The sequence below is a fragment of the Salvia splendens genome, chromosome 22, assembly GCF_004379255.2.
Source record: "Salvia splendens isolate huo1 chromosome 22, SspV2, whole genome shotgun sequence".
NCBI classification, from domain to species: Eukaryota; Viridiplantae; Streptophyta; class Magnoliopsida; order Lamiales; family Lamiaceae; genus Salvia; species Salvia splendens.
Genome location: NC_056053.1, coordinates 23,001,567 through 23,056,137, shown reverse-complemented (window position 1 = coordinate 23,056,137; position 54,571 = coordinate 23,001,567). Strand labels below are relative to the sequence as shown.

At 35.8% G+C, this 54,571-nt stretch overlaps 5 protein-coding genes, 1 long non-coding RNA gene and 1 pseudogene across 16 annotated transcripts; 5 read left to right on the top strand and 2 right to left on the bottom strand.

Moving 5' to 3' along the window:
* Positions 1-3,485: 3,485 nt before the first annotated feature.
* LOC121786571 (ubiquitin-conjugating enzyme E2 variant 1D-like) lies at positions 3,486-6,318 on the bottom strand. The gene is made up of 4 exons (XM_042185213.1): positions 6,140-6,318; positions 5,288-5,427; positions 4,542-4,667; positions 3,486-3,869 (listed from the first exon to the last, which is right to left on the bottom strand). Exons 1-4 carry the CDS (start codon positions 6,171-6,173, stop codon positions 3,729-3,731), a joined length of 441 nt encoding a protein of 146 aa, XP_042041147.1. The 5' UTR covers positions 6,174-6,318; the 3' UTR covers positions 3,486-3,728.
* Positions 6,319-6,657: 339 nt separating this feature from the next.
* LOC121787144 (serine/arginine-rich splicing factor 4-like) lies at positions 6,658-12,885 on the top strand. Of its 6 annotated transcripts, XM_042185796.1 has the most exons (6): positions 6,823-6,858; positions 7,018-7,129; positions 7,725-9,581; positions 9,672-11,109; positions 11,183-11,369; positions 12,429-12,885. In XM_042185796.1, the coding sequence occupies exon 3, from the start codon at positions 7,725-7,727 to the stop codon at positions 9,564-9,566; it is 1,842 nt and encodes a 613-aa protein (XP_042041730.1). In that variant the 5' UTR covers positions 6,823-6,858; positions 7,018-7,129; the 3' UTR covers positions 9,567-9,581; positions 9,672-11,109; positions 11,183-11,369; positions 12,429-12,885. The 6 variants fall into 6 exon arrangements, with proteins under 6 accessions (XP_042041733.1, XP_042041732.1, XP_042041731.1 ...); XM_042185799.1 differs by lacking the exon at positions 7,018-7,129 and having other exon boundaries at positions 6,658-6,858; positions 9,691-11,109; XM_042185798.1 differs by lacking the exon at positions 7,018-7,129 and having other exon boundaries at positions 6,658-6,858; positions 9,681-11,109.
* Positions 12,886-13,558: 673 nt separating this feature from the next.
* On the top strand, positions 13,559-14,841 carry LOC121787146. Its single transcript, XR_006047280.1, has 2 exons — positions 13,559-13,692; positions 14,431-14,841. It is a non-coding gene; the product is annotated as an uncharacterized LOC121787146 (long non-coding RNA).
* Positions 14,842-31,115: 16,274 nt separating this feature from the next.
* LOC121786572 (zinc finger MYM-type protein 1-like) lies at positions 31,116-32,351 on the top strand. 2 transcript variants are annotated; one of them, XR_006047218.1, is made up of 3 exons: positions 31,116-31,260; positions 31,362-31,441; positions 31,725-32,351. XR_006047218.1 is itself a non-coding variant. In XM_042185214.1 (2 exons), exon 2 carries the CDS (start codon positions 31,727-31,729, stop codon positions 32,309-32,311), a length of 585 nt encoding a protein of 194 aa, XP_042041148.1. In that variant the 5' UTR covers positions 31,116-31,441; positions 31,725-31,726; the 3' UTR covers positions 32,312-32,351. The 2 variants fall into 2 exon arrangements, 1 of the variants encoding a protein (XP_042041148.1); XM_042185214.1 differs by having other exon boundaries at positions 31,116-31,441.
* Positions 32,352-35,234: 2,883 nt separating this feature from the next.
* On the top strand, positions 35,235-38,346 carry LOC121786547 (magnesium transporter MRS2-3-like). The gene is made up of 6 exons (XM_042185188.1): positions 35,235-35,756; positions 36,615-36,851; positions 36,950-37,078; positions 37,410-37,558; positions 37,621-37,849; positions 37,934-38,346. The coding sequence occupies exons 1-6, from the start codon at positions 35,325-35,327 to the stop codon at positions 38,219-38,221; spliced, it is 1,464 nt and encodes a 487-aa protein (XP_042041122.1). The 5' UTR covers positions 35,235-35,324; the 3' UTR covers positions 38,222-38,346.
* A 2,149-nt stretch (positions 38,347-40,495) lies between these two features.
* LOC121786548 lies at positions 40,496-43,909 on the bottom strand (annotated as a pseudogene).
* Positions 43,910-44,962: 1,053 nt separating this feature from the next.
* On the top strand, positions 44,963-48,070 carry LOC121785902 (UPF0496 protein At3g19330-like). 5 transcript variants are annotated; one of them, XM_042184377.1, is made up of 3 exons: positions 44,963-45,100; positions 46,083-46,254; positions 46,367-48,070. In XM_042184377.1, exons 2-3 carry the CDS (start codon positions 46,185-46,187, stop codon positions 47,419-47,421), a joined length of 1,125 nt encoding a protein of 374 aa, XP_042040311.1. In that variant the 5' UTR covers positions 44,963-45,100; positions 46,083-46,184; the 3' UTR covers positions 47,422-48,070. The 5 variants fall into 5 exon arrangements, with proteins under 5 accessions (XP_042040311.1, XP_042040313.1, XP_042040312.1 ...); XM_042184379.1 differs by having other exon boundaries at positions 44,964-45,100; positions 46,179-46,254; XM_042184378.1 differs by having other exon boundaries at positions 44,974-45,100; positions 46,068-46,254.
* Positions 48,071-54,571: the final 6,501 nt, after the last annotated feature.

Here is a 54,571-nt window from a genome sequence, read left to right as displayed (position 1 = left end):
ATGCTCTTATAGGAGTTTTCTAGTGGGGTCTACTAATTCAAATTTCGATTATTTTATTGTTTCTAAGCATAAACAAAGGTTAATAGACTTTAAAATTATTTACTTCAATAAAAATTTGGTATTTTTAACAAAATTAAAATGTGGTAGTTGATATTATTATATTAAAATTAAAAATTAAAATTTAAATTAAAATGTTGTACAGTTGATATTATTAAATTACTATATGTCTTTGTAGCGAATTTCAACCAAGTTTAGTTTTTTAGTTGAATTTGATGTGTCACATCGAATAATGCGGGTGAACAATCAGTTAGTGTAATTAATGACTTCTCTTTAACAGAGGTAAATGACTACTTTCGTGCATTAGGGCATCAGTAACCCCGTCCCCATTTCCGGCCCCAAGTCCCCTCCACGTCATCCTTCCTCTACAGTTGCGGCCCAGGCTCCAACTGCTGTAACCCTGCAGGCCGCAACTCGGGCCGCAACTAATAAATGACACTATTCACAACTCCAACCTATTTAACTCGAAAACGCAATTCGTTGAACAATTGAAACCGGGAAAATGCATTGTTCATTCGAAATTAACATTACATTACTAGACGAAGCAAATTTAAAATACAAGAAACCCGGGCCACGACTACTACTTCTTCATTTGGGCGCGAAGGTAGGCGATCATCTCACGGTGCAACTCGAGCTTCTCGTCCGACATCTTCGATGTATCCCTCGCTGTCAACTCCGTCAGCTGGCTCATCCGCCATGTAATATTCATCTCCGACAAAGTGTCGGACATCTTATCCAGAGACGGATTGGTCGGCGGTGGCACCATAGCGGAGTTGCTCGCAGCTGCCTTCCCCTTTGCTTTCCTCTTGGCCGCCTTTGTTCCTGTCGGGCGGCTCTGAATGCTAGGAGAGGAGTAGAAGACATCGTCGTCCGTCACGTTGAGGTCGTCGCTCGAAGAGTAGTTTCCGGAGGCGGAAACTTTGGTTCTCTTCGCCGCCCCAGTTGCCGCTGGCTCAGCACCGCTGGTGTACTTCGGGCTCTTCTCGACGAGCTTCCAAACTTCGAAGTACTTGAAGGTCTTCTTCCCGTCAGTGAAGAACGCTTCCTTTGCCTTCTCGACGAGGTCCGCCTCGCTGTGCCCGCTCGGCCACATACGGACTACGTTGGCCCACTTTCCGTTCCACTTGCTCATATCCGCCTGGACCCGGCCCCAATGCTTGCGCAGCTTCACGTAGCTACGCTCGCTCGACCCTTCCGGACGGCCAGCGTTATATTTCTGCGCAATCCGCTCCCAAAAAGCCTTGCCGGTCTGCTGGTTGCCGATGATAGGATCCTCGGAGACGTCGATGTAGTTCCTCGCAAGCCACATTGTCTCGGGCGGAGTGTACTTCTTCGGCCCATCCTCCTCCCCGACCTTCTCCTTTCCCCGCTCTTGAGCGGGCTCCATCTCACTGACCTCGAACTCGTCGGTGTTGACCGGCGATGTAATGTCGCCGTTGCTACCGACTCCCGGACTAGGCTGTGTCTGCGATGGTTGCGATGACGGTATGTACCAATTGTTCGAGTTAACGAACTCCTCCATCTCACGTTGATCGCTGTTGAACCAATCCATTGACGCCGAAAATACAAAGGGTATAATAGAGTATTGAAATGGAACGCGGGATTGAAATGGATGGAACGCAAGCTCGTATTTATAGACATCGAATTTAAAAAAAAAACAAAATTGGATTTGCGTCCCGGCCCGAAGACCGTGTAACGCTGGGCCGGGACGCGGGACTTGCGGCCCGTCACCGTGCAACCCCGTCCCGGGCCGGGACGCGGGACGCTCCCCAGGCCGGTCACGCGTCACCGGGACGGTCCTGAGCCGTGCCGCACTTCCGTGTAATGCATGGGACGGGCCGGGACTCGCAATTTGCGGCCCGGCCCCAAGCGTTACGCATGCTCTTACTTGATTTTGAAATTTCCCCCCAAATTTGTCTAAGATTCCAAATCATGAAAATTCACAACAATGCGAATTCATAATTTTTACGATCAGATTTCAAGTTCGTGTGAAATACCAATTTTCGGCCAAATTTTTGATAAAGTAGTTATACTCCCTCAGCGCTATAATAGTATGACTTTTGGTTCGACACGAATTTTAATGCACAATTGTCAATTGGTAAAGTAAGAGAAAGATAGCACGAAATTAAAGTAAGATAAAGATAAAACGAAATTAAAATGTGGTAGTTGATATTATTAAATTAGATGTCCCGTAGCGAATTTCAACCAAGTTTAGTTTTCTAGTTGAATTTGACGTGTCACATCGAATAATACATGATACAGGTGACACAGTCGATTAGTGTAATAAATGACTTCTCTTTAACAAATGTAAATGACGACTTTTCGCGTGTTATATGATTTTGAAATTTTTTCCCAAATTTGTCCGAGATTCCAAATCGTGAAAATTCACAACAATTCGAGTTCATAACTCTAACGCTCAGATTTCAAGTTCGTGTGAAATACCAATTTTCGGCCAAATTTTGTACTTTTAAGGACCAAGCAGTTATACTCCCTCCATGCTATAGGAATAGGAGTATGTACTTTTGGTTCGACACGAGTTCTATTGCACGATTGGTTAAGTAAGAGAAAGATAGAATGAAAAGTAATGGAAATATTGTTAGTGAAGAATATGTCACACCTCATTAGAGATAAAAGAGTTTTCAAAATTAGAAAGTACATGCATACTCTTTCTTGTTGACCAGACTAAAAAGAAAATAGTGCATACTCTTATGGTAAGGAAAGAGTAAGTTTTTTCAGGTTATAATTTGATAATTAAGAATACACACCTCTCGCGGGCTTCATTTTTACGTCTAAAAATTACTCTATTCATCTCGGCTAAAATGATTCATTTCTTACTTGACACAAGATTTTAGGAATATTGATTAATGAGCCAATTTCTTAATCGGCACAAGATTTTAAGAGTTATTGATTAGCTATACTTAATTAGAAAGAGAAATGTGGATGTAAATATTAAATAGAGAGAAAAAAGACGAATATTTTAGTTTGAGAGAGAAAAAGTTTTTGTGTGTATTAGTTGGAGAGAGCAAATCATTTTATAATTTTTATTTTCATTTTATAATTTTTAAAATAAAAACGTGTCATCTTATTTATAATAGACTAAAATGAAAATGTTTCATCTAAAATAAGATTAAAATGAAAACGTATCATTTTTGACAAAACCGAGAGAATAATTAGTATACGTGTTGGTGCAATTTGAGTAAACTTTAGTAGAATATTATGCTAATAAATCACAAAAAATGCAAAAAATAATAGTGGAATCAAATAAAATAATACAACAATTAATATGAAACAAAATAAAAACAGTACAATTTGCTGTTGTATTGAAGTAAATTTAAAAATTATACATCAATTTAATTATAAATCACTAACAGATATTTTATAAGTAAGAACAAATGATGTTTTTCCAAAATTTTCACGTGGAGGATAGATAGCATTCAAGAACACAAGAATTATGATATTAACAAGATGTTCGTTGATTTTCACACAGAAGAAATCCCATTACTGATATGACATAGTTCGCAAAGAAAATAAAGCAGGATAAAAGATACGAGAAATCCAGGAGAGTCGATATGAGATGGCTTTTTTAGGCATTCACCCATTCAACTTCCGTCTTAAGACGATGGGATAACTATCAATCAGAAAATGGTCAATTAAGACCTTCATATCTTACACTAGAAATAGGTTCCTTCAGGTGGCTGGACGAGCTTGCGGTTGTGTGGAGCAGCCATCTCCTTCTTCAGCTGTGTCAGTATGTCCTCCATTGTGTACTCCCTCTGCCAATTCGCTAGAGGCCTAAACTTTTTTGGTTCGACCTGGAACAAAAATGTCGTATATCATAAGCACATGTTTTTCCGGGTTAAAAGTATTCAACACATCACATTTGCTCCAGAGATGAAGTAAAAACAACAAATACACTAGTCCTTATCAAATGATATAAGTAGGATTTACTATGCACCTTCAGAAACTGTAGGCAAATGTTATAGAGAATTGGTCCAGATATCAATTTTACTTTTATCATTCATTCAATAACTAAGTTACGCCTTAAGAAAAACAACAGTGTTGAGAAGACGAAGTGAATCTTAGTAGGTAACACGCTTCCGTCCAACCAATAGGTTGGGGGTTCTGAGTCACCATGGCCACAAAGTAAATGTGAAACCATTATTGATCATCTTTACTGAAAACAAATTCTCCCTCCGTCCACCAATAAATTTCCCAATTTTGACCGGTGTGGGTTTTAAGAAATTTTTTGACGTTATGAAAGAGAGTGGGGAAAAAGTTAGTGGAAGGTGGGTTATACTTTTATATATTGGTGTTATAATAAAATATGAGTGGAATGTGGGTCCACTCACCAAAAAGAGTAAAAGTTAAATGAGTCATTTATTGGCGGACGGACGAAAAAGGAAAAAATGGGTCATTTAATGGCGTCCGAGGGAGTATAGATTAGATAAAATAAAAACTTAGCCTTGAGTTGATTGTATCTGTACCACTCCAGTTTCATGGTTTACACTAGTCATGTTAATCCGGGAATGGAAACGAACACTGGGAGGCTTCTCCGGATAATCTTTGTCACAAAATAGCTTCAACTGATATATGCGTCCCTCATGCACAGACTGACAGCAAAAGAAAATGCGAAATTAGTCTTTAGCATTGCAATCACAAACAGCTTCAGAAAATAAATAAATAAATAAATAAATAAATGAAACAAATTAGCACCATTCAACGATAATTTTAATCAAATTTTACAAACTTAACCCACACAAACCAGCAACATAGGAACCAACTTTAAAAATTAAAAGGGCAGAAGATACGATAAGAGATTGGTGAGGAAATTATCAGGAATGTACATAGCTTGTACTCAAAATCTTGACCTGATCTGCTGCAGAAGTAATGGTCACAATAGTTCTAATATATTCAGTGTAGAACTACGGTGGTGACTACCAAATTAAGCAACTCTGAGGTAGAAACAAAAAATAGATTTAAAAGAAAGAGCAATCTCAAGGAAACAATTTCCTTATGTAGATAAAGAAAAAGAAAAATCAATAATGCATATTGATACTGTCACGCTACTTATCAAATAAACTAGCAAAAGAGTTTGAAATTAAGTGAGGCATGTGGGAATTTCAAACTACTATCTTTTTACCAAATCACATTTAAGAAGCAATATACAATGCAAAAAAAATTTATGCTTAAACCTATTTTACCATCATGTATAAGCAAAGGAGATACTCACATTGTGAGGACCTATAATGGTGCCAGTCCACGAGCGCATATAGATATCATCCCCGTCATCCATTCCATAGCTTACAGTACCATCACCAATTCCCTTTTCACCACGCTCAAGTTCCTCCAACAACCTGAAATTTCGAGGAACTACAAAAATGTGGAATAATTAGAATGGCAGTTTCCTTTTTCTAACCCTGCAATCGATCACCTAAACAGCTACAACAGGCGTAAATTACAAGAGAGTGATAAGGAGAGATCGATTATTCAGCTATTCACACATGACCTGTAATCTCTGTAACAAATCCTTTGAACATATAATCGGACAAATCACTTCGAAAACAGAAGCTAGATGGACAATAAAAGCAGCTAGCGGAAACACTTTGAACATATAATTAGACTCATTTCGTGTCTTCAATCCATTAATAACTCTCACTTAGTCGAATAAAAGAGCAATGAGAACTATGATCATATCAAATGCAAAGGAACCCCATAAAAACATTCATATGCACTTCACATTCAACTCGATTGCGCGACCACAGCCTTACGAAATCATTCAATGTCTTTACACCTTAAGTAGGAAAATTCAAGTCGATAAACAAATCCACATAATATCAATGGATTGAAGTTCATAATCTACAGAAACACAACTAGGTGAGATCAAAATTCAAAACCCCCGCAATATGTGTACGGACAATCAAAGTTAAGAGCAATTTAAAATTAAGATCCGCAGCTAAAACCTCAGGGAATCAGAAGATTGAAAGGCTTAAACCCATGAAATACGAATTGACGGCGAAGAACATGAAAAATACGAAATTCAGAGCATGTAAGGAATATCATCGTAAGAGGAGGAAGTCTTTACCCACGACGCTGGATCCTCCTGAGCCAAGAGTCATGGTGTGGGATTGGGAGCTGGGTTTCTGCGTAGAGATGAATTGGTCGTTTAGAGAGAGAGAAAGATCACTGAGATGAGAGAGAGAATCTGAGGAAGAGGTGATGAGGTTAAAAAGGTTGAGAGAGAAAGGGAAAATAAAAGTAAGTGCAAAAGGCCATACTCCGAAATTCATTATTAGCCAAAAAGTCAAATATGAGTAATTATAGGGTTTTAAAAGAAGAATAAAAGTTACTACAAGTAATGAAACTAAAATTGGATTCAAATAGTTGAAACTGGATTAATACATGAAAATGGACTTAGACATTCCTATTTTTCGAGAAAGGGCACTCATATTTATATATACAATCGGAATTAGATAAAATGGAAATAAAATTTGAAATCTATAGTACTACTCCACATCATTTGTTGTGAATATAATAAGTAAATTCATTATTTTCCCTAATAGATTCGTAATTAATGATTCCATCTCATAAAAATCAACCATTTTCTAAGAATTCATCATTATGTAGCAATTAGCATTAAACATAAAGGGGTTGGAGCCGAATTACGGAAAACGTAAAGGACTTGTAAATAATTATTAGAAAGGAAGTAGGGGTATAAAATCTGTGCTGTGCAATCTCTAAATTAATTCTTCACACACTGCAGAGACAGCGAAAGGGAGAGTTACGCACCGTCACAATCTTCAGGTGATTTACATTTACTCCATTTTGCTTATGTAAATTTTCAAAAGTGAGTTTGTTGAATGTTTATGAGTTTGTTGTTTTTGCGCTATTGGATTATTGCCTTTATTCATTAATGGATTCGTATATTTAGTAAAATTTTCGTTGTTCTTTTATTTGGATTAGTGCTGTTTAGTCGCACAAATTAGTGGTGGAAGCTTCAAATGTATGGTCAAATGCATATGAGTGCCGTGAGAAAGTTTTCAAGAGCTCTTGTGTGCCGTGGGAAGCTTCAAATGTATGGTCAAATGCATAGGGGTGGAATTTTGTGTTGATGTTTTATGTATCCGTTTTGAATTTATACATGCAACCATGTTAGAATTGGCTTTAGTGATGCTTTTTTTCAATTTTGAATGGTTCTGGTTTTGTTGATAGATGTTGCAGTTTTGAATCAGCAAAGAAGAAATAAATTAAGAAAGAAACAGAGGATTATATTCTAACATGCTTCTTCTTTTACCATCCAAACGCACACGATTCTCTGATACGGGGTACTACTCTCCAGGGTCTTGAGATCGGAGAGCAGTGGCTGAGAGTTGTAGTAGTGTGCAATGTGTGCGTGAGTTGAGCTAAGAGAGAAGATAGATTAAATAGCGAATCAGTTTATTATTTATTGCTTCAGAAACGTAATGGTTTGGTTTCCTGTGTTATACAACTTATCAACTAACCCTTTTCACACCACTTAACAATCTAAAGACCCCACTCTCTTGCCCAATTACTTATGTATTTTGTTGCATCTTGCATGCTGCTTGCAGACCTATGTGTGTAATTATACATGTGATACAGGTTCGTAGGTATTTTATTAGTTTGGTAATTATTCTTGTTGTATCTTCCAGATGTCTTTGCATATTGGAAACCTATCAGCTGGCACTCGTATAGATGACCTTCAACGTGTTTTCCGGAAGTTTGGTAGGTGTACTGTAAGGGTGAAGGACAAGTATGGGTTTGTAGTTTATGATTATCCCGCCGGTGCTGAAAAAGCTCTTAAAACACTTCGTGGGACAAGGATTTGTGGTCAGGCCATAACAATATCATGGTCTAAACGGCAGCCTCAGAAATCGCAAAGGCCCCCGACTGGGGAGAAGTTGAATGAGGAACCACATAGAAGGTATTCAATGAAAGAATACGCTCATCGAAGGTCGAGTTCATATGGTCGACGAGAGAATGAGTTGAACTCTCACAAAGCAGATGGCAAACTTAGAACTGATTCTTCCAACTTAATCCATGAATCAACTAGGTACCGTCCAGATGAGTCAAAGCCTTATGTGAGAGAAAGCAATCAAACTTCTCCGACTGATCATCATGGGATAGGAGATGGTAGAAAGAACCATGTGAATGTTAGTAGGTGGGACGAGCCGGCTATAGACCCCTTAAGTGAAATTTATTTGGAAAATAACTTGGACTTTGACCGTTATGAGCCTCATGACAGTGATGGTAAAAAGGAATTGGATGAACGATCTGACATATCTCATTTGGTAGGTTCATCTTCTGTCAAGAAGGTCCAAGATAGAAGAGGGCTTTCCTACAATGAAAAATCTCAAAAGAGTTGCTACATTTGTGGGGAGTTGGGCCACAAAAGGAGCAACTGTCCACTACAGCCAAAGAGGCATGTCTCTGATTGTCGGCCAAGCCCACATCCGAGTGGTGACACTTTTCTCCTCAGTAGTCAGGAAAGTGATAGGAAGCCAACAACTTCAAAAACCAATCTGAAATTGCTGAGGCTTGGAGATTCTTCCACTCAGGAGATTTCTCCTAGAGGTAGGGGGAATGAGTTAAAAGATAAAAAAAGAAATTGGAGGGACTACGAAAGTCAAGATAAAAGTCGTTTTCAGAGAGCAATAGGTCCATCTTCATCTTCAATCCACTCTAATTATACTTCATCCAGATCACAGTCGCCTTCTAGACCATATCAACCCTCATCACGGTTCAAGTTGAAGTCAATACATTCAGAGAAAATTTCCTTACCTTCTTCTTATGGATCTTCACCTTCACGCCATTCTGGATATAAAACCTTAAAGTCACCACGGTCTAAAGCTGGGTCAATGTCGCCTTCTTCTTCATTATTACCTAAAGAAGTCAATCATAATGTATCTCCCTCTCCAAATAAAGCTCAGGGAAATTCCAAGGGCTCTTTGGCAAATGTTGTTGCCTTTCAGCAATGTGCGGATTTATTCGAAGAGGAAACACAGTTGGTGATGCCAAAGGATTCATCTGGAAAGGATAATAATCTTTGGCATTCTTCTTCCAAGGGCTCACATGAGTCATGTGTACCACTTTTAGATGGTGATGGGCATATTGTTGATAATCTATCTCTGCACTCGATGAAAGGGATAAGAGAGTCACAACGTGAGCGACATGTTTCTGCAACAGAATGTAACAGTCAATCAATTTTGAATGCTTCCAGAGAAGCAAGAATGTCGTTAGAGGAAGTACATATGGTTATGAAACATTATGGCTTGCAACTGCCAGAGGAAAATGAAAAGGACTTACCTGTTGAAGTTTATTTTGGTTCCGCCCGCTTTTGGCCATGGGAGATGATTTACTATAGGAGATTAAAGAAGGGTCCTATATCAGCTGAGAACTATTCAAGGAGAAGTGCTCAGAATGCAGAATATGGAATTGTTGACAGACATGTTAGAGGCAGCAGTGGATGGGGAGAACTTCATGAAAATTCTTGAGCACCTTTTTCTGCGGTTAGTGTTTCCATTGCTCTTCAACAATATAAGTGCATTGTTTTTATCATTCAGCTGTATACTAAATTATTCTGAAATATCCTACTGAAGTTTTGATAGGCACTGGCAGTTATATCTCTCCTTGCCATGTTCTTAAGCCTGTTGCTGAAATTCATTTAGAACCCTGGCGTCATCTTTCATCATGCTGTCATGGGATATGACATGACACACAGGACTTGTAGATTCCTCCTGGTTATAATTGCTATCAAGTAAGGGTTTTTCTCTACATCGGCTGTAAAACTTCTAGTCATGGTTATAATACACATATGTACTGCAGTACAATGAATCTTGTTTTTTGAGTCTTGACAACCAAAATTAGTCGTCTGTCTTTTGTTGGGAGCTCTTTCACTTTGTTATGCAATAACTTTTTCTGCTAAGCTTGTTTTGTCCAGGAGGTGAGGGAGTTTCCATAGATACGACTGTAGCTCAATTCCAATATCGCACGTTGACCTCAATATCATCAATTTTGGTGGGATATTAAGCTTACTATTCATAATATATTTTAATATATAACTCAGGAAGACCACAGATAATTGCCATCATTTTTAAAGCTCTCTCTTTGGAGAATCTATTAATAGTACCAGAGTTGAACTTGACTAAAGAAACTTTATGGTTCTCTGAATCATAAAACACGGTTTTTGAGTTTCCTTGGTTTGCTTGGAACCATTGATGATAATGCCGTAGCATTTTGACATTCAGAAGATGTAGGTGCAGTCATTAGCTACTTTTTTTCTGTGCAAAAATGTTCTCTATTTCATTTCATGGTTTAGCTCAAAATATATGTAGTATCCTGTGGGGACTTACACTTGTACTGTCCTTATGTTAAATCTTTCCCATGTATTAAGTCTGTTTACTTGTACGTGAAAAACTGTGTAAGATGATAAGATCAAAGATGTGTCTGGCGTGGGTGTGTTTGTGATTTTGGTGAAGATTGCACAGATTCTTACGCAAGCATTACATAGTGCTTCCCGCTTTCTTATTAGTTTCCCTTGAATGGGATCTGATTTCTTCTAAGAATATGTAACAGATTCTTTTATTTGGCTTCGCTTTTACCTGGATCTGTCATTTTGGAGTAAAACTGGCTTGACTGTTTCTCTATCTATCACGCCTTCAAAATCTGTTAGAATTTTTTGTACATACTTTTACAGCTTTTTTCTAGAAAGCTCAATATCCTCCAGGAGTCAAGAATTTCTATATTCTTGTTCTGATACAGGACACTGTCTTTGTAATTCCAATATTCTTTACTCTTAATTCAATTTAGCTTTATAATTTCTGATAAAAACACTTATCCGGAAAAGAAAGCCCCTGGAATATTTTGAAAAAAGAGGCAAATATTTGCAACAACCCTGTCACCACAATGAATCATCAAGAAGACGCTCATCAATATATAGCATATATAGCGTATTAGCATTTGGAGCACTGACCAGAGAGTGAGGCTGCTGTTGGCACATCAAATGGCTGCCAGATCAGATGTCTTGAGGGCATGAAGGTGAAAACTGAACTTACATTTGAGCAAAAATTGAAATCGGTGTATTCTAATGCAATGGGTTTAGTTGGTGCAGGTCTATCAAAGACATTTCTTATCACCCAACCCATATTCTATGTACCAAAAGTCTCTCCCCTGCAGTCAGGCATGGCTATTGGGATGCAAACCATTGCCATCCTTGGTGTAAGGCAATGAAAGGAAATTTCGTTGGTTGAAGCAGAAGAACATCTGAACATGTATTTGTGGTGCAGTCATAACAGTAGGTAACTTACAAACTTGAAAATTGTTTTTCTCGTCTTTGATGTGTCGGCCTTTGATTTATTATTTCTGGTTTCAAGTGCATGTAACTTACAAAATCCTCTTACAACATAATTTTTCTATAGAATTTCGTGATTTCTCATGTAGTATGAATTAGATTTTGGTTTTTAGTCTTTTGACCTAACTTACTATAACTCGCAGACTTAAAAATCAAGTAAGGGCAGTATGGCCCCTAATCATTTTCTTAAGACATATTAGTCTAAGAGCAGAATAATTGGTTGATAGGACAAAGTATGCGGGAATGTCAGATAGACGGCTAATTCACAGATGAGAGGCATAGGGCGTGAAGAGAGTATCAATTTTTGACCGTCTGTAGTTTAGATTGCATTTAGATTGTTTAAGTCAGCTTTGAGTCCATTCTATTACTAATCTTTACAGTTTATTTGGTGTAAATTAATTATAGGTCAGTAAATTGAAAATGTAAACAAAATCATATGAAGAATCAAAATTATGATTATCTTAGTTTATGATAGTCCTTTTGCTGTGTCTGGATTAAGAACTTGAGGATGGATTTAAAATCTATACCGGGAGTTCCATTGGTGATTCTTTGAACTGATATGGATTTGAATCCATCACCCAGATTTTGAACTATTTTTCACAGTGATATGATTGACTTTTAGCCATTAGTTCTATCCATTTAAAGTCTTTGCATTTCTATCTCAATCTATCCATCTCACAAATCTTCTTCTATGAGGTGACATTGCATTAGATAGCTTCTTTAGCTATGCATCGATTTCTTTTTATGAACCATCCTCAGTTTTGAATGCTAAAGAAGCTCAATTAGTTCCATATGGTTTTCCCAAATACTATATTTTACTTTGATAGCAAGCAGGCCACTAATTTAAATTAATCATTAACCTTCTTAAGGTAATAGCATGGAGCCTAAGCCATTGGTGAACATTAACATAGTGTGTAATGCCTTTATTCAATCTTGCTACATATTTAAATTTAGTAGTCAGTTTGCGGGATCACTTGGACTTTGACCGTTATGAGCCTCATGACAGTGATGGTAAAAAGGAATTGGATGAACGATCTGACATATCTCATTTGGTGGGTTCATCTTCTGTCAAGAAGGTCCAAGATAGAAGAGGGCTTTCCTACAATGAAAAATCTCAAAAGAGTTGCTACAATTGTGGGGAGTTGGGCCACAAAAGGAGCAACTGTCCACTACAGCCAAAGAGGCATGTCTCTGATTGTCGGCCAAGCCCACATCCGAGTGGTGACACTTTAATGTGCCTCCTTTATTGCAAAGTTACTGTCGTTTATGAACACATTGTAGTAAAAATTGCATTAGCACGATCCTTTCTTCTGTTCATATGATATTTTTATTAGGATGCAATTAGTTGCAGCTAATGAATAAGTCAATATTGCCAATGATGGTGTAGTTAAAACATTTTCATTTTAGGTATTTTATGAGAACAATGTTACATCAATGCAAAACATAACTTTCACATTTTTAAATGTGGTAATGTGGCATCATTTTCACTAATCAATAGGCTGAGTCTGCTCTTTTTTGTGGGTTCAAGAAATCAAAACTTAATTCTCTTACAATTATTATTACCACTTGTAAGCTTTAGCCTCCCAATAACAAGTAATGCTGAATTGTCTTGCTGTGGTTGGAAGAATTCACACAGAGAGAGAGAGAGAGTAAATAAAACTTTGTTATGCATAGCCATGGCAATCTGCTTCCTATGCTTGATAGAAATGGACCAAAACTAATTTAAAAAGGGAGAAATAAAAGTAGCACTATTAAGGCTCCACTCCTCCTTTACATGCCGTTGGAGAAGCGGAGCAACAATAGTGCTACTAGCTAACTACCTCTGGAAATAACTGCATTCTGATTTGATTCTTTTTCTTTTTTTTGAAAAGTAACTGAACTAAAGCAGAATATTTAAAATTTCCTTATTCCTGTTTTGGAGCCACTGGTTTCTAATTCTTGTTGTTTTTGGTGGTGGAGGTGGCGGTGTCATGGAGGAAATCGAGCAGCACTGTGCTCTTGCACTTGGGGCACCTCGGATCCTCCTCCGACAGCATCACATACATGAGGCAACGGGGGCATCCCACCAGCATCATCGAGTTCTCCTCATGCCCCTCCAGGTAGCGGAACTGATCCTCCTGGTGATTCGCCTCCGACGAGACGCATGAGCTCGTTGGCGAAACAGACGGTGAGCGCCTCCTCCTCGGGGACTCGCGGCGCCCAGCCCTCGGCGGGGACAAGTTCAACTTGAGATCAAGCTTCGCTCCGTTCCTTCGGCTCATCGTTTCAAGGTTCGTCCGTTCGCTTTTCCTTTGGATCAAATAGACGAAAATATATTAGCGATATGAGCACGAATCGATTGAGTTGCTATATACACGTTCGGAGAATTAGATATACCTGAAGGTGTCGAAACTCGCGCAGCTTCTATACGGTGGTTGTGGCCAGTAGAGTCAGCAACTGCCACAACATGAAGTGGCTGAGGTTAGGAAGTCTAGGACCATGGTACATATATATAGGAGAAAATATAATGGGATTGATTTAATGCTGAATTAAATTAAGAGAGAGAGTAAATGAGTAAATTGTATTAATTGTTGGAAAAAATCCCAAGATGGTAGAGAGCAGGAATGGAAATTTGCAGTAAATATTGCAATTAAGCAAAACTGCAGGGAAGGCCGTCATTCATTGCCTGGGGAGTCGGGGTGTGTGTTTAGTGTGTGTAGAGATGTATAGATACAGATACATACAAAGTAACAGGGAAAGCTCAGCAACAGCCATTAAAGCATCACTTAATTTCTAACAAATCCAACCACACCATTATTAATTTTTGCAAGAGATATAGTATTTAAGTTCTTGCATGTGTTGGACGGCCCTTATTTCTCAAATATTAATGTTACCTCTTGCTACTATATTTTCTAGGGGTTGAGATTTTGTTTTTTTATTTCCATTAAAACTTCTTCAATTTTCCATATTACTAATCTCATTAATGGACCATCATTTCTAATGCTGGATTATTTATGATTTTGGAATAGGGAAAATGCATGTACTGTGGTAGCTGGATATACTTTTCCTACGTGTTATTTCCGGGCTATTATCTACGTGGCGATGGACGTTTGAGGTGTAATTTAAACCTGATAAAAAAATGCTTACTTGGCAAACCTAATTGGCCAACATAGAAATACCAGTATAACAGACTTATTGTACGTACTAAAAAAATACTGAAATATCAAAATTTTAGTATACCATGTTTTTGTTATGGTATGAAATATTATTGAAAGATAAGGTGTGTTTTTGTGTTGGTTGATTAGTTTGTCAAGTAAGCTTTTTTTTTGGTTCAATTACACCGCTAGCATCCATTGCCACGTGGATAATTAATACTCCGTATTCAATTTCAATTGTCAGAAAATATTTGATTAGTTATTTAAGTTGTATATTTTCTCTTACTCTCTAATCTCCTTAATTATTTGATAAAACTTTCATAAATCTCGTATGGATGGATAGAAAATTTTTAAGCCTAAAACAATATATTATTGTTATGATAATGCTAATAATATTTGGCTCACAATTTCGACAATCATGAACCAATAACAGTACATTGACTTGACTTTTAGAAATGAAACCGATAGCCAATATGGACCGATTTAAATAATTATGGAAGTAATGAAACATATTGGGGACCGATTTAAATAATACTTATTGGAAAAATGAAACAAATAGGGGACCAATTTAGAAACAAAAACCTAATTTTAACCAAGTTACAAATGGAAAAAATAGTACTCGAGTCGAATTCAAAGAATCTCAAAATATCGAAACAAAATATTTATAGTTCTTTAATATGACCACATTATATTATACTAGTGGATTATATTTTAATGCATGATATTTATTCTCATTTATTTCATGTTTAGTATTTTTGTTTTGTTTTATAAATTTAGTTTGTTTCTAATTCCATAAAAATTGTTATTGGTGTATTGAGAAAATAAATAAATTTTACTTTGGTTTATATTTCATTTATTAAATTGATAAAATCAATAATATTTTTTTTGAAGTATTAGAATGAAAATTAATATATAAAATAAATAATACGAACGCGCACTAAAAGAGAGTTCGTTCACAAGTTATGACCATATAAAGTTTTTAATTTTATAGTCAACTTTTAGCTTTTTTCAATTTTTAGCGTTAAATTCTACTCCATTTAATTAAAAAGATTCAATGCCAGTTAAATTATAAATGAAACAGAAAATGGCGTTACACTTTTGCCAGCTCATTTCCATTTAATACATTTGTTTAAAATCCACGTCATTGTTTGATGACCCACGTAATATTTCCATTGCCAGAAATGATTATGGGGACATTTTTTCTTAAATAATTTAGATATTTAATTACTACTTACAGATAGGTAAAAAAATGTTAAAATATCAATAATTAGCTTATAAATAATTCCATAAACTTGACCAACACACCATACACAAATACACAATTTTATTTCTTTTTTATACGGTACAAATTGCTCAACCCATAAAATGACTAGCTATAAATACATACAGTAAATAGTTTAAAATATAGACAACAGTACAAATTAATCTAAAATAACGAGTTATATATAATATAAATAGTTTAAAGTACAGACAGCAGTTACAATTAATCCAAAACACACCAAACCCAATTTTTAATTCTCTTTTTTTTTATCTTTATATTATTGTGATTTTTTTTTGTCATGAATTGAATTGCAATTATACAGTTATTCACTAGAGTTTTCTTAATGAGCAATTATGAGGTAATTTATGACAGGTAGGTTTGACTTTATTTTTTAACTTTATATGTTAATAAATCAAACCTACACCCTTCAAAAATAAAAAAAGTCAAATCTATTAACTTACTTGTCATAAATTACCTCATAATTACTCATAAGAAAAAAAGCTCATAATTAATTATATATTCGCAATTCAAAATCTTGGTGCGTCATATTCATATCCCTTTGGTTTAAAAGAAGTGTAATTTTCCAATATTAATTATTGATGGTTGCTACCGTTGTATGTGGTGGATTATTATTGCATGGCTAAACATTAATGAAATAATAATGTCATTTTACTTTTCTTGCATCAATACTATTTAATTTTATTTTCTCTAATTATATAACTAGACAAAAATTGACCAGTGTAATGATGGACCCAATTAATTTTTCGCATGTTTTTTACGATATACTAACAAAATGCAAGAGTCAAAAGAGTAATATACAAGCGGAAAAATTCAACGCGTACAAACAATCATAATAAAAAGCAAACCACGAAACAATACCAAAATTGGCAAACAAAATTAAATATTACTATACATTTTATACATAATAAATAATAATACTACGTTATAAAGAATACCTGACAAAAGAGTATGGCAAGCGAAAAATTCAACGCATACAAACAACCCGAATAAAAAATAATCCAAGAAAAAACACCAAACCACCTTAAAAGGTTATTATAAATATTTTATATGATAAATAATATTAATATACTCCCTCCGTCCCTCTGTAGTATAAGCGTTTCATTTTGAACACTCGTTTTAAAAAATGATAATAAATAATTAAAATAGAAAAAATGTAAAATAAGAGAAAAATAATATAGAGAAGACTCTTAATTATATTTTTTTTACTTTATTTTTTTACACTTTAGCTATTTATTATAATTTTTTTAAAACGGGTGCTCAAAATGAAACGCCTCTACTATAGAGGGACGAAGGGAGTACTGTTTCATTAAGTTATGGGTTATGCATGTGAACGGATGAAAAATTAATTATTTTAATTAAAAAGTACATTTAGTTGGATAACGATTAGTTTTGGATATAAATTTATTCAAGCAAATATATATCTACTATTTTACATGACTTTGTCAGGAATTAATTATATTTCTGGCAGCAGCTTTTTGTGTTTTCCAATTTTTTCCCCCTCAAATTGATATAAATATTTTGTTCTATAAAGATCATAAAACACTATAATATGAATAGCACAGTACTGCAGATATTAGACATTATTAATTGTTTGACCAATTTATTTCATTGATTTATTGTTCTCTTCTCTATTTTTATGTCCCTTTTCTCATTGTTTCCTTTAACTTCAAACGAAAAAAAAAACGCATCAATTACGATGGGTCGAAAAGATTATTAAATAAAAAAGTTAAATACTAATAAAACCATTAAAATTTACCATATTTTGTTTATTTTCTAGATAATTATTTTATGGAACACAAATAACATATACTTTTATTTTGTTTTGATTTTTCTAGGGAAGTGTATTTTTATTAGATCTCCGCATGAAGAATGTATATTATTAGCTATATTGGTGCCTTTTGAATTTATTATGTGCTGCAAAATCGAATCCTTGGCATGGTTGACCTTGCTAGTATTTATTTTCTCCGTTGTTCTTTTTATCGTATATTAGTTATTGGGTTAATTACTATAGATATTATTATCTTTCTTGATAGATTCTGCACGTCAACCGCTGACTTTAAGCATTTTTTTCAATTAAAAAATTTCATTATTTAATCAAATATACTCCATCTATTTGGGTTCGGCACGAATTTTAATGTAAAATTGATAAAGTAAGAGAAATGTAGAAAGAAAAAGTAATTAAAGAATTGTTAGTGAAAAATGGATCTCACCTTATTAGAGAGAAAAAACTTTTCAAAATTAGAAAATGTATATTCTTGTGGGACGGACTAAAAATAATAGAGTGCATATTCATGTGGGACAGAGGGAGTAATTGACAAACGAACCCTTAATTAGGAGGAGTTTAAACTTTATATCATAGCAATCACATTTATCATACATAAATTTATATAACATTGCTATGCTATATTAAATTTTAAATTTAGACAGAGTTTTGTTTTAGGCAACAATTGCAATAAATCATACTCCCTCCGTCCCCTAATAGGAGTCGCTCTTTGACCGGGCACGAGTTTTAAGAAATGTAGAGAAAAGTTGGTTGAAAAAGTTAGTGGAATGTAGGACCCACATTTTTATATTGGTTTTATAATAAAATGTGAGTGGAGTGAGTTAGTGGAATGTGGGGCATACTACCATTTGAGGTAGAAATGAAGAGTGACTCTTAATGGGGGACGACCCAAAATGGAAATTAGCGACTCTTATTCGGGGACGGAGGGAGTAAATCAATACATAATTAAAGTTTCAATTTAAATTAATTACAAAAAAAATATAAGAGAAGTTCATCATTTTAGAAGTAATTAGCCCTTACAAACAAAATTTAACTTACCCCAATTGATAATCCGTTAATTACCTATGTTGAATTTATTTCATTTTTCTGGCTCCGAAATTGCATCGCATACATAAAGCATGCCAAAAACTATCAAGTTGCGTTATTTAATTAGTAGTTACTCCTAATAGGCAAGGAAATAACAACTTATTTAAATTATGAAATACTAGATGCGAAGCATAACAATATACTCTATTGGTCAATTTATTGATTATGAATCATGCAAGAATTTCTGTGCAAAAAATAGTGTCAGAACATAATCGTATGACATTATAACGATGACTGCTCTGGCTAATGTACTTATGTAGACTGGTCATACAAATAGTTTATTCATCTTCTTGTTCTTCTTCAATCTTTTCTAATAATCTAATTATAAAATTGCTATTTTTTAGGCCAAAAAGCTATCAATTCCAAGTCCATCAAGACATAAACTAGGCATGGACCTAGTATTTAAGAATGAAAGTACGAGATTATAACCAATTTTTGTTAAAATACAAATTTGTATAGATAGCAAAATCAATTTTTTAAAGGTGTCATATGGATATTTTGCTTCTTTTGCTATTTGGATTGGGTCTGTGCACCTTTTGTTGTTCTGGATTTCCCAATGTTTTTTAGGATTTAATTTGATATTTTGTTTTATTTGTTAGGTTAGATGTTATTTTCGACTTTGTCTTGAATAATAATATGTCTTGTTTTAGTTGTGTATGTTTGCGCTTGTAGTTGTAGCATACTCTGGCTCACTCTCTGTAGGCTTGATGTGACCTAGGCTCAGTGTGGCTCAATCAATTTATGTTCGGCTCAGCCCAAATCCACAACTAAAGTAGTCTAAGACTATGTTTATGAATGACCTGGTTGGGTGCCATGTCATCATTTTTCATTTAAAAATAAATAAAAATTAGAATGACCTCAGTCGGCCAGTTGATGAAATGAGACTATGGGTCTCCTTCCTCATTTATTATTTCAACCAATGAATTTGTGTCAAATGGTGCAATCTCATTGGTTAATAAATATTTAAATTTATAAATTTTCAGTCTTTATAAATAGAGATCACATTTGCTATATTTCTACACACAAAACTCTCATTTTTTCTCCATATATAATTCTTCTTTAATATAATTTCTTACTCCATTTTCTTTAGTATCCTTTATTTTTCACCATTTGTTTTTATCACTAATTACGTATCTTCAATCTCGTATTTCAACTATAATAATATAAGTTTTTTATTTGTTTTTTATAATAACTTTTAGTTTGTCATTTATTGTATTTTTTACAATTTTGTAATAATAAAATATTGCAAGTAATATAATTATCATAAATATATATATCTATATAGCTATATAAATAAATGGTGTGGTTGGGTGGTCATTGATAAACCATAAAAAAATGAATTGTTGGATTGCATGAATATTGATGATGTGGAAGAGATAGAAATTAATAAAATATTTAAAAAGTAATTGGTTGGATTAAGTTGAATGGTTGCTGATAAACATGTCTTTTATTATATTTGACCAAGTCCATACATAGAGTCACCCACAATATTTTTAATTACTCATGTATTTTTTTTATATTTTTATTAGATATTATGAACCGAAAATAGTGATTATTAGATGGTTAAGAGTTATGTATGGAATCTATTATCAATAAGTATAATATATAATTATTATATAATTATACTATTAATAAAATAAATACGTATGTTCAAATTTATTTTATTGTAATTATTTTTGAGAAAATTGAATTGGAATAAGGTGGAATTTGAAAATATTAATCGGTGGAAATCGCTAGGGTAAACATAATTAAAATTAATCTTAAATTAGTGTAGAAATAATTAAAAAGTTAATAGTAGTGGATCTTATCTGTGCTTTCCTATGTCTTTCTAGACTGGGTTTCTGATGAGACTGACCTTGGATTGAATCTTGATTTAAAAAATGTTTAAATTGAAACTTACTTGAATTAATGAACCTAGTGTAAGCCCGTTTTGTTATACCACTGAATTTAATTTGGATTCCGTTGTGTTGACCCACTTAACCATCATATATAAGAGTATGTGTGACATCACTCTTTATCCTATTTATATCCAATGCTATATATATATATATGTGCAAATATTACTCGATATGCACCTCCACGTCATACATTTGATCACAATATAATTCGTCATAACTCGTTGTTTTTTTCTAGGGTTAGGGTTACAAAAGACCGGTCCGATAGTAGGGGTGTGCATTCGGGTTTCGGTTCGGTTTTTTGCCAAAATCGAACCAAAACCGAAAAACCGAATTTAGTTCAAAATCCAAACCGAACCGAACCTGAAAAACCAAAAAACCGAAACCGAAAAACCGAAAACCGAAAACCGAACTTAAAAAACTGAAAAACCCGAACATAACCGGAAAAACCCGAAAAAACCGAAAAATCTAAAAAAAATAAATATAATATAAATATATATTTATATATGTGTATTTTATTTTATTTTATATATACTAATAGAATATTTATATAATATAAAATTAATAATACATATAATATATATTATATAGTAGAATATATTAAAAGAATATATATATTATATATAATATAATATATTAAATTAATAGAATATATATATAATTCGGTTTTTTGGTTTTTCGGTTTTTTTCTTCGCTCAAACCGAACCGAACCGAAAAACCGAAATTTTTTTATTTTTAAAACCGAACCGAACCGAAAAACCGAAAAAATCGAACCGAATTTCAAAATTTCGGTTTGGTTCGGTTCGGATATTCGGTTTCCGGTTTTTTTGCTCACCCCTACCCGATAGTGTGAAAACCAATTTATCACTTTATATTATCTGGAGAGTCCCATTCTACATGTCAATACCGGCAACAATGAAATTTATAGTAAGAGGAAAATCCGTCGACTTTAAAAATCGTGAGGATACATGCAGTTGAAATTTAAATAATAATATTGTAAAACTCTTCATATCATAAGCATGCACTTTTTCTTCAACTAGAAGCATATCACTTACAATTCAAGATAACTCGAACATCCGATTTACTGATTGAACATAACTAATGTCCGTAAATACTTTTCCTTCATTTAGAAGAATACCACTCTCTGATGTCAGAAAACTCGAAACTCCGACTTACTGATCGAACAAAACTAATGTCTCTGTATTTGTATAAACGTATATACCAACAACATAAACATGCACTTAGTATGTAAATCTAGGGGTAGGCGTATTTCAACACCCAAGCACTTATATTGGTTATACTACAGTAGTATATAGGAGTGAAATTAATGTGTAACGTTATGATTCAATATTAATGGTGGCAGATCATTCATCTAAGAATTTTATGGCCAATAAATAGTAGTACGTCTGATCCAACCATAGTAATTGTGGCAAGTGAATGCTAGGACCAAATCACATCACATCACATCCTAGTTTAGATTTATGTTGCTGATTTAATATCATATACTTAAATATATACTGTATAATATAATATCTCATCACGCGAGGAATAGTATTATTTATTACTCCTAGGTACCAGTAGATTGTATTTGACTACGTGGTAATAACATTGCTAACTTGACATGCATCAAAAAAATTTTATGCAAAAGTAATTTCGAAAAGAGAATAAATAGGAAAGAGAACCAAAATAAAAAGTACCCCTCCGTCTTATAATAGTATTAATAAGAGTCATATATGGTGTGGGCACGGGTATCAAGAGATGTAAATAAACGTAGTTGGAAAAGTTAGTGAAATATGAGGTCCACTTTTTTATACTTCCTCCGTCCGTCATTAGGAGTCTCATTTCTTAGTGGCACAAATTTCAAAAAATATTAAGAAAATGGGTGAAAAAAGTTAGTAGAATGCGAGTCCCGCTTATATATATAATAGTTTTAAATGAGATGTGAGTGGAATGAGTTAGTGGAATGTGGTCTATTACCATTTATAGTAAAAATTAACCGGGACTTCTATTCACGGACATTTGAAGTACTAGTTTTATAATAGAATGTGAGTGAGGTAAGTTAGTGGAATGTGGAACCTACTTACCATTTATGGTAAAAGTGAAATGTGACTCTCTTTGTGGGACGAACTGAAATGACAAGAAATGCCACATATTATGGGACGGACGAAGTATTATTGATTGTGGACGGATAGATAGAGTATAACCATATTAGATAAGATCTAACATAAAGTGATTGAAAAAGTGAAGTGAAAAATATCATTTTAAACACTCAAATTCTAAAAAAATATCATACTTATTTTATACTAGAGAGAGATAGAAAAATATCATACTCAATACCTAGATATGAAAGTCCAAAAATGTCCTCCATGCTTTGGGCATTAGTGGTGCAAAATTATGATGAACAGTGAAAAAGTACCATGAATATAATCACACCTTAGTCCAGGCACTACCCATAATATTTATAAAGTTTAGGAATCGTTTGAGTGCGAAATGTATAGTTTAGAGACCATTTGCGTGGTTGAGTATAAACATATAGAGCAATCAATTTACTATTATGTCATTTCATGGTCGATATGAGACCTTCGAAACAAGGTGACTTTCTAGAAACTCAACCCCAATTGGAATGTGAAAAGAAACGTCTATTTTGGCGGCTTGGTATCTGAATTAGAGGTTGGTGTCCTGCCTTTCCATTTTCACCTAATCAAGTTTTAGACGATGTGAGCAACATTAGAAGGTGGAAAGAACTAAAGAATCGAAGAAATTACGAAACCCAGTGACGTTTTAAAGGTGGCTTTGGTATGTCTTCGCTCTCTCCCTCATTTTTTATGGCAGGGAAGCAACTTTTGCCTTTATCATAGTGGTTTTGTGAGTGGTGTTGTTTTGTGTTACTTGTGTTTTGGAGGCTTTTGTTTTGGTGTCTTTCTTGATGTTTGAATGTCTTTTTGCAGCACGTGATGTTTATCTGCTGCTCGCCTTGCTTTTTTTATTTTGGTTTGTGCTTGTTTTTATGAGGATCGAGGGGTGTTTGTGGCGTCCAAGACCTTTGCTTTTCTTTGTTTTTATGTTTTTGCAGTGACTGTGATTCCAGTGGCGGACGTAGGAATTTTTTGTAGTAGGGGCTTCACTATATAATACTTTTTCCATCCCTAAAAATGGAACTCTTTTCTTTTTTATCTGTCACCTAAAATTAAAAAAAAATCTCTCTAATAAGGTGAGACCCATTTTATACTAAAATACTTTTTCCGTCCCTAAAAATGGAACTCTTTTCTTTTTTATCTGTCACCTAAAATTAAAAAAAAATCTCTCTAATAAGGTGAGACCCATTTTATACTAAAACACTTTTTCTTTCTATATATCTTTTACTTTACTAATTTTACATTAAAACTCGTATCATTTCAAAAGTTTTTATTTTTAAGTCGACGGAGTGAGTACATAGAAAAAAAAATACTACTCTCCACAGTGACTTGTTTTCCTTTTTGGATGCCCCATTTAAATTGACATGTTTTTTTTTAAATATAAACATTATCATCTTTAATTTTTTCTAATTTATTGAACTCTCACACTGCTAAAATCTCACGTCTAAAACAAAACTTCACTTTAACAGGACGAAGGACGACGACTATAAAAATGCCTAAAACTAATCCAACGCTTTACCAAGCCAAACCATTAAAGCAATTCATGTTATATTTATATTTGCGTTGCTAAAGCGACGAATATTGAATTCTATATGTTTTAGTGGAATGATTTACATATTTTCCAAAAAATGTAAACTTCCAAATAATTAACTTGAACAACTTAAACTCTAACCTAGCATAAAATTTTTAACTCTAACATTTTAAAATCGAGTAAATTAATCATTTTGTCAATATATCACAAAACTTTATATGGATTACAAAAAAGGAAAATTTAGAAGAATTGAACTTACTCCATAATAAATTTTCATGGATTATATATGTTGGAGTAAGTTGGAAGCTACTAAAATATCCTACGAGTAACTTTATTGTCGACCTCAATTAATATGATTTACTATAATTTTAAAGGACTTCCAATTTACTGTTTTAGTGAATAGAAACCGGGTATTTTACTTAGAAACCGGGTAATGTTAATTGGCGCAGTAATCACAAGTTTCAAAAAAGCAATTATACATCACTTTTTAAAACAATATTTTATAATATTATAATTGTCATCTTCTTCCTCCAGACGAAGCGGCCATTTTTTCTTCTGTAAACTTTGATTTCTAGATCAAGTTCAGCCCTTTTTACCATCATTTTTTTGTTGATTTAGTCTTCAATAGTACTATTTTGGTGAGGGCTGAAGCTTATTTTTAACAGTTTCAAAAAAAAATTGGAATGGAAACCTAGATAAAAAAATTTTTTGGGGGAAGGGCTTAAGCCCTCCCCTCCCTCTTACTGTGTCCGCCACTGTGTGATTCGATTGTATCTTTGAGATCTTAGCTCGCCATCGAGCCATGGCTTGAGCACACTCCATGTTTACAAAAAAAATATGAAATCATCAAATTGGAATTTGCGTTAGTAAATTGGAATTACATAGAATTGAATTTGAAGTTATAATATATAATTTTTTTTGTTTGACGACAGATATACCGAATCCACCAATGGTGGAATTCGATTAATTCTATTCGATCGGGTTCACGGATGAAGGTTGAAAGTCTTCCAGCGGGTGCAGGATTTGAACCCGTGACCTCAAGGTCACCACAACTCCGCGTTGTCAACTGTGCTTGACCCGTAGGTGAAGTTATAATATTTTAATTCAATTTCTAATCAATTATTTAATAGATATAAAATTATATATCGATTCTAAATTCTTTGTTTGGTATGACAAAAAATTAACCAAAATTTGATATTAACTTTTAACTTAATACTACCTCCGTCCCCAAAAATTTGTCCCACTTTGACCCGACACGGGTTTTAAGAAATGTAATGGAAAGTGAGTTGAAATAGTTAGTGGATTGTGAGTCCTACTTTTATATATTAGTTTTATAATAAAATGTGAGTAGAAATGAGTTAGTGGAATATGAGGTCCACTACCAAAAATGGTAAAAAGTGAAATGAGACAAATTTTGGGGGACGGACGAAAATGGAAAAATGAGACAAATTTTCAGGGACGGAGGTATTATTATTTTTAAAAAATTATTTATGTGTATTATGTATCTCCATATTATTTTTGAATGTATTTTGACTTATTTATGCGAGAGTGTATGTTGTGCGTATGCGCAATGTGTGTGTCCAATGTGCATATTACGTGCATGCTCATGCTATGTGCATATTATGTGTGTGCGCTTGCAATGCACATATTATGTGTGTTAGAAAGGTGTCCGATTTTGCAAATTGGAATTTCAAATATTTACATGAACTAATTAAAAAGGATTAAAAACTGTAATTTAATTACAAATCTATTTATTTTTGTATAGTGGGCATGATGGGGAATACATATGGGCTGAACCCTCTAGTAATTCGAAGTTTAGGTATATACTATATTCGTCCATGAAAAATAGTCATATTTTTTTTTTCATTTCGGTGAATACATCAAAATTATTCACCAAAATTAGTCTACTTATAATAAGTTACTCTCTCTACTAAAGTAGGTACTAATTTCTACTAACTATATTTCAACCAATCCAATCCAAGCTAAGAAGAGTAGAAGCTCATGCAAGGGGACAACAACAAAGGATCAAAACAAAGCCAAGACATGCCACATCCAGCATCAAAGCAGACCCAGAAACAAAGCAACATACCCAATTCAAAGCTAACCTACCTATTTGTGTGCTTATTTATCCGGACCAATTCCTAATGTCGCTCAAATTATCAATATGGTGTCCCCTTGAGAAACCTCTTCCATCAATAGGCTACTAGGTTTTTTTTGTATTAATTGAATACATTAATTAAGATGAATAGTAATTCTTTTTTTTAAGTCACTCACCATCGATAATATTGAAGAGTTATAAATATGATCTTTCACCGTAGTTTAAACTACCAACATTTGAATTTCTAAGAAGTTCTTATTTAATTTTGTTTTTATTTTTTTTAAAACCGAATTACCCCTTTTTATTTATCTAAAATTTAAAACCTCCTCAAATGCGCGCTTAGTCGCGTCACTCGTTTAGCGTATACGTTATACTCATGCTGCGATTGGCCGAGAGATGCGAGTGCAACACGCCTCGCCACGGCTCTCTCCCTTGCTGCGCCAAAGTGGGGCAACTCACACTGTTGTATGCTCTATAGTCTATACGGATATACCTAGAGAATTAGTACTATTATTGGATTATTGAATTTTCAACTGATTATATAATGAAATACCCTACTTAACTGAATTGTCTGACGAGGTACGGCCTCGTGACTTATATGGTACCATCAGACTCTAAATCTATAAAATGGAAAAAAAAAATTACTAAAGTTTTTGGAGTTTTATATTTTTTTTGTTTGGAAAACTATATTCTCATGGGGTTGGAAGTTTGAAAAAAGTGCCAAAAATAGAGATATACTGTAATAAAATGTAGACTATTTGGATTGCAAATTTATATGTATAGGCTTCATGTAAGTCAAATGTTTATTTACAGAATAAAAGACAAATCTATAGATAAAATGTCAGTATTAGAAAGCCGGCTGCTAACTAAGAAATGGTTAAAGTGGTCCAGAATTTAGATCTAAATTAATGTGTCGTCGATTGTACGTGACAAATTAACTATGATTCATAAATGCAGTAAATTTCAATGTTTGTTGCGGTGCATTGGTTTATTAAATTATGCACTTACTCATTAACAGGTGTTGGAATGTGTAGACTTGTGACTTAGGACCATTTATGTAAACATACATATATAGTATCATTTTAATCATGATTGTTACAAATTATTATGATATATTAGGGTAGTGATAAAATGCAAACTCATATATGGTACAAATTTCAAACTATGATTTGGACCGTTACCAAATATCAAGAGATTGACAAAATAGTAGCAACTGAAAATGTCAATACAGTGTCAACACAACATCAACCGTTGACACTGTGTTGATATTTTGTGTTGCTACTATTTTGTCATCTGTTGACATTTTTAATGGTCCAAATCATAGTTTGGGGTTTTTACAATATTTAGAGTTTGCATTTGATTATATTCCTGCCAAATGATATACTATTATGTATATGTAGTATAGTTTGTTTCTATAGAAAAAGTAAGAACAATAAAAACAACGAGGATGAAGGAGTTGTTGGTCTCTTGGCTAGACTTGGTTCGATTTTGTTTAATCTTTTACTTTTAGAATAGTTGATCTTTGTAGTTGTCTGGTGTATCGTGTGCTGATATGTGTTCGAGCTTTTCATTCATCGTACCATAGATTTTTCGAATGGGCTCAAGCCAAAAGTATAACAAGATATAGTGGTATAAAGCAACTCAAAATATAAACATTAACATAAAAACAGTGAAACTAACATTTTATTTAAAACATTACAGAAACAAAAAATTGAAGCACGCAGGCAACACAAATCAGCGCATTATCCGTCAACCATCACCCACGAAAGACTAGTGTGATCTTACCCGCAACTTTAAACGAAATGAGAAACTCCAAAACTAAAATAAAAATAATTATTGAGTGTTGTCTATTCAGACATAAAAAACAGACATATAGATATTAAACGCCATCCATCCAAATATAAAAGTTTTTATGTAGCTACAATAGATAAAAGTAATCTCAAAACCAAAAACTAAGTATAAAGAAAACTCACGAGAGCAAACAAAAACTAAACCATGCCCTCATATGATGCACTAGTCGACAACTCTTAAAAAATTTAAAAACGAATATGATTTAGTCAATTTAGCCAAGTGATGTCTAAGATGGAAAAATTAGTATAAGTACTTAATTAGTGTATAATCCAAACATGAGTCTTTGACCAAATTTTCTGCTCCAAAGATGGGTCTCCAACTAAACTTCTCACTCCTGACTTAGATAAGTCCCCTTGCAATAATATAAGTAATATATTTGCTTTCTCCTCTTTTTCTCTTCTAAAATACTACTACTATAATATACTTTTTTCCTTTTTTTCCTCGGCCAAAATCTGGCGTTTCTTACTTTTCAACAACTTAGATTATTAGTTATAGTAGTATAAAGATTATTTTCTTTTGGATAGTATTGTGTCACACAGTCTATATAATCTGTTTCAATTTATCAAATGGTCCACACCGATATGAATCTGAATTTGGATCTATTGATCAGTCTTAAACTCATTCAATCTTAAGGTTATATACTATAATCCTTTTTTTAGTTTAGTCCTAATAATATTTTGATGTTTATTTTGGCGTGGGTGTGGGGATGCTATAAACTAGGTAGGCTATTTACTATTTATTGAGTTCTCTACATCAAGCATCAATTTAATGCGTTTAGATAAATATGATTGGTTGGGGAGTTATTGATATCTTGATATGTATGAATATAGTAGTAACATTCAAAATTTGTAGACAGATATGTTGTACCTAACTCTAACTTTTTATCTAAAATAAATATAATGAAATTACCCAACATAGAAGGTTAAGATTTATGGGGTTTATGATGTCCCATAAGCTTACATTAATTGCTAGCTAGTTACAAGTGGGTTCAATTTTTAAGGCACTTATATTTTACCAGTGCACCATGCGTTAGATAAGTTATTTTAATTAATTTTTTATTTGGTAAAGATTTTAATTATTTATTAATGCCCTTTGCATTGTTAAAAGCGAAAATAAGACAACTTACAAATCGTGTTCAGTACTACAAAGTAATTTGACACTTTTAATTTTGTAATTTTTTACATAAACACAAATTTTGTTGTGCTTATTTTATTAGGATGTGTATATTATCCCAATTGAGTAAATATTTAACCACGCAATATTCTATATTCATCGAACATCGTCCAAAAATCACTATCTGTATAAGGACAAATGCCAAGCATCCAAAAAAATATATTTCCATGTCTTAAAAGTACACCAAAATCTTGATTGTAAATGCTTTGTCTGGATAGTTTTTGGATCTAAGTACATGATCAGTAAACTCAAAAGAATTTTACCAGATTTTTAAAAAGTACTCCGTACATAACTTATGGAACACTTATGATCTCTGTAAAATTCATTTAATAATTTTTAAAAATAATTCATTTTGCTCGGTAAATTAAATAGTTTATTTTAATACATATATTAGATGTGATCAATCGCTAACTTTCTTAAGTTGTCAACTCTGTTAATTCATCAACGCAGCGCATTAAAATGTCAACACGATGAAATCAATATGTCAACACATAATTTTGTTGACATTTCAATATATTGTATTGACATTTTTAATACACTGCGTCGATGAGTTGACAGAGTTAACAACTTAAAAAATTAGCAATATAACGCACCACTTACCAAGCAACTATATGCTCGGTAAAAGTAATTTAGTTTGTTTATAAAAAAATAAATACATTACCGAGCATCACCATGTTAGGTAAAACAAAAAAAAAATAGAAAAAAATTTACTGAGCATTTAGGTGCTCGGTAAAATTAATTTGATATATTTTTAAAAAGTTAAATAAGTCATTGAGCATTTGGTGCTCGGTGACCTCTTGTAATCGTGTCCAAGACCTTTTTTGGGGCCAAAACAGACCGAGCAAAATACCGAGGACATTGATGCTCGTTAATTTATCGTGCGTGTGTAATTGTGTATGCTCGGTAAGTTCTCATAATGTTATCCTCCTCCTACTCAATTGTTTGTGCTCTCTAAATGCTAACTAAAATGGATTTATATGTGCTCACTAGGAGCTCAGAAGGTACTCATTAAAGTCCACTTATGTATGAGTTCCTTGGAAGAAAAACCTATATGTTGTACTTTGTGAGCTCGTGAGTGTACGCGTTGGACATGAAGGGCTATTTATCGACTGAAGGAGTATACCGGGGGCGAGTTACTCGAGTATGCATACCAAGCCTTGTTATGTATAACACGTTCATTATTCTTTTTGTCTGATAAAAGAAAAAAGGCTCAAACCATGTGTATCGAGCATAAGTTTACTAGGCGGCAAAACTAAGTACAAAAGCTATCCAAGCTAGCCAACTCCCTCAATGGCAACAACGAAAGGCAACCAACGGGTACCCAAAAGCTAACAAGGTCATCACACTAAGACATAGTATGAAACAGTGGCGGATCCAGGGGGGGGCAGGAGGGGGCGGTCGCCCCCTCCACGCGACTAATTTTCCCTTATCTCGGATGTATATTTTCCATATCCGCCCCCTCCGTTGTCTCCGACGTTGCTCCGTTGACCGAAAAAAAATAACCATTATCTCCCAAGCTCAATTGAAATAAAATTTTAAAACTCAACTCAAGCCCAATTAAAAAAGAACTAAAAGCCCAATCGTATCTACCTTTTTAATTAAGTACTTTGGAATACTTACTTGGACTACTAAAAGTCCCACTGAGTGTTATGTTAACACTACTAAAAGCCCATTTAGCATTTTAAAAGAGTGCCCAGATTAATTAACTGGCCCAACTTCAATCAAATGAGGAGGAGGGTCCAATTAGAAAATAGCCTCCCAATCCCATGACCATCCGTCGGCCTCTCCTTTTCTCTCTCAAATTCATCTTCACAAAACAAATCCCCAATCCAAAACCCTAGCCTCTCTTCCTCTCGGTGGATCTCGACGGGTAAGGCTATTATAATTTATATCTCTACCACCAAAACCTTGAAATTGACGCATTTGATCAAAACTTGAAGATTATTGATGCTGATACTTTGATAATTAAAGCTTCTATCAAAGGTGTAGGTGCTGGATGGGTTTATTGATGCTGATACTTTGATAATTAAAGCTCAAGTTCAGGTTATCAGGTATAATTCGAAGGTGTGTTGTGTTTTAAAATTCAAATTCATGTCTTTTAATTTGTAGATTTAGGCATTTAGCCATTGAGGAAAGATTAAATATTTTCCTTTTGGAATAGGAAAAAAAAGTAGCTTAGAAGATTAGTGGTGTATATATAAAACATTGAGTGGGTTCCATGTGGCATGTGGTAAATGCTAATGACAAAGTGTGGTCCCATGGATAGTATAAAGTGAGTAAATGATAGTTACTTTATTATAATATTTTATAATTATACCTTTTTTGTTTCATTAGGTATGGAGAAATATTTTGGAAAAAGACTAAGATTTTTGGATTCTTGTCCAGAACTAGAAGCACATATTGCTGAAGAAAATTTGATGGAGAATGATGATATAAATGAAAGTGAAATCAAGGCTGATCCTGGTTTGCGAAAACCAATTGCAGAATATGGTGTGAATATCCGGGATCGTATTCGTAGAGAATATGTAGCAAAAGGCCCTTGTCAACCAAAGGGTAATATTTTTCAAAAAACGCGTCAAGGAAAAGATAATAGGAGTTTTAGAGATGTTTGGTACAAAGATTATGATTGGCTAGAATATAGTGAATCGAAACATGCCGCATATTGCTTTTACTGTTTTCTTTTCAAGCATGGTTATGTGGCACCGGGAGATGAAGCCTTCACTAGTTGTGGTTTTTCTAATTGGAAAAAAGCACTAGAAAAATTCAAGGCACATGTTGGGGATAAAAGTAGTGCACACAACAAAGCAAGGATAGAATCCATCTTTGCTAGTGTTTCTAATGAAAGAATCTTGAAACGTTTTCAAGATATGGATACCCGTAGAAATCAGTTGTCTCGGTTAACAGATGCTAGAGCTACTTGAATTGTAATAGACTTTCATTTTGCTAAAAAAACATATTGAAGTATTATATTTAATATTTTATTATTTAATATTTCATTATTTTATTCCGCCCCCTCCGTTTTTTAATCCTGGATCCGCCACTGGTATGAAACTAGGAGAAAGCCAACTTAAAAAACCAAACAACCCATTAAGAAAAATCACTTGGATTAAGGCCTTCAAGAATTGGATCAATTCTCATCCAAAATCTACGTTGAAAAGTGAAATTTCGGGTGCCAATATCCTTTGCATAATCTTAGTTGTCAAATTTTTTTCTCAAGCACAAGACCTTGGAAGATCATTTTATTCGGAACTCCACACATTCATCATTCTTAATCAACACAATTTAGATATATATATATAAAACAGACTAGTATTTAATCACATTTTGTAATTTTACTAGCAATTAACTAATACTCCACTAGTGGAGTATAATAAATGTATTTTTTAGGTATAGCAATATTTACTCAATTGTACCGAGCCTACTCCCTATCTACCTGTAACCTGGTCTACTTGAAGCCTAAAATAGTTATTCAAGTTAATGCCCATTTAACATCAGCATTTCTTGTGCCAACCAAACTTCTGAAACAATATTGATTTGAAAAAACATTTATGTGGCTGATTCACCTTTTTCTTTTCTTTACTTTTCTTTTCCTTTTTTAATATAACATTCATTTTAATTTTGTGAAAACTGACGAGATTCATTTAATGTTTGTTTATAAAAGCAGCCCATCTGCAATTAATTTCTTGTTCCATTTTCCTACGAGGATCTTCAATGCACATAATTAAACTTGCATTTTTTTTATCAGCAGAATCCACTCCTACAAGAAATATATATCTGAAAATAATATTTATTTAATGAAGATGATTTTGATTCAATTTTCACTTTGTTGTTTTATTTCATTTAGATATGTGGTCTAATTGTATAATTTGGTTATTGGATGAATTAATTTGAATATATTGAAATTGAAATTATAGTATCTATAGTTAAATATCAATCGAATGTAAATATATTTTGATATATATAGTATTTTTTAAAATGACAGTAATGGAGAAAAGGGAAAAAGAAATTAGATATGAAAATTATTGCAACCTATTTAAGTCAAATACATATTATTGGGCCAACTGCACCAATCAAATTGGGCTTTCATACCAATGTTTTATATATTGGGCTTAAGAGCTACACCATAGTTGTAGGCTACGAGTCTCAGCCCATCAAAATAGCAATAAAAAAAACTGAATTACAGTTTTGATTTTTAGATCAGATTTTTTTTTCAAGTTTTAGAAGATTCACATTGTCTTTTAAATCTAAATATTCTAACATTTGAATCATATTTATAATATATTAAATTTTATTTAAATACTCCTAACCTAATTAAATATTTATTTCAATTTTTTTCGGAATTCTTTGAATATTTAGGATTTTAGGTTCATTTCGGACTTAGTTATAAAAAATTTGCATTTTCAAATTCTGATTTTTTGGATATTTTAGATCTGTTTGGATTTATATCCATTTGAAAATGAATTTTCGGATAAATTCAAAACTAAACACAAATCTAATTCGAAATCTAAATCTAAATGCTTTTTTATACCTTATTATTTTCGTAACTTTAGTCCAGTAGTTAATTGATTCATAACGATTAACGATTCATGTTGTAATTGATTTAGGTACAACTGACTCCATTCATTACTAAACTAACAAAGTCAAATTAGTGTTGATCAAATAATAATAATAATAGGTGTATATGATTTGATATCATTGCAAGCTACTCATGCAGTCATGCTTTAGTGTCATGCTAAATAAAATCTTATCTTTGAACTGCTGCAACTAAAATGTAGGAAGATGATTGAAATGTGTTTGTCACATGTCAATAAGATGTGCCTATAATCTAAAATTTTAAACGAAGTTTAATTTGTTAGTACAAACTAGAAAATGTGTTATCTTAACCAGAAAAGTGAGCTATACAATGAATCAAGTTTTGAGATATACTCCATCATACATTTAAAATGTGTACCTTGTTTAAAATGTAAAATAAAACTAGGTAATAACGGATATACTAAAATAACAAAATAAAATAAGTAATGACAGACAAAATAAGTCATTGGCAATTATCATTTCCTAATAATATTTTCATCCATGACCAATATTAATGCTTTTCCATTCTGGTCAGTGTACAAAAGTTAGGTCCCTTCCATCTTTGACATGTTTGTCTATTTAATGAGTTGGAATTTATTCTTAACTATATTACAATAACTTTATCAATTCAACTCAAACTCGTGGGATGGTCAAAATAGCCGATAATTTAATAGGATTGTGGCTAAAAATTTATAATACGGATAAGCAAAATTCGATAATCCACAATCAAATAGGACTGACCTGAAAGTACTCGAGCCTCATAAGGTATACCTTAAACGAACGATTCCCCATTATTTAATTATCAACATTAATCAATTTTCAAAACTAAAAAAATTAATAAAAGAAATTATTATTTCAAATATACGCCAAAATATATTTTAATACATTGTTTGAATGTTATACTCATTATCTTAGTTTGTTTTATTTACTCTTATGCTTGTCCTCACAAAATTATATGTACAAATTTTAAAATGATAATTATTTGAGAAATTTTGTGCTATAATTTATTATAATAGATGAATTAAAAGTAAACTTTTTTTAGCCCAACAGCTTAGTCTGAAATCCAAAAATATAAAGTTAACATTGACAATTTATAAGTCGAAAAAGTTATGACATTGATCGAATAGGCCGATAACTTTAGTAAATTAGCGGCCCAAAACTCACTAAAGTTGTTGGGCCCAAAACTCGCTAAAATTATTGGGCCTAAACTCGAGCGAGTTGATCCGATTAGCATCGTTAGTGGAGGAATCACATGATTTTGATGTGTTCGACAGAAATCTCACAACCTTCTAAAAAATCTCACAATCATCACAAAATCCCCAAAATTTCCGATCCCAATCCCTCACCAAATCCGCCGAATCGATGCGCGCAGCCACGCTCCAGCCGCCGAACCAAGTAGCCGCCGCGCCGGATGACGACGGAAGCGGCGAGCCCCTCCTCCGCCCGGCCGCCGTCGGCCTCGCCGGCGCGCTCCGGAAGAAGGCGGTGGGAGTGCGGTCGTGGCTGCTCCTCGACTCCACGGGGCACCACAACGTCGTGGAGGTCGGGAAGCACGCCATCATGCGGCGGACCGGGCTGCCGGCCCGCGATCTCCGGATCCTCGACCCGCTCCTCTCCTACCCCTCCACCGTCCTCGGCCGTGAGCGGGCGATTGTGATCAATCTGGAGCATATTAAGGCGATCATTACGGCGCAGGAGGTTTTCCTGCTCAATTCCAAGGATCCTTCTGTGATTCCCTTTGTTGACGAGCTTCAGAGGAGGATTCTTCGCCATCATCAAGCCGTCAAAGCTCAGGTTTGCATCTACTATACTAGTTGGTTATTATCTAGTGGAATTAATCAATTTGATTAAATCCTTTTTGCAATTGTGAATTACGATGATTAAGTGTGATTACTTGCATAGACTAATTTATTGTTACTGGATAGGAAACTGATATCTAAAGCTCTTGATTGTTTCAAGGATTAATGGCAGAAAAACACACCAATTATCTGTCAATTCAGTTCTTCACCATCAAATTTGAATGTGGGGTAGAAACACAAACTTCTAGTGTGATACTGATACCAGTTTTCCATAACATCGAATTTCTCCCAAATTGAATCTAAGGTGACACGATGGAATGTCCAAAACGATGTGTCTTGGTCTGTGGTGGCATGACAAAATGTTAAACACCCAAACGAAGAAGTTTCGTTGAAAATTACAAAAAATTCAAATGACATATTTCAATAAGAATTTTTGTCATGTCATCACATAGGATTGAACTTTGTCATAATAGAATACTTGATCATGGGAAATTGTCTACACAATGTACTTTTCCACCTATTCAAATTAAGTTGGTGGTGAAGATATTAATTAGCCTATATTTTGTGTATTTTCCTGCATATTAGCTCTTGTTTCAATGATTTGAGATAACTTGCTTGATTTATATTCAGTGAAAAGGGCTAGGATTGCATATTTCCTTGTGATAGAGATATAAGTAATGCTTAATCGTGAATTGTGATGAGCTTATATTAGCTGAAAATTACTGTCTAATTGTAAAGATATTTCACGATGCCCTATTTTTCTTTGGCACTGTATGAAAGTATAATTTTGGACAGTGCTTATTCCACATCTTAGCTTCACATATCTGAATGAGGTGTGGTAATGGTGGTTAAGGAAGCTGGGGATGGCGAGAATGCAAACTGGACAAACTTGTATGATTTGGAAGGGCCTCACTCAATGCCCGCAAGTCCTCCAGATAGCTCCAAAAACTTTCCTAATAAAGAAGAGGGAGAGAAGGCAGATGGAAAAGAACAACTTGGGGAGAATCGAGATGGTCCGAAGCTGCTCCCTTTTGAGTTTGTTGCATTGGAGGCATGCCTTGAGGCTGCTTGCAGTTGCTTGGACAATGAGGTTTGAAAACTCTATTGTTAATTTTTCTGTTATCGAAATCCAATATGTCGTAGTCTTTGTTCTGCAGTTCATTTTTTTCCTCTTGTATCTCAAGCTAGGCAAGGACACTGGAGCAAGAAGCTCATCCAGCACTGGATAAACTTACTTCAAAAATTAGTACTCTCAATTTGGAACGAGTCAGACAGATTAAAAGTCGCCTGGTTGCTATAACTGGCCGCGTGCAAAAGGTTGAGTGGAGTAATTTGCGTTATCCTTTTCTGTTATGAGTTTTCTGTTGGACTCTGAGATGAAGTTTTTATGAATTTGTGTTTGTGTTAGTCTTGGAAAAGGAGATACATGTTTTTTATTAATGTTATGTTTCAAAATATATTATTCTTCAACTGTCTTAGTTCATTATGTGTTTATCTTGCCTCAATAACCCTAGAGCTCAACATAAATGATTGAAAAAATAAAAGTTCCTTGTTGTTAGGTATTCCCATACACAGTAGTATAGCTAAGTATACTGTGTTGCATTACGATATTTCTCTTCCATCGAGTCATTCTGTTACGGTTTATCAGGTGAGGGATGAGCTAGAGCATTTGCTGGATGACGATGATGATATGGCGGAGATGTATCTAACAGACAAACTAGATGGACAGCTTGCATCGTCTTCTGTTTCTACTGTAGAAGAGCAAGATGACCTGGACGAGGCTGACATGGATGACAGGCATGTTACACCTGTGTCTTCCTACAAATACTTCACCTACAACATTACTAACACCGTTTCAGGACACCTGCTGAAATATTGGAGGGCACTGAGAGTGCTTATGTTGGCCACCGGAACATTACCAGTGAAGAGGCCTTGTTTGACGGCCCTAACGCCCCAAGCAGACGCAGTCACGGAACCCATACTAGTACGCATAGTGCCATAAGCAATAAGCTCGATGTGGAAGAGCTAGAAATGCTCTTGGAAGCGTATTTTGTTCAGATAGACGGTACACTCAATAAGTTATCCACTGTATGTCACACGCATCTTTCAACTTGGCATTCAAATTCGGAATATTATTTCTCCTTTCTTAACAAGTTATCGTCTTCTATGAAGCTGAGGGAGTACGTCGATGATACAGAGGATTACATCAATATTATGCTTGACGACAAACAAAATCATCTTCTTCAGATGGGGGTTATGTTGACAACAGCAACCCTTGTGGTGAGTGCGTTTGTGGTGGTTGCTGGGATTTTCGGTATGAACATCAGCATCAAACTTTTCAAAGACGAAGTGCATGGGATGACGAGGTTTTTGTGGACTGTTGGAGGTGGCTCAGCCGGCACTGTCTTCCTGTACGTGATTGCCATCGCGTGGTGCAAACACAGACGGCTGCTGGAGTGAGTCTCTTGGGGTTGGTTGGCCTAATTGTATGATACCTTTTGGTTAGAAAATGTAATATACCTTCACATGGTTATGCTTTTATGTGTGCACATATATTTATTCTTAGGTAAAGCCTATTCGTATGATACCTTTTGGTTAGCAAACCTTTTGAAGGATGCAGCTTTATTATCAAATAAAAATGATAGTGTAATATGTTGGATTATATTATCCTTCAAAAGAGAAAGAAAATGTTTGAAATTTGATAAAGGTGTGTTGCTTCGTCTTTGCACACATTGACTTCCAAACTCCGAAGGTAGAGATAGCATCAACATAGTTAACATTGACGGCTATAAGTGCATCTCCAATGGCGGCGTCAGCGTAGACACGCCGATTTTTTGCGTACGCCGGTGCTGACGCCGAACCATTGCAGCCGACGTCAGCGAAACCGGCGTCAAAATCGGTGCACCTACGCCGATTCTTGGACTGACGCCGACTCTCACAGCGCTATTGTAGGCCCCGAATCGGTGTCAAAATTTTATTTTTTTTTAAATTTTTTCGAAACACTGTATATACGCGATTTGGACGTCATTTTCATTCGCTTCACTTGTATTAACGAATACTCTCTCTATCTTATTTTTTATGTATTATTTTTTGTACTTTTTAATTTTTGTATTTTTTATAAATTATTGTACTTTTTTATAAATTATTATACTTTTTATAAATTTTAATATTATTATTCAATTTTCCTATATTTATCTCGTAAATTAAATTCCGTATGTTGCTACGATTGTAAATTAAATTATATAATCGTTATTAGTGATGTGGATAGGCTTGTAAATTAAATTATATAATTGTTATTAGTGATATGGATAAGCTATGGGAGGGCTATTGCATATCCAGATGATGTAACATGAGGATTTTAGTGCAAATGATGTGGCAGTGGGAAGGCTATGAGAGGGCTATTGCATGTCCAGAACCATTGGAGATGCTCGGGATTTTTCATACAGATCAAAAGATGATGTTGCAGAAATCTCGTGACAGCCACCTATAAAATTCCAACGACAGAATATTAATGCCATGTGCGAGGTCTGATTGATGCTCCTCCAATAACGCTATTTTAGATCGAGACCAGAAAGACATCAACTTTTGAAGAATACTGAAACATCTAAAGCAATCAAACAATTGTTGAACAGAAATTATTTACTATTAAAAAAAAAAGCAATCAAACAACTCAAACTCACAAGCACCCTACTCTAGCCTACCTACACAAAAATCAAATGAAACCTGCGTTCAAATGGTCTTCAAGCTCGACCTACTTCAATTTACACATATTTTCTTAAATATAACACCACTATGTAAACATCATTACTTTAAATCGAGCAAATCAAACGTTAGCATTATTCTTCGTTATAATAGTTTGTTGACATAAATGGAACAACACTCAATTCTTACCTCTTTAAGTTTTTATTCAAGGAGGAGTTTTAAGTGTTGGAAGTATAACACAACAAAGTCATAAAGTGTTCGTTTTCTATAGGCAAGAAAATGTTATGTTATTGTCGGTTTTCTATACGGGAAGGAAGCTAGGTTCCTTGCACCCAGAAGCAAGGGATCCAAGTTAGTTAATTATCTGGTGTTACTATATCGGGAACGCAGTAGGAAATGTATTAGGAAAAGGATTAGGTGATCCTTACCGGAGTGAACGTATGACAATTTCCTCTGAATCACATCAAAATCTATATGTTGTCACAATCTGTAATTTGCATCGACTGTGTTACGGACTTAATTCCCACATCGGTTGTGAGAACAACTGATGTGGGGTATATAGACTAAATGGGCTCTCTCCTAATAGGAGAGTCTTTTAGGATGAGTTCTCCTGTTTGGTCTGTATCAATTGGTGCTTTCATTGAGAACCCAAACGGCTCGGAGTGGTGGCCGGGCAACGAACTCGCCGTGACCAACGAGTGCGTTTGGGGACGCTCGGAGTGGTGACCCACGGAGTGGTGGCCGGGCAAAGAATCCGCCGTGACCAACGTGGCCGTGACCAACAAGAACTCGGAGTGGTGGCCCGGCAAAGAACCAGCTGTGACCAACGTGGCCGTGACCAACGAAGACGTTGGCCCTTAAAGGAGGGTCGAATGTTACGGACTCAATTTCCATATCGGTTGTGAGAACAACTGATGTGGGGTATATAGACTAAATGAACATGCTAGTCTTTTGGGATGAGTTCTCCTGTTAGGTCTGTATCATAATGTTATTGAACTGTTATCATAAATAACACATGACACACAGCAACCATATCACAATGCAACTAGTAGTCAATAATATTGACTAAAGGATTAATTTCACAACAAAATCCAAAAATTCAAAAGCAAAATAGAACACCGTTCGACATTATCCATGAAAAACAATGAAAGAGGCGACGAAAAACATTTGAATTATAAAGTTAACCTTATAAACCTTTTCAGTATCGCCTGGGACCGCGGCCGTAGCTGACCTGAGGCGCGCCTCCGATCGCTCCATCTTCCTCTCTGAGAACAACGCCGGGCAGATCCTTCATCCCGAGGGATTCGAGCAGATCTACGGTCTCCTGGTCGACCTCGATGCGGTCGGTCTTAATCGCGGACTCGTCGGGGACGAAATCCATGCGGCGCTCGCGCTCTTCCTCCTGGAGCTTCAACGAGATGCCGCGGACAGGTCCTTTCTGGATGCGCTTCATCAAATGAGTGGAGAAGCCGGCGATCTTGTTGCGGAGGCGCTTCGACGGGATGATCGCGACCTCCTCCAGGATTTTTTTGTTGGTGTGGAAATCCAGCGTCATCTTCGCGTAATACCTCTCAATTACTTGACGAGAGGACTTCTTCACTGTCTTTGTCCTTACGCGCCCCATGTTTTCGTGGTGCTGGCGGCGGCGGAGTGGCTGATTTTTTGCGGCGGTGGAAGGAGATGAGACACTTGGTGAGAGACGAGTTTGAGATGCATTATAATGGGAGAGGTAGGGTTTTACTTTGGTGGGCTTTAGCCCATTTAAATTATGCAATTGGCCCAATTTATTAAAGCTAGCGAAACTCGTATCCACATATAGTAGTAGATTATTAGAGTCGAAGCCCAACTTAGAAGGGTATTGAATGAAAATTTTAACTATGCAAACTGTTAATGTATTCCATACCGATCCATCATAAAGTTGAAATAGTGTTAGCGGATAATAATATCCACGTAACTAGTAGTGTAATAAGTTCAAAAAATTTCCCACATATAAAAATGGACTAGTTTTAGCATCATACATGCAAAAATGGAAAAATAAGACTAATATTGGTTGATGGACCAAAATAGCCAAATAAAATTACTCCATATCTGAAGGACTTGGTAGAGCACTTGAATATGACCTATATTTCACTATTTTTTTTCACTTTTATTTACACACCCCATTCTTAAATTTTGTTACATTTAACCGAGCATGAATTTTAAGAAATGTAATGGAAATTGAGTTGAAAAAATAATAAAAATGTGTTCTACTTTTGAATATTAGTAGTAGTTTTATAACAAAATGTGAGTGGTAATGAGTTAGTGGAACGTGAAGTCCACTGCTAAAAATGTTAAAAAGTAAAATGTGATAAATTTTGTGGGACAAATGAAAATGAAAATGTGACAAATTTGGAGTATATTTTTTAAACTATGTGTTAGAATCAAAATTGAACATATAATACAATATCGGTGGTTGATGGAATGATATGTAACTCAAATAGTCAATGATTTTGAACACGCATGAATGGTTTTAAATCTTGATGAAAGAGGTTTCATCATATATGGTGTTTGTTTTATTTGATGGATTAAGCAAATTTTAATTTTATGATATAGCATTAATTAGAAAAAAAGTTAAAATGTAAATTTCAATTATTTAAACAAATTTCTACATGAGTTTCATAAGGAAGTAGATATATATTTAAGAAGTACTATTACAAATCTTAATAGAGAAAAAAAAAGTATTGATAAGGTCATTACGAGGAACATGACACTGATTTCGTGACAATTAATTTTGAATAATCTTGGATAATTGTTATGATAATTATACTAGTGATTTAGTTTTTGAGAGAACATTTTTTTTAATCCACGAACTTTGTCAAAGTATCATTTTAGGTCCATGAACTTTGAAAATATTATTTGAAAATATTATTTGAGGTCCATCAACTAAACTATGATTAATATGTATGTTTTTTACTATTTCCAAGCTTTTATGGACAAAAATAGGTATATAGTTTTAGTAAACGTATCACATTCTTATATTTAAAATATGTAGCCTTCGAGGTACTGAGGTATTTTTGTCCATAAAAACTTGAAAATAGTAAAAAAGTACTTCGAATGATATTAACGGACCTCTCAAATGATATTTTTCAAAGTTCACGGAGTACTCCCTCCTTGATTTCTTTTCAGCACAAAATTTAAATATTTATTAAATTAAATAGAGAGAGTAGTATATATAAAAAAATGAGTAAAATATGAGAGTATTAGAGAGACTTTTTTTAGTTAAAAATAGATATCAATCACTTGATTTGGACAAAGGAAATATCGAATTTCTTCAATCAAATTGCATTTGTTCGGTATTATACGATTCATTGAAGAAAAATCATGATTTGCGATATTGGGATTAGATACAGGTGTATGTCAATTATGCAAATACTACTACTACTACTAGTATTCAACAACATATGATTTCTTGGATGTCCAAGGTGTTACTCAATCGATCAATAAACGCCCTATACATAAAGATGTTGTAAAGAAATTGTTGTTGAGCTATTGAGCCTAATTTGAGGTTGCTGATTCAAGAGCTACGAGGCACATTGCATTCACAATAAATTCACTTGGCGAAGTTGGCTTATGTGAAACTAAGTTTTCTATAACCATAACAATTTTTATGATTCAAAAGAATACAACAATTCTCCAATATTTATAGAATTTCAACCATTAGAATTTGCAAAAAATATGATTATACTTAAATTAATGACTAGGGCATTATATCGTTGCTCGGAAAGGAATGAAATAAATTTGATGATATTCAATCCAGGAAGTATAAAATTTAAGAACAATGGGAAGGGTTTAATTTCATCTCAAAATCTCAAAAAGTTACAATACGTCAATTCAAAACAAAATCCAAACGTCGAAAAACATTTACCTACAAAAACCTCTACACACCTTTTTCAGTTCAGTATCTCCTGGCGCCGCCTCCTCCACGGCCGTAGCTCACTTGCGCCGCGCCTCCAATGGCTCCATCGTCCTCTCTGAGGACAACGCCCGGCAGATCCTTCATCCCGAGCGACTCGAGCAGATCGACGGTCTCCTGGTCGACCTCGATGCGGTCGGTCTTAATCGCGGACTCGTCGGGGACGAAATCCATGCGCCGCTCGCGCTCCTCCTCCTGGAGCTTCAGAGAGATGCCGCGGACAGGTCCTTTCTGGATGCGCTTCATCAGGTGGGTAGAGAACCCGGCGATCTTGTTGCGGAGGCGCTTCGACGGGATGATTGCGACCTCCTCCAGAATTTTCTTGTTCGTGTGGAAATCCAGCGTCATCTTCGCGTAGTACCTCTCGATCACTTGCCGAGAGGACTTCTTCACGGTCTTGGTTCGCACGCGTCCCATCGCAGCAGCGGCTGAGCTTTTCGCGGCGGAGAAAGGTGAGAGATTGGAGCGATTTAGGGTTTGGGATTGGGAATTTGGGATGCTTTACATAGGGATGTCAATTTAGCCCACAACCCGTGGGTTGGCCCGAATAGCCCGCCAAATTTATAGGGTTAGGGCTGAAAATTTTCAGCCCGATAAAATTACAGCCCGATTAGCCCGCACCCGATTAACCCGCAACCCGTTAGGGCCAGACCCGAAAACCCGATGGGCTGGCCCGAAAACCCGATAAAATTTCTATTGTTCTATTTGTTTGACTCTAATTCGACACTTCATTGGTTATTTTATAATATAGATTACTAAAAAAATAACTTTCCATTTTATATATTAAATACATAAATTATATATTAAGTTTTTATTAATATAATAATAGATAAATGAATTACAAACTTCAAATTCACTAAAAAATATATTTAAATTTCGAAACATGCTTTAAAATTTCTTGATGTGTATGTTTTATTTTGCATAAATCTCAAATATTAGTATTTGATCATGTTTATGTTTGAGTTTAAGCATATATCTCAAATTTATCATAATTAAATATTTTACATTTGATAAATATAACTAATTTTCACTATCATTTATTGGATTGACCGCATGTTAATTTTATCGGTAGCAACCCGATTAACCCGATGGGCTAGCCCGAAACCCGAGCTTTTAGGGTTAGGGTTGAACTTTTATAACCCGCAAAAATCACGACCCGATTAGCCCGCACCCGATTGACCCGCAACCCGAATAGGGTTGGCCCGAAACCCGGTGGGCTGGCCCGATTGACATCCCTAGCTTTACATATTATATATGTCGATATAGTTAAGAGTTAGGGATTTAGTGTTGGTGGGCTTTTTAGCCCTTTTAAATCAATGCGATTGGCCCAACTTATTTTACCTGTAGATTAAAGGGCTCGAAGCCCAACTTTCTGTATCGAAACTCATGATTCACTAACGTATAAAATCCTCCACTCCCTTTGAAGTTGGAAGTCAAAATCGCTGCAAATCGCCATCTAATAATTGCGGAAGCCGTGATTGTAATGTTGCCATTTTCGAATCCGAAGCAGCTAGCCCTCGTCGCCTTCGGCTTGCTCACCGGCGCCACCTGCATCGCCATCGGAGCCCATCTCTCATTCTCCAATATCGCTCCTCAGCAGGCCAGAGTTCAAGCCCGCAACGAATACGTCAGAGCCCGTCTCAAAAAACTCTTCGAAGATTAAGCCCTAAATTCTGCTCTTTTTGGTAATTTTCCCGTTTCATTCACGACTACTCTTTTAATTTCACAATTCCGCTGTAAATTAAACTGTCTGGATTTGGATAAGTAGCCGATTGCTGTTTGAGCTAGTGATTTGATTGCTTTCTGTTTCCATTTGGATTGTTCAAAAACTGTTTGGATTTTGTTTGGATAGTTTTCTCTAGATTGTGGAACTATGAAATGAGAAGATTTGATGCCTTGTTAGAAACATTTAGAGGGTCTTTGATAGATGACTGAGTATTTTTATCCTCATCTCTATGATTTCTTCTATACTGCCCTTTGTAATGGGATATGGATCAGCAAATTAGCTCAAATTATATAAATTGTCAAGGGTTGGGATACCAAACTCCCAATCTATCATTGTAAACAATACATTAGGTTATATACTAGTATTTTTATCCATCCAAGATAATCTGCAGTAGTAAATGCCCCCTTTGGGATTTCACTACTGCATTACTCAACAATTAGTGAGTAGATTGCGCAGATCACTTGGCATCATCTGCTAAGGAATTTGGAGAAAGAGTCTAATCTAGTTGATTAGGAACAGATTGTGCACTGGATAAAGGACACTAGAAAAGCTTTTAACTTTACTGCTTTTGATTAGTGCAAATCGTGATTAAAAGAGATGTCATCAAGAAGGATCAACATTTAAAATGTGCATTTCACCTGAGAGATTGTCTAGGATGGTGGCATTAGGTTTATAAAAGAAATATCTAGATTCGTACCATTTTGTGCAATATGGTTTTGAGAAAGCTCCTCTGGAACATTTTCTTATATTCTTTGTTTAAAAGACATGATTGGGAATTACCTGAAATGTGAGCCATTTATATCGAATGCTTTTCTCTCTTTATATTCAAAAATCATTCAGAGGAAGGAAAGTACATAATGATTAGTTTGAGTTTCCCTTGGAGTATCAGTTTGCCTTTTCCAGTTTCTTTACTTGGAATTTGGAAGTCTTTTTCTTTTCAGATGGAGGCTACAATAGACTTTCTCATGGTCTCTGAACGAGAATGTTTTATTACGATATGATTTTGGATATGCTGGTCATTCCATATCATTTAGCAGGTTTCAATGCTATCTTGTTTGAAGACACTGCCACCGCCATCAACAACCAGTTATTTTTCTTCCCCTGCTACACAAGGTAAAGTTCCATAACTGTAACCGAATCCTATTCATCAGTAAAGTTAAAGCTTCAAATACACAGGAACTGTTCAGTCATATTATATCATCTGACTGCATAAATCATAACTCAGGTGATTCGGTTGAGAATACCCCAACGTCAAGTGCTCAAACCGGTCATATTGACCTCACTCGAGAATATACTATTGCAGTCCAAACAAGTTCTTATGGTGAGATTCGCAGAACATTTGACCAAGACAGCTCTTTTGACCAAACTGTAGTTAGCGGACATTTGGAGGGAATTGAGGGAGATCAGTTGTTGGAGCAAGTTCTACAACCAAGCCGTGAGTGTGTTCAAGAGACACTTTCCATTATTAGGCCCAGCCCGCTTACTGATCTTGTTGCTACGTACTTCGAACATAGCGAACAAACTTCTCGTTTATGCTTCCTTCTCTACCAGAAAGTCAGCCAGGCTCGCTTGGCATATGCTCCTATACACCATCTTCTTGAGGACCTTCCTCCGGAGTTTGATTCCGACTCATATTCCCTCTCTGATTCCCAGTGCAACTTGGCATACAATGTCTTTCTCCAGTTTGACCGTCTTGAAAATCCCTTTCTCTCTCATGCTTCTCAGAACTTCGATAATGTGCGCCAGCGCTTCTCCCAGCTCACTCATGAACTTGACCATCATCCAGTAAAGCCAAGGTCAAGGGTCCATCTCCCACACTATTGCTCAGCAGGATCTGCCTTGTGTTTGATTGCAGCGGCTGTTGGTGTGGCCATGACAGCCGTAGCAATAGCTACCCATGCTCTAGGTGCCCTTGCGGGAAGTCCTTTATGTTTCGCTCTTTTCCCTTCCAATATGATCAAGAAAGAAAGGGGTAGCCTTGTTCAGGTTGATGAGGCATCAAGAAGTGCTTACGTATTGCTGAGAGATCTAGACACCATTGATCGCCTGGTTGCGCATCTGCATGCTGATGTTGAAAACGACAAGTTCTCTATCCATCATGCATTGGAGAGGGACATCGACAAGTATCTCATTCAGGAGGTTCTGAAACAGCTCCGGAGAAACCGCCCAAGCTTTATGGAACGCCTTGCATATCTCGAGGACAATTTGTTTTTATGTTTTGCTGCAATAAATAGGACCAGAGCACGTGTTCTTGAAAAGATCCATCCGCAAGAACGATAAAACCTTCCCGTGAAGATTTTCATGACACCACTACATGCACATGCACAATGGTCCTAGTATTGGTGTCTGCCAACTCCACAGGCTTTGCCACACTAAAGATCTCGTGGTGTGTCACGAGCCAGACTCCTGATATCTCTACGTATTAAGTTGAAGGCAGAATTCTTTGAACATGATGAAGGAATATCCGCTTACGATATTCCACTGTGTATGGCAGCCGTTTCACCTACAGGATTTTGATTACGAAACTTACTGCAGAAGCACCTCCCGAAGATCTATGAACCTATTCTGTCAACATGTTGCAGCTCAACTAGGTAGAAAGAATGCTGATAAGGCATTCTTTGGAAGTTGGTTGTGCTATGGATGTTTGTCTGCGAACCTGATCGTGTCGACCCTCTGTACTGACTGCTCCACGGAGTGATTATCGCTTTCTGGACTTCCCCTTTCAAAGGTGTGCTTTGTCAATTATGCAAATAACATATTCAGCATCTGTTCTGTAACATTCCTTAATGAGTAGCTTAGACTTCACTGTTGGCCATTTTTTCGGCTTAACATGATGAACATGCCTGATTTTCGTAATTCAGCATAGGTCTGAAATTATAGTTGGAGACTTTGATCGAAATTAATGGTTAGAAGTTTGTATTTGAGTCCATTTTAATGCTCACAACAAATAGGTCTCCCATTTGGGGAATGGATCCTCTGCTGTTTATAAAAACACAACACAATATGATGTGCATTAAACGCAGATGAAATTAGGGGTGTCGAAACGGGTAGCGGGTATCTGAAAACCCTCAACCCGACCTGCTACCCGCCGGGTATCGGGTACCCGCTACCCGACGACAAAGGGAAACGGGGCGGGATTGGGTAGTTTGTTTTAAATTTTTGTGGGTATGTGTATACCCGCTACCCGCGCGGGTATACCCGTTAAACTCGATAATACCTGTTATTTTTAGGGTTAGGGTTTTAAAATATTTTATTTTAGTTATTTAGTTTCAAGTTTATATATAATCAGTTGATATTAAACTTTTGAATGGTGATTTAATTTTAGACATGCTTGATGTTTCTATCATATTTGCTTATTTGAAATTTGGATTTGCATTATATTTCATACGTAGTTATATTATATTTAAGAGATGGAAAATCACCATATTTGTGCATAGTTAATACTTGGAAATTATGCAAATACAACAAAGTAAAAAAATACAAATCTAAAATCATAGTGTAGCAACTAGCAACAATCCCAAAATCCATTCTAGAATTACAAACATGTGCATAAAATTATTGTATTAGATGACTAGCATTGGGGATGAGCGAAAATTAAAAGCATAATACCATTTAATAATATAATACACATTTCAAATTATGCCTGCAGGTTTGGTACCCATATAACTATACGGGTCGGGATTGGATAGTATAATATTGAAGTTTTTGGGTACGGTACCCGCAAAACGGGTTTGGGTATCCGCGGGTACCTGTTTCGACACCCCTAGATGAAATGGAAAAAACGCAGACATATAAGTTATCTTCATTTTCAACCCATTTTCCCTTTTATTATGCTTTAGGCAAATATTAATACAAATTGCATTCCAACCCCATGGCCCACCATACAGAGGTAACAGAACCACGACCTCTTTCATACTCCGTATAGTACATGTATCATTTTTTACAAAAGTTGGTTTTTTTTTATTTTTATCACTAATTACTTAAAACTGATTTGTTTTTTTGATATATTATAAAAATAATTGTTTTTAATTTTTACGGTGAATACTTATTTATACAATACTTCTTTTATAATAGTAATATTTTAGATATAATAATAGTAATACGTACTTAGTTTTATAGCATGGAATAGGTGTAATTATTAAAAACTAAGTGTTATTGTAATATATAAATATATACTAATACTACCATAAAAGAAGCACCACAAAAGAAAAAAATACTCTCTTATAAGTTAAAAAAAATTAATATCCAGCATATCAATAATAAATATTTGTATTAGTAATTTTTATATGTCAAGTTGATTTCTACAAATGAGAATACAATGACTTTTACACGAAAAAAAAAATCAAATTAATTTAATAGGATCATGGTGAATCAATTAGCATCTTAAGAAGATGCAATAATAGATTTTTAGTTAAATTTTATCACTATACGAAGTATACTTTAGTTATTTACACATTTGAACAATTCATCACGTAAAAATCATCTTATTTTAATTTTCTAAAAAAATAAAATCAACTTGATTTAGTAGATTTGTACTTAAACAGAAATTTTAATTATTGATTATCATGTTGAATAATAATGCTTTACATATAGAATAATATTTCTGTACAATAATACTCCGTAGTATGTATTTTTATGATATACTTTGTTTTATTACAATTCTAATACTATATTTTTAAAAAATACATAAATAAAACAAATCAGTTTTTAATAACTAATTATAAGAAATTTGAAATAAACTTTTATTAAAATATTATGATGTATACGTATTATACTATGAAAGAGAGAATGATTATTGGGCAGGATCCGTTCCCTCCGATTTGTGTATACTTATTCTGACATGAATGTTGGTGCAACTTCTATTGATTAAGTTCTGATATGGAGTAGCCGAGTAGTCTAAATTGAATTAGAAACATTTTACTATTACATAACAATTACACTCTCCATCTTAAAATAAAGTCTAGTGTTGTGCTCTACATATTTGACTTTCGCTCAAATCCAAATTCCATTATCATTACAAAATTAAGCAACGCTCTGACTACGTCGAAACAGTTGCTCAAAATCATCACCCGCATTTGGGCTCATCAGGCAGACCAGCCCTCCTCAACCGTGTCCCCGTTCGCGCACAAGCAACGGACGGGCAGAGACGAGGCTGAGGCGGCGGTTGCTGGCGAGCTTGAGGTGGAGAGGAGGCTGGGTTGAACAAGAGTCTAGGGAAGGAGCTATGAATGGGTTGGTAGAATGTGTGGTCTGATGGGGTACGTACTAAACAAGCCCAATAGCAGTGACGGCCCATCAGCCCAAAGCCCAAGGAAGAGTATCAGTTCGGCATTACCAAAGAGTTCGGCCCCAGCCTACAGCTCGGTAAAAGCCGACCAATCAAGCTCTACTCTCAGATCGGCAAAAGCTGCTCGGCAATAGTTCAGCAGTTCGGTCTCAGTATTCGACCGAACTGGGAGATAGTGGACTCATGCAGAACCTCCACGACCTCCACTACACGATCTATTTAGTGGTGTCAACTCATGCAGGATCTCATGCAGGATAGCGGACCAAACAAAGAGATAGTGGACCCATGCAGGATCTCATGACCTCCACGACATCCACTACCTAGTTAGTGGTGATGCAAGCCACGACCTAGTTAGTGGTGATGCAAGCCACGATCTTAGTTCAATGTATAAATAGAACTTAGATCAGATAGACCAGGAGGAAAAAAGCTCTCTAGACATCAAATATCATATAGCAAGTCTGTATTTGTAAGCTGTAAACCAGATCAAGCAATACAATCTTGCCCTCCTTTCTTCCCGTGGACGTAGATTTACCTCAGTAAATCGAACCACGTAATTCCTTGTGTCGTGATCTATATTTTTTTACCCGCATTTATTACTATCAAAAATTCGCCCAACCATCACTGGCGCCGTCTGTGGGAAACAGAGAACCAAATTTGTGATAAAGCGAATTTTTGACCCTTTTTCCACCCCAAAAAAAAAAAAAAAAAAAAAATGCATACCAGATCACGTAACACCCATAATACCGTTCGTGATAACCATGAGGAAGCTAGTCCAGCCCGCAGGTCTGGAAAACAGCCTCGGGAGAAATCTACTTCCAGTTCTCACGGAGAAGGAACAAGCCGCTCAAAGACTCATCGCACCGAGTCTTCCCAGCAGCCTGATTTGAACGAGGCTGTCAAGTTGTTTTTGGCCGAGAAGCAGGAAGAGTTCTTAATTTTCCTGCAAAAGGGCCAAAAGCCGGAGACGAAAACGGTGGATTCTCCCTCCTCATCCAGACATGAAAGTCACTACCGCAGTAGTGCCGTGTCTTCCAGGAAGAAGAATCCTCAACCCCGACATGTTCCTGTTCCTCCTCGGTACCGGAATCACAGGAGAACTCCATCTCCTCCATACCGAAGAGATGTCGGGTTCGCCATGTACGGAGCATTGAAGACTCCGTTCTCGGACGATATCACCCGAACTCCCTTGCCACAGAACTACCGAACTCCGTCGATGACTTATGACGGGTTAGTGAATCCTCATGACTTCATGGGACGCTATCAGTATAACATGGCGAACCAGAGTCTCAATGAGGTCCATATGTGCAAGCTGTTTCCCGAGCTGCTTATCGGGAACGCAAGAAGGTGGTTCGATAGCCTCCCCCAAGGCAGCATTAGATCTTACCGAGATCTAATGGATGCTTTCCACAGGAGGTTCTTTCAGAAAGCGGAAGCCCGAATCACTTCGGCTCAGCTGCTTTCTATACGTCAAGGTCGCGACGAAAAGATCAGCGACTTTATGACGAGATTCCACAAGGAATGCCTACAAGTAGATGATCTCAATGATCTACTTGTCATTTCGGCATTCCAAAATGGAATCCTGCCCGGAGCTCTCTACAGAAAGCTCGTGGAATGCAGTCCGCAAACAGCTCAAGAGATGTGGGACATTGCGGACCAGTTCTCCCGTGCCGATGAGGCAGACCGTCGCAAACGGTCTTTAGACAGCTCATCCCGAGGAGACAGGAGGAAGCCCGATCATAGCGATCAGGGACATCCTCGCCGAACTCCTTTTGGCGATCAGGGACATTCTCGCCGAACTCCTTTTGAAAGGATTCAAAGGACTCCGGTGCAAGACCGATTGGGGCCACGTCTCAATCCTGAGAAGCCGCCCGCTCAGTTCGTACCATTGAACAAGTCGAGAGCGGAAATTTTCGAACTGCATTCAGATATGTTCGAAAAACCAAAGCGGATGACGAAATCGGCCGCGCGTCGACCTCAGGATCAATATTGCTCCTTCCATCAAGACCACGGTCACGATACCGAGGAGTGCCGACATTTGGCTGCAGGTATTGATGCTCTTGTGAAAGCAGGGACGTTAAAAAATACCAAAGCAAGCAGCCGAAAAAGAACAAAAAACAGAGAGGTGCGAACTGCGCTCCTCAGGATCCGAAAAAGCAACAGGACCCCGAAGACGATGACGAGCTGCAATATGATGGAGTAATCCTGACTATTGATGCTCTCCCTGCCGGGAAGACTAAATCGTCCCTGAAGTCAGAGCGCAGAGGCTTCAATCGAGAGGAGCCAACGCATAAAAGGCTGAAGCAGGACGAAGTGATTACATTTTCAGATGCAGATCCCGTCCCGGCCATCTCTCCTCATCAAGACGCTATTGTCATCCAAGCCGGAGTGGCAAACAAACTGATCCACAGAGTGTTTGTGGATACCGGAGCGTCAGTCAGCATTCTTTTTAAAGAATGTTTCGATAAACTAGAAGTGGATCCAGCTCGGCTCAGTCCGGCTCCACTTCCTCTGAAAAGTTTCGCCCAGGAGGACACCCGCCCTGAAGGTATTATCAGCCTTCCGATCACGGTGGGAAAAGCGCCTACAAGCTCCAGTACGATGATCGAGTTCTTTGTGGTAAAAGCTCGGTCCCCGTACAACATCATCTTGGGAAGAGACTGGCTCAACGCAGTTCGGGCCGTTTGCTCTACTTATCACCTCACCATCAAGATCCCCACTAAAGGTGGGATAGCGGTCATCCGAGGTGATCAAAAGAGAGCAAAAGAGTGTCTGCAGATTGCGCTTAAAAGTGCCGAGCAATCAGATCGGCATCATCAAGCATAGCAATCACAGCAGCCGGAGTCAGAGGCAAGCGAAATGACCGAAGTCACACCAGAGTCGAACTCAATGACCGTTCAGTTATACGAAGATGATCCATCCAGAACGGTCAAGATCGGTTTCGCGGGAACGCCTCTACTCCGGGAAAAGACCATCCAGCTCCTCAAGGAGTACAAAGATGTCTTTGCATGGTCTCCGTTGGACATGACCGGAGTGCCCCCTGAGGTAATCACTCATCGGTTAAATATTGATCCTTCAGTCCGGCCTATAAAACAGAAGCAAAGACTCTTTGCGGCAGAAAGAAATCAAGTCATCCATGACGAAGTCCGCCAATTACTGAAAGCGGATGTATTATTCGAGGTGAAATATCCTTCTTGGGTGGCCAATCCTGTGATGATCAAGAAAAAAGAAGGAGGATGGCGGATGTGCATAGATTTTACCGATCTAAACAAGCACTGTCCTAAAGATTGTTATCCCCTTCCGAACATAGATAAAAAAGTAGAAGCTTTGATCGGCTTCGAAATTTTCTGTTTTCTTGATTTATACAAAGGCTACCACCAAGTTTTAATGGATGAGAATGATGCTTCAAAAACGGCTTTCATTACTGACTTCGGCATCTTTGCTTATAAAAAGATGTCATTCGGTTTAAAGAATGCCGGAGCCACATATCAAAGGATGGTAGATAAGCTTTTTCGGCATTTGATCGGAAAAGAGGTTGAAGTGTATGTTGACGACATAGTCGTCAAAAGCAGAAGCACTTCGGAGTACGAAGACAACCTCAAATCCACCCTCGACGTGCTCAAAAAAGCCAACCTCAAACTCAATCCCCAAAAATGTACCTTTTTGGTAGATTCGGGAAAGTTTCTGGGTTGTTGGGTTTCAAAGGACGGACTCAAGGCAAATCCCTCAAAAGTTCAAGTTGTTCAGAACATGGCGATACCGAAGTCCATACATGATGTGCAAAGGCTAACTGGATGTCTAGCCGCACTGAATAGGTTCCTTTCCCAAGCAGCCGAAAAGCAACTGCCGTTCTTCAAAGTGTTGAAAAAGGCACCAAAGTTTGAGTGGGGAGCCGAGCAGAAAAAGGCTTTTGACGAGCTCAAAAGTTATTTAGCCAAGCTTCCAATTCTCTCTGCTCAAACAGATGCCGAAGTGATATTCTTATACTTAGCGGCATCAGATCAAACCATTAGCGCGGTGCTTGTACGAGAAGAAGGCCTAAAGCAGCTTCCCATCTACTTTACAAGCCGAGCATTAAGAGGTCCAGAAACAAGGTATCAACCTCTGGAAAAAATTGCTCTGGCGTTAGTAAATGCAGCAAGGAGA

Coding starts and splice junctions, on each gene's coding strand:
- LOC121786572 (XM_042185214.1), top strand. CDS start 31,727: ATGGAGAAATATTTTGGAAAAAGACTAAGATTTTTGGATTCTTGTCCA.
- LOC121785902 (XM_042184377.1), top strand. CDS start 46,185: ATGCTATCTTGTTTGAAGACACTGCCACCGCCATCAACAACCAGTTAT. Junction 46,255..46,366: donor TTCTTCCCCTGCTACACAAG/GTAAAGTTCCAT, acceptor ATCATAACTCAG/GTGATTCGGTTGAGAATACC.
- LOC121786571 (XM_042185213.1), bottom strand. CDS start 6,173: ATGACTCTTGGCTCAGGAGGATCCAGCGTCGTGG. Junction 5,428..6,139: donor AGGAGGATCCAGCGTCGTGG/GTAAAGACTTCC, acceptor ACATTTTTGTAG/TTCCTCGAAATTTCAGGTTG. Junction 4,668..5,287: donor CCATTATAGGTCCTCACAAT/GTGAGTATCTCC, acceptor TTTTGCTGTCAG/TCTGTGCATGAGGGACGCAT.
- LOC121786547 (XM_042185188.1), top strand. CDS start 35,325: ATGCGCGCAGCCACGCTCCAGCCGCCGAACCAAGTAGCCGCCGCGCCG. Junction 37,079..37,409: donor TAACTGGCCGCGTGCAAAAG/GTTGAGTGGAGT, acceptor ACGGTTTATCAG/GTGAGGGATGAGCTAGAGCA. Junction 37,850..37,933: donor CACTCAATAAGTTATCCACT/GTATGTCACACG, acceptor TCTTCTATGAAG/CTGAGGGAGTACGTCGATGA.
- LOC121787144 (XM_042185799.1), top strand. CDS start 7,725: ATGTCTTTGCATATTGGAAACCTATCAGCTGGCACTCGTATAGATGAC.